We start from the raw sequence: 62622 nt of genomic DNA on the forward strand, positions 1-62622 counted from the left end.
ATGAAAAATAAAAAATAAAAATTATATTGTGAAAAACTTTGTACATTTACTGGGTTTTAAAACAAATACCTACAACTCATGAGAAAAATATATATATATATATATATATATATATATATATATATATATATATATATATATATATAATGGACTTTACATTATATATCCAGATGTGAAAATAGTGTTGTAGTAAAGTTATAAAATGATGATTGAATGTTAGAAAACGCGGTTTAAATCAAAATTTCTGGAGGGAAGGGAACGGATAACAACTGTTTATGAAAATAAATACTTATTTTAATTTCACAGAAACCAAATTGGAACTTTATCATAGGAATAAAGATAAAGGTATTCTACAAGTTGTTTAAAGATTTGGTAGGCTACCGCCAATTTTATGGTCTAAAAATATTTTTGGAACATCCGTCGGTACTTCCACCCTTCAAATAATAGTAGGTATGTAACTTTTGAAATAAAATTTTCAAGAAAACTCGTAAAAAGTTACCAAATCATATTTTGCAAGCAGTTTATAAATCGCGTGTGTTCTGCAGCTCCACAATATTTAAAAACGTTTACAATGTTCGTATACAATATATTTTTTAAGCTTTTAAACACCGGAAAGAATTAAGTAAAAGATATGGGGATCTACTTCATTCAGAGTACCTCCAAGTTAATAATAGTAACACTAGCCAAACAAGGTTTACTCTTGAAAGTGATTTCAACTAAGACAAAATTAACTCGCAAGTTGTGAAATGTATTTCTAATAAAATTATTTCAGTTCACAGTGGGCTATCCATACGCTCAGAATCGAAACCATACAAACTCACCACTCGTGATCTGAGATAAGCCTATACGTGTCTTCAATACCACGACCAAACGTATAATTATGGGTTGACAAACATCGCAAAAAGACAAAAGAACACTGTTTTGAGAGTAGTATACTTGAATTTCAACGGCTACAGAGGTACAAGACAGAAGAAGACAGTGTGCGCTGCTCGCGGCACGATTTGGCTGTTGATCCGAGACGCGGGTCGCACGAGGAATCCTCCCGAGCGGGTCCGAAGGGGCGCCGGGCGATGAGGCTGGGGGGGGGGGGGAGCCTAAGGACGCCGGCCCTTGGTCGTCGCCGCGACGGGCCGCGGGATGGAGGAGGGCGTCGCCGGACGGGCGTCCCTGGCTGCCGCGCCGGCAGAGACGTTCCTCTGCGGCCCGCGTGGACTCGAGAGCCGCTTGCAGGTCTGCAGACAGGTGAGCGACAAGAGGCCCGCGTCACAACCTTACACGGCGGCAAATGTGCTTGGAATATTCACGCGAAATTACAGATATTTGTACATTTATCCATTTACATTGAAACAACTGTGGGCTCGGATTCTTACCCGGGCTTTGTGTTGTCCCAGTACCTTCAATAATTAAAGTTATTTGTAACCCGTTTCCTTAGTAATTTTCCAGTATTAACTGCGCACGTAGCAAGCATTATAAAAAAAAAGTCCAATTATTTTTCCATGGTTACAAAATTGTACTTAAGAAATAATCAGTATTATCTCGAAAAACGTATTTCACATATGCAAAAAAATAACCATTGTCATGTATGGCACAAAGTTACAATATCTTCCTTGTAATATTACAAACTGTTTCTTGGCATCTGGTTTCTAAAGGAATCATTTTTTAAAGTACAGATTTTTTTTTTCTGTGTAGACGATTGTGGGGAGGAGAAGTGCACGAGACATTTCGCACTTGCCCGATAAGTGTGGTGGTCGAGTAAAACGACACCCGACTCTAGTGCTACTGGTGGGCGAGGCCGAAAGCTCCCACCGCGAGGGCCGGTGGTGGCCTTTTCCTTTTGAATTTTTCTTAGTGGTCTAATTTTCTAATAAAAATTTGAACATAAGGACCAATTAAAAATTGAGGTGATTTCAATTTCGTATCCAGAAACCTTAAAAATTTTTACTGCTCATGAAAAGATACGATTTCATCGCCATTTGATTGTTAGACTTCATAAAACTAGCCTGAGTATAATTTGTCAGGAAAATGTCGATATTTCTTAAGTTAGATCAGCAAAACCTTCCTAGAAAAATTAAGTTTACAAATTTACCTCCCTCCCACCAACCTATCTTATCTCCGCCGGCATATTCTAGGACCACCACTGATAATCTCTCCTTGTATTTTTTTTATTTGTGTTGTCTTGGGGGACGTGCTGCGGCTATTCGACAGCCGGGTAACTGTGTGAAAACAGCCGAGCCGCAGACGTTGCGTTTTTTTTTGTCCAGCGCAGACGCTACGAACACCAGCGCAGACGCTACGAACACCAGCGGAGACGTGCGGTGATCTCCACGCACTACCGGAACACGTACCGCATTCCGTGATTACGGACCGACCTGCGGCGTGTGTGTCGACACAACCCGCGACTTTTGTAAGCCACGGCATGAACCATTGACGTCGAAGGCAAAGGGCAAGCCAACAATGAATAGTTGATGTAGCTGTTTTTATTTAAAAAAAAAAAATGATAATGTTGTTTCACTGATACCTTTTTTGTGTGCGTGTGTTTCATTTCCTTGTTTCGAAGTATTAAAAATGATCGCATGACTATTTATACTAAGATCTTGTACAACATTTTGTGTCGTCAGTGTCGCTATACACGCGTACGTTGCCGCAGTTACACAGAACACGGTCGTGTTCACATAAATCGATGCGAACCTACCGATTCACAACCACGCATAGTACGGTCGTGTGCTGGAAGGGAAAAAATAAATTTTATTTATGTGATGGCCGCATGGCACAACAACCAATGAAAGCAGAGTAGGGTGGCATTTTGATGGGAGCTTGCAACTGTTTATATTTCTGTAACATGGTGGCAAGAAATTGTTGATATATTGCATTTTTCAGTTTATTCTTCCACAAAACTAAACATCAAAATTATCTTGATAAGTGACTCGTACATTAAACAAGTTATATAAAAAATTAATTTTATTTTATTCACTTAAAGTTATACACACCGTATGGTAAACTAGTATTATTGAGTTGAAAAATAGTGTTTACAAGTTACCTACTGGCCGACTGTCTTGGAAGAACATGAAATACTTATTTACTAACGCTATCAACATATTCTAAAATCATCACGAAATTTTGTCGGTTAAAATTTACGCAAAATAATTCGATTGTGAACTAAATGTCACACAGGTGGTGTGCATGGCCTGTAACGCACACTTTTTTTCTCTTTCAAATAAAACTCAGTTTTGAATCGTGGTCACGGACATATGATGATCAAGTATTACGAAGGGCGACTCATGCCTACGGTTATATCCAAACACCTTCGCAGATAGCATCCCAACTCCCAAGGCCCGTTGAGAGGAATTAGGGCAAATAATTTTGCCTGACCCTCTCCCCATTTCTTATTGCACATCTTTTGAAACTACACAATTAAAAAAAAAAGTAAACACTACCGGCTATTAACTTTAAAAATGATATTTACGTAACACATAACTTGTAAGATTTTCCTATGCATTCTGTTAACAACTTAATTGTAATTGTTGTCCCACTATCAGAGTAAACTCACCCACTCGCCCATCAAATAATCTCGAAACTCAGACATAGGGTTTCGCCCCCCTCCCTTTTTTTTTCCCCTGTCATCCACGCACTCCCTTGTCAACCACGCCGCGGTATGGATCACCTGCGTTGCGCTATAGACTTGACTTGAGTGTTAATCCCTGGTGGTGGAGGGAGAAGAGGACTATAATTTAAAAGCCCCTCACTGTGGGGGTCCGCTACATGGAAATATTTTATGCTCCACTCTCTTTATCGTCACTGACTAATTATTGCGAAAACATAACCTACCTCTGCTCTCTTTACCTAGTAAATATAACGTATGTGATGATTGAGGTGTTTTTTTCCCCCCAAAATCTGGGAAGTACACAACATACAAGCACACTATCCAGAGATGACTTGTTTCGGTTACCCCCACGCGCAAAACCTTTGGGCCGCAGATTGCATAAATACTATGTATTTTCGTCCCCCAACTGTGAAGGCCCGTCTACAATTGCAATGTCCTTTAAACCGTGCCCGACGGACACTGATCACTCTTTGGCCCACGCGACCCTCTGACGTCATGCGCTGTGTGGGCGATGGTTCAAATCTCCCTGGTTCGGAATAGATTGGTCAAACTTGACCTTTTTGTCCCAATACGTGTCAATTTGGTAGCACAGAAGAATGAATACTCGTGACGTTTGCTGTTTCCGGTTCCTGTTTCGAAAGGCGAACAGAAAATAACGGAAATTTATTGGAGTTTCTTTTTTGCCATACATAATAGATAAATAATATTGACTCACAAATTTCACAAGTGAACTAAATATTCAAAACTTAGATGCGTACACATTTAAAAAGCATAAAAGTAGTAAACAAAAAATAATCGAAAAAAAAACGTTATTTCGGAGCAGTATATTTACCGCGCTCTGGTGAAATCAGTGGCGTAGCCAGGATTTATGTATGGGGGGGGGGGATGTGTTAAGAAGCATGGCCCCCCCCCCCCCCTTGTATTAAAGCGGGGGGTCCGGGATTCCTGCCCCGGTAAAAAATTTGGATTTTAAGGTGTAAAATAGTGCTAATTTAGCAGTTTTAGGTTCTTAAATTTAAATATTGTAATGGTAATTTTTTTTATTAATTTTAATATGAAATGTGTTTGAGTGATGAATAAGAAATTAATTAAAGATTTGGTGCTAAGGGGGGGGGGAGGGTTTGAACCCCTAACCCCCCCCCCCCTGGCTACGCCCCTGGGTGAAACCCGTAAGTTCGGACATGGGACATCGCAACTGGTAAACAGGGCTGTTGTAATGAGACAAGGACGCACCTCCTCGAGGGCGGCCGAGGAGGCGCCCACCGCGGCGGCCAGGTGGCGGTGCATGACGACGGCGAGGCGAGCCTCCTTGCAGCCGGCCTCCAGCGCCTCCAGGTCCTCGGCTCGCCGGGTCTCCCTCACCAGCCGCCCCACCACGGCCACCGACAGCAGGCCCAGCAGCACGCAGCTGGCCAGCGGCAGGTTCTCCAGCAGCCCGCTGTCCTCCACGTAGTCCTCGTACAGGTCCCGCACGTAGTCCTCGTAGCAGTCCTCGAGCGAGTACTGCGCCTCGCGCAGCGCCGTCAGCAGCCACGCCATGGTCCCTCGTGCACGGCGCGTTGCCGCGGCGACCCTCCGCTCATTGTTGTTCGCGCGACCACACGACCCGACCACTTCCGAACTCAACCGAAGTGTCAAATGTTAGGTTATGTTAGGTCGGTGTAATAAATATTTGTTCTTTATTTTTTTTCGGGAGGCTAGGTAAGGTTAGGTTAGGCTATCGTAACTAAAATGAAAGGTTGATTATGTTAGGTTAGCGTTATTAAAAATACTATATGACTGCAATATATATCGCAAGGAAATAGCATATATATAAGAATGTAAATAAATAAATAAATAAATAAATAAATAGGAATGAAAAGCAACGGCACGGTCCCTGGGCGACTGCCCGGCTCCCCCCCCCCCCTCCAACCAGGAGCCGCCACTGGGAGACCCCTTCTTGTCCAGCTGGCGGTCGTTCGCGGGACATCCAAAACCTGGTTTCCAGTGTCGTGTGTGTATTGTGGAAACAGTTTTAATTTAAAGCAATGCATTTTATGGCCGTGACTGTTTAACGACGGAAATTCTACTTCAATCTTATTTGACCATCATCAGACGTGTTCAATTACCATGTTTTTGGGTGTTGCAATGCGACGATGGTGACGCAGAAAGTGATTTCAACTACGTCGCAGAATGTCATCGTTGCGGTCAGTGTATGCCGAACTGATAACGATAAGATCACGGGAAAGCGACGAGGCAACAGTTCCGCAAGTGGCGCGCGTTGTCCAGTGCGGAACCAAACTAACAATACGCTGAAACGTCAGCCCCAGGTAACAGCCCGGTACAGGTCGGAGCTAAAATCAGCGCGCTTTGCAACGACCTACCAGACGCTAGGGGAATCAGAGATGATTTTCAAGGCCGTGCCGGCTGTTTTGATTTCATGATTTTACTATCATTTGTTTGGCCTTTCCTTCGAATTCATTTATATGCCTTTGCAATCTCATTGGTTGCCATTTGTTACGTTTTCGGGCATCGTGGAAGCAGCAGACGCGATAATGAAATGTCCTAGGAGATCCGTCTCCGTTTTAGTGCCATTGTAGAACGAGCGTTCAGCGTTCGTGTGTTGGTAGACGTGTAGATTACAAGAGAGCCTGAGTTGCTTCTTTGTCTGTACCGCGCTCTATGCTCGCGGTATGCTGAGCGCCGCGCGGTGGCTGCAGGTTTCCTAGCCGCCTGTGGGAAACCCGCCGCGCGGTCGAGGGGTCGCTACCCCCTCCCTCCTCACCGTATACCATCCCCCCGCGCGGGGCTCGAGAGGCCTCGAGGGGAGGCCGTCGCCGACTATTGTCGGAAGGGAAGGAATAAACCGGTACGCCCTTCCCAACAACCCCCCCCCCCCCCCCCCGTCCCCTCATTCTACCGCTCACCAGGAGGCTGTGTTAGCGGGTTCCCTCCCCTCCCCCCCTTCTTGCACAACCACCCTCGGGCAGGCATTCAAAGCACCACCAACCACCAGTCTCCGGCCAGTGCTCGGTTCGAACCGCAGACTTTTATTTTTTATTTTTTTTTTCCGGGCGTCGGATTTCGCTGGCGTCCCAAGGTAAGCGCACATCGCCGCGACGAAGCTGGTCGCCGCCGCGCGCTGCGGATCGGCGCCTCCCGTCCACGGGCGAGATGCAGGGGGAACGAAACTGGCGCCAAAACGTTTGCAATTATTTCAGGAAAGAGGGTGTTCTTCAAGTTACCAGCAGATTTTTTTTTCCCAAGGCAGATTGGATTGAAATGAGGTAAGATAAAAATAGTATTTTCTCCGAAGTAACATTTTATCCCAGTTTTTTTTTTTTTTTTTTTTTTTTTTTTTAACGGCGTTTTGATTTTCCTCCTGTTATTTAGTTTCTATGTTCACTACCTGATATCCTATTAAATAATATATATCACAAAGTAAAAGGTTTACGTTGCACCATTATGACGCGATTAGTTCCAGAACGTCAGCTTGCGTTTTCGTGACTTCATTAACGAGCGCCAAAACGTTCATTGTGAATGTGTAGGTATTTTGCATGGCAAACTGGAAAAAAAAATGCACTTTTACCTCGGTCTCGCACGCAGAGTTGGTTACATCATTTCTTGTCATAGTTAAAAATTAAGAATTTTCCTGATACTTTATCTCACTGGCTTTCTTCAATTTATTCTTTTTAGATCACAAATTTTTCCTCCAGGTATATTTACTGAACGTCATTTTCGAGCTGGGAAAGGTCACAAATTTGATCGTTAATTCTTGCGTGAAACATAATATACAAGGAAGCTATAGTGATAAATTCACAGGAAAAGCCTTCGAATTATAGTAATGGCAAGAAAATTAAATAACTAACATTTTGTGTGAGACCGAGCCTTACGCCCATTACAAAATACGTGAATAAGTTAACAAAGGAAGTTTTCTTTGAATAAACCGTTGCATTCCCATCAGTTCAAAAACCAAACCACATCAGGTCGTTACCCGGGTGTCTAAGATGATATCCCGAGGACGGAGTTCCTGCGACTTGTAACGGTCGCAGTGCGCATTCAAAATCGTTGCCTCCGAACCTGAGCTCACATTTGCTTCAAAGGTTATCCATTGATCCACATCTAACTCGCTTATATTTTCGCTTTGCTTCTGAAATCTATTGACTTCAACTATCTGAAACTTCAGAATTTTAAGCCTGCCATATTTTTTCTCAGAGGGGTTTCGTAAAAAAGGGGTAAAATAATTTTGTAATTGAAATCGTAGGAGGTATTTTTGCGTTAAATAAAATAATATCCATGTACAAACGAGCTGCTTTCATGTGTTATCCCCTGGGCTTATGGTGGAACTACAATGGCCCGTCGCCTCAGTCCGTCATCCGTACGTCCGTTACTCTTTCGTCTGTCAACGCCACACAGCTAGCCAGGGCCGGCGCGTCCATATAGGCGAACTAGGCAACCGCCTAGGGCGCCAAGTAGCTGGGGGCGGCGCAGCACGACACATAACAGCTGATATAAAACATTTAACGATTATTGAAACTAGATGAAAATGGATTTTTGTAACAGTTTGGAATGTTTATATTAATATAAGTAATTATTTAAAGTCCACGGTGACCTGTTTATGATTTATAATTAGTAACAAAGTAAATAAAAAGCCTGATTACATTTGATTGTTGACAAAATCTTAGGCTTACGTGATGTATTTTGAGGCAAGGAAAATTTTTTGGGGGGTTTCCGGGGGGGGGGGGGGGCTTAAGGTTTTTCGCCTAGGGCGCCAATTTACCTTGTACCGGCCCTGCAACTAGCCAAGCGATTTACAACTTGACTTTATCCGTCCCATCTCTCGGAGATTCATATAGACGCGGATTGCTATTTATGTCGTTTTTAAGTTCGTATTGTTCGAACATAGTTTTAAGAACCGCAATGTTATTATACAAAACACCTGACAAAACACCACAGGCCTTCATTCTTGTAACAATTGACTGCCGCTGCCAAAAAAATAGATATAATTTATCCGTTCGTCCGTCAAAAGATAGAGCTTGCCAAACTTTTGACGGACGGACGGATAACTGGAAAACACAATAGGTATATGTATAAACATAACCAGTGCATGTACAATCAATTATTTTTTGAGGAACCATGGAAAAATTAAGAATTTTTCATTTCATTTTAAAAGTCTTATCGTGGTAAGTTAATTTGTTTGGCTTGCAGATAACTGTAGTATCCCGTACATCCTGCTAAATTTATCACTAAATTATATAATAACTTACGAGTCTGAGACAGATTTTTTATTTTATTTAGTATGTGAGTAAACTTTAAAATTATTAGATTCTTCGAAAAAGCAGCGTCATAAACGTGAAACATAACAGAGTTTTGTATTTAGAGTTTTTTTTTTTTACGTGAGTACGTTTTATAAATCGGGATGCCAGTTTGAAAAGTGGAGTGTAACGAAAATAGGATGGATTTTGAAACATTATAAAATATTAAGCGGACTTATTAAACATACTCGAGTTACGAATGTATACAAGCAGAGTAATGTTCTACGCATTGACCATTATAAACATGTCACTACGAGTAATAGGCAAGTTTCTAGAACGTTCGATTGTGGGTGGTTCCTCTACTTTGAGTGCAGATGAACACACGCGTTTACCGATTTGAACTTTTTAAAAAAAAGTTCATTTTGTGGGTGAAAATAATAAAACTATTGAAACCACGTTTGAAAAGTTTTGAAATGTTTACGACATAACAACTGTGAGACGAAAATAAGAAGTACCTATATTGCGAAAAATCGCAATGTCGAGGCATATGGCGAATCGTAAGAAACGACGATCAGAAGGAAGAAGAGCTTGTGAAGATTCCAGAAAAGAGCCACTCACCGCGACCAGACTCTGCAGGGGAGGAAGACAGCCAAGATGGCGGACGTCGCCCACCCTAGTTCGAGCGCAGGCATCACCTGCGGCCTAGTACGATGATTTCACGTTAGAAACTTTGCGGCCGTGTTACGACGCAGCCTATTCCAGTTTTTTTTTTTTTTTTTTTTTTAATTTGTAACATCTTAGCTCTCGGTACACGGCATTTGGTACCTATGAGTAGTTTCGCGAATGGAACGAAAGTCGCACGGAACGGAAATGTGTAACCAGGGTGCTGCCATCTGTGGTGGATGGTGCGAACCAACGTTCACAAAGTCAAAGGGAAACTTTATAGCAATAACTGTTAAGTGAATTTTTAAAAAAAGATGGTCAGTATGTTAATAAATTTACTTGTCGAAAATCAAATCCAAAGCTTGGGTTTATAATTTTTTCAAGTTATTTTCCGCTTTCATCTGAGCCGTTTCATTATATGGTTTTAAAATTTCGCTCTTCAAATAGAATGATTCTATAGTCAATGTAGCTGCTACGGCATCAAATTGTAGTGGTGGGCGCGGAAACTACGCGTGATTTGCGTCAAGAAATGTAGTTTTTAAAGCACAATTTTCGTATATTTATCACGCTCGGCACTATTTAAAAAAAAAATTCTAAGTTAAATTTCGTGTCCGAGATTAGATGTTTACACATCACTGGCGAGTACTGAAAGACGCGCTTACATTTTGTTTTTTAACATGCTCTCTGCAGTAACATGCTCTCTGCAGTAACATACGTGGGGGAGCAAACCACATATTTTGCTACAATAACTCCCTCCCCTCCCCGGACCAGTTTCCATAACCCCCCTCCCCCTTGGCAAAATCATTCGAGGGTACCACTTCCCCCTCCTCGGATCCAGCGCCATTGGTTGCGAAGTCAGGGGTGGACAATATAGATTCCGTAGTGAGCCAGATTTCAGGCACTATACGCTAAATCAACCTCGGAAAAAATTAATTTAAACTTTACAAGCCGTTTATATATTAATTATATTTTGACATTAAGTGCTTCATTTTACTTGTTTTCAACCTTAATTACCTCTCAAATCACGACTTTTAATAAATGAGGTAGCTATATAATTTTATTTTATTTTTATCAGGTGTTGCAAATGTTCCATCTTAGCAAAACGAAGACGATAAAATGGAGAGGCAAAAGAGATGGGCGTGCTTGCTGCCATAGCCCGTCCCACTCTTAGATTGCAGTACACGGCTTATGGCGCGCGCTGTTGCCAAATCTCTAACACATTACGAATTTCAGGAGATGCGTGTCTTTGTAATTCGGATAGAACAAGAAGCATTTTAAGAAATCATATCGTAATTTATAATATTTTATACTATTACACATATAAATTTGTAATAATGCCACTTTTATGTAAATTTCAAATAAAAACTACCTATTGTAGACGAAATTTTCTTATAGTTTTCTTTTCTGTTCTAAAAATCCCATATATATACCTATATAATTATATATATATATATATCACATTTTCATGGGCCCGATAAATGCCGTATTTTTGGACAAGTCATGTCCAAAATGATAAATAAAATACGGTAATGGAAATTCTCGGTCGAGTAAGTTATGGGAAAAATCCGAACAATTGGTTCGAAATGGGGAAGATTTTTTGAAGAACAGAAAAATCGCAACAACTCCCATAATATGAATAATATCGAATCCGTTTTAACGTATGATAACTCGGATTACCTAATGCCGAAAAATGTTTTCTAAATACATTTTTGATACGACCAGCCATAACTGCATGGGTTCGAAAAAAAATTTCACCGGACAAAAAAACGTAACTGCCTTAGTAGACACATTATCAAATCTGTTTAAATTGTTTGTAATAATATCATAATTATTTTCCAAAACTTTGTCTAAAACAATGTTTGATAAGATGCTTGGTGAGAAGGATAGAAAAATAATTCAAAATTTTGTACCATGATCGCTATTAAATTCCTTCGTGTTTATTTCATACATTTTAAATATTATGTTCAAGAATCGATTATAATATTTTTTGTTGACTAAGGAAGCCATGTATTTGAAATTGCTTGTAGGACAGACTTATCTAAACACACGGCCCTGTTTCCTGTTACGACGGCAGCGCGCGCTCTTGTACTGATAAGACACATTTTTAACAGCTATTTCCACGGAAACTGTAGAAGCAATTGAGATGGCGCTGCTTTTAAAAACTATTTCAATTCATTGTGAACATTTTTCTCGCTTTCGTCCCCCATCTATCTTTAATAGAAAAAAATTTCCGCTGGTCAACTTTTTGATGTATCAGTTTGTGAGAAAATGCATTTCAATATATTAAAAAAATTATTTAAGTGAAACCTGTACAGTTTTTGTCTTAACATTTGTTCGGTGGCGTCCTAAGGCATTAATTTACTAATAAAAAAAATCTGAATGAAATACACGTGTAGGTTTTTTTTTTTTTATGTGAAACATATCGGAATACTTCAAAACAGTTCGCAGCGAATAAGTTATGTTTTTTAATTTTTTCGGACACTTAAAATATTGTTAAGTATTCAAAATAAGCATTGCCTGATGCGTATTTTGATTCTATACAATATTAAAAAAAGCTTGGTCCAAAAATTAAAATTTTAAATTTCGTTTGATATTTGGCAACAACGCACGAAGAAACAAGTACAGTGCTAACTGCAATCGGCGTGTGTTAGAGAGAGAGAGAGAGAGAGAATGCGCCCATTTACTTCCATACTGCAATCTAAGAGTGGGATGCTCTATAGCAATCATATTCAGTAACAGGAATTTTTGTGAAATACTTGTGCTTTGTGTGATTCCACAAAACCAAAATAACCGATTTAATTAATGTGATTTTCTTCAATTTTACATTGTCTAATAATAAAAAAAATTACAAAGCCTTAAAAATTAATTTAGGTCTGCTTCCAGGGGCGTAAATCTGTAGGATTCATTTTCGCTTTTTTACGCTATGGTGATGTCATCGCCATACCCTAACGGCTTAAAAAACGTTTAGCTTCAAAATGTTCATTTAAGAGGGATATTGCCCTGCCATCTTGTATTTTTCCTTTTCTTTTTGCTAAAATTCAAATTTTGAACTACTTATCCCAAATTTTGGTAATTCGAGGCATTAGTCATATCTCCCAGACCTTCTGTACCTTGTTGCAACCACGTATTTACTAACAGGCTCTTATCTGTAAGCGCCGCGAGGAAGTAACTTATTATTTCAACGCGGGCGACAACCACTATCATGATAATCACACCAGTTAACAAAGTTTGATTTCAACAAGTATGCAAAGCTTCCTATGCCATGTCAAAAAAAAAAGAACGTAAGATTTATTACAAGCAGTATAAAAATATTTGTAATCACGATATGTAGAGGCCTAATCCCCATTAATGGTAAACGATCTGAAGCGTATGAATGGCGCAACAGTAAAAGGAATCACCGTCACATAATTTGTCACGCAACTGTCACAGGCTTGGAAATGTAGTTTCGACTTCGGACGAGCACAAGCTGTGTCACCTTGTCTGTTGGTGGAAGGTTGAGGCCCCCGCCTACCCGGACACACATACGGTGTGCAGAGCTTCAGGGAAAACATCGCGTTTTGAAAAATGCTCATGATATCTGAGTGGGATTTGTTTACGAAAAGCATTTAAGAATTCGCTGAGGGCCGAAAAATAGTTTGGTTTACGGATTAAGTTCTTAATCTTTTTAGAAGAGTTAAAAATGACTAAAAGGCGTGTTTTCAGAGTAATTTTTAGGCATAAAACAACCGCTACAGATTCTTGAAAGCACTCAAGGGACTTGCATTACACCTTTTCCTTTATTTCTATGCCATATAACATCACGGACACCGCTCAAATTTCACAGTTGTCCTGTGACGATGAGGACCACGCGCCAGTTCAGAGCCTTGTGCTTAGAGGCGATACAGTGCTAGAAATACCATCGAGAGTCGCGCTTATCCCCCGCCTCACTAACCCACATACACCCCGTCTAGATCGGGAGGGGTGGTAACAAGGAAGAGGCGGTTGGTTATAGAGTGGGGAGTTGCCTAGCAACCGCAGTTGAGCGGGAACTGGGTTAGTGGTGGAGGGTAAAGTACCGCGATCAGGGATGAAGAGGGAACGAAGAAAACGTTTTGAAAGGTGTAGCAAAAAAAAAAAAAACTTAAATCAAACTGGTGTTGCTTGAAATGTGGCACGTCTTCTCGATCGTTAACCCACGTCCTTCTGTGACAATACTTGATATTTACCAGCTCGCTTTGAAAACGAATATACATGTTTAGTTTATCTGTGTAATCAGTGCTATTAACTAAAAAAAAAGTATTTGATCCTTATTTTTTATGAATTACCAGAAACGCTGATACAACTAACTTAATTAAAAACTTAAGCTTAAACACAAATTTACATATTTCTAACTACAAAAATGACAAAATTCCATACAAACATTTTAACTCCCTTAGAGGATGAATTTAAAAAAATATCCTTTCTTACTGCTCACCTACGTTATATAAGGAAATCCTATGCAAAATTTCATGCTTCTAGATCCGCCGGTTTAAGCTGTACGTTGTCTGCCAGTCAGTGTTAAGAGTTTTATTAAGTAGAATTTTATGGTTTATATGCTCTATTTGACATAACACCACCAAATACATGCCTCTAAAAATAGTCTCATCTAAACTTAAGCTGTAGTTGCTTAGGCATGTTTTTACTCGGCATTATAACACAAAAATTCTCACGAACCAATATAAAACACTTAAGTTTTAATTTTTTTTATTGGAGTGTACGTGAGAAATTGGAAGTAATACAACCACACGGAAGAAACATCCAGGTTAAAGTGCAATTTCATTTTTAAATAATAATAATATTAGTTTGGTTTGTATAGCCACATGTTATACGAAGTGTTAGGCGTTTGAAATTTGGCAGTAGGTTTTGTTATTTACTTGTGTAATTGGGTTTATGAGACATTGACCCGACGGCATAGTAAATATTTTTTTCAAGTCGGCGCCAAACTACGTCACAATTCACGCGCCTAATATAATTTCATGGGCTAGTATTTATAAAGTTGCTTATTAATAATAGGCACCAAATTTCAGAAAGACGTACAGTTGGCTAAATGGTTAGTAGACAAGACGGTCTTATACGCCACAAATATTGTCAAAAGATATTCCCCAAGCGTAATATAATGGGTGTAAAAGTTGTACAAGTATTTACCCATCTGTTGAAAATATTTGTGAAAGAACAACAAACAAGAGAGTATTCTGTTAACAATTACAAAAAAAAAAAAATTGGATGTGGCTGTATCATGGACACGGCCGTGTGTTGTACGTGAATACGTGTACGTAACAGGTAATATTTTTTTATACAAAATATAAAATACGCTATTTTTTATTTTAACACCATATATGTTCACTGTAACTATTTTACACTAATGTTTTATATATGTAATCGATATATTTTGACGAGAGCTGACGATTGAAACCCAAACGAACGTCGTAGCTTCTCCGAGTCAAAAGTTATACTAAATGGAAATCTCTAAACGCAGCTAAATTACCTCAATATGGCGGCGCTTCCCCCCTCCACCGCGCGCGATGCGTCACAGTCCTCACTTAGCGTAACGAATTCTTTAATCCTTGAGCTATCCAGTGGTGTAATTAAATTTTGGATGAATTTGATAGATATGTAGCTGCAACACCAAACTGTATCCCCGATTTTGTTATCATTCGTTTTTTTTATTTGCCTCCCACTATGGAAGCAATTTTAAAGACGTATTCACGTAAAACATCCTTTTAATAATAGTAATTAAGAAAAAAAAGAGAAAAAAATCAACAATGCGTGTGAGACGGAGCCTTAATGATGTACCGGGTTGTCGGGAATATTTCAGGCTTATTCCTTCCAGTATTCGTACTATGTTCCGCCCCTCCCCTTCATTCTTCTGCTTCATGTAACGCGCCGCGTCCTTATGGCAATGAACGTGGGTTCGATCCCCAACAGCTCCGGCATGACTCGAATCTACGAGTGGTTCGAAGGACACTGTAATCTCTACGTGCTCTGCGTGAACCTAAGCGACGCGAATCCTGCTTTTTTTAAAATAAAAAAAATGTTGAGATTGACGCACACCGTCTCATCACCCAGCGCTGTTCTTCTTTTAGTTGGTTCATGGTCAGTGGAACATAAGGCCCCTTATAGTAGTGTCTACTGATAGGTGCGGCACCAGTATCCAGGGTGGGCATTGGGTTTTCGGCCGTCATATTGGATGACCTTGTTCGACATTGTACTTTTTATCTTGACCGCCATATATGTTTCCACTATCTTGGAATCTAGAAAATTCCAGAGACCGCCAAATTTCTGATTTTATCCCTGCCGAAGTCAGCAGGAGTAATAAAATGACTACTTGCATTGCATTTTCGACGTTTGTTGCGGCATCATTAGAGCAGACGTGATGAAGTTTCGTGCGAGGAAAGAAAGTGAAAGTACATCAGTTTATACTGCGAGCCACTCCAGATATGCAGCAGAAAACCCTCAGTCACCACAGTCAGTATTTCATGTTATTCTTCGTGTGGTTTGGCAGTACTTGGTTTTCTCAACTCAACCAGGATCGCAGATATCTGACGCGCGGTATAACTTCTGCCGAAAGACTGTTAAAAAAATTGGTTGTCTGTAAAGTCGGTGACAACGTCATAACAAAACATTGATGAAACGATTGCATACTTTTATGAATAAAATTGAATCATTTTTATTGAATTATCACTATTTTGTATGGATACAAAGAAGGAGTGAAATGAAATCTACAATTTAATTGACACATTTACTTTTATTTGCACTCATTAATTCAAATATGTTTATTACTTTAACGAAGAGATTATTTTAACTATAACTTTTATACATGTTTGCTATTTAACTTCTTCCACCAATCTGTGTTATTCTGTTAAGGATAGGACGATGATAGGAAAAGTAGGAAACGAATGGGAGTGTTTCAAGTTTAATGTGCCTCGAAAAATTCAAATTAATTGTTGTTCCAATCGAGTGGAAGAGAGATAGATGCGGCGCAAGCGTGCAATGAGCGTAACGGGACAATGTGCGTAACGGGACACTTTTTCGTGCGTGCAGCCGGCGTTCATCGATTTATTAGACGTTGTCACGTCAAAAAGCCTTCGGAGAAGCCACTCTCCCAAAGTCTAGGGCCACCTCTGCGGATCTCAGGGTTTCCGAGCGCGGTCGTCGCGCTGGCAGCGATGACGTGCGACAGCCGCGCGACGTTGTGTAACGGACGGGAAGTGGGGTGCGAGCCCGGGACCTGCGGGCGTATCGGGTGTCCCCTCACCTGACACCGCGGCTCCAGTTACCCCTTCCCCCCCCCCCTTTTCAACCCCTTTCCCCCCACCCCTTCCTCGAACCTGCAGGTCCACCGACCAGCACGACCACCGCCGCAGCCCAGTCCAGCGCGTGTTCTTCGTCTCCAGTGTTGCCAGATGTGCTCGCATCTCAGGAGAGACACTGAACCGGACTGGTTAGGAAAAAAATAACAGATTTTATTTTAATTCTAAATTTACGGGTACCGTTTGTAACGGGGCGTGCGACCGTTACGGTCATTCATTCCAGTGTTATGAGAACGAGTACGATAACATCTATGAGTCCATTGTTGGATAATATCCAGCACGTTAAAAGGGGTGAATCGAAACAGTCCGCTTAAATACATATTTTTTGATTAAAATAATTCTAAACACTATTGGTACATAAATAACAAAATATAAAAAAATAAATTTGAAGAATTTTATTTATAAAGATTTTTATATGAGTTACTTGCGTTTGAACATGAACTCACACTAATCATTTCGGTTTACTTACAAACCCCTAAAAAAAGTGTTTAATCCACATCAAACACACTCTTCTTCCTTCCACGAGCTTGTTTACGCTGTTTACAAAAGGAACATTGATCTCGAAACTCGAACTGTGGCGTAGTTTCTACGAAGATCGAGTTATCTGTAACCACGAAAATTTTTCCATTCGTTGAAAATTTCGTAAATGTAATGTCATTTTTTTTTTACTATAGCTACCCACTAAAATACCGGAAAATTTCCGAATTCTATTGTATACATAATTAAAAATATAAATTACAGCGAAACATTGAAAACCCCCAAGATGGCGGGGAGTGATTTTCCCTTTACTGGCAAGCCTTTAACAGTTGTGGTACTTAAGACGATATAAGCATTTAATGGTGAGAAGTATGTTAAATGTTTAAGCGCAAATAAATACTGTCAACCTGAGAGTTACAATACAAAACTTTATCACCGCTGTCATTGTTTCATGTTATTCTTAACGTGGTATAAGTTTACTTGATCGGTCGGTTAACAAAACCATCCCTCAGTCAATTAAACCACGTGTAGCCCATATATCGACAGTAGAACGTTAATTTCTTGTGATTCACAGGCTTCTCCGATATCTGTCACGCAGTGAAACAGAGCGACTGCAGATTCCATATTGAAACGAAATGCGTCTGCAAAATGAAATAAAACGAAAATTTATAACACTTAAATGTAAAATGGGTAGCAAACAGCTACATATTGTTCTTGTAGTTAAAATATTTTGAATTCCCTGTCATTGTTCGTTCCTAGATTTGAAAATGATTGAAAATAGTTGTTATTTGTGAATAGTGTGTAATTTTGTTTACATTGTATTATTTCTCAAGATTATTTGCTAGTATGTGTACTATGAATGTACAGAAATTTTTATCTTAACTTCTGGACGAAATTTTCTTGTGCCATTTCCGGTGTTGATTTGGCAACACTGCGTTCACCCTCCGCGCGCCAACGCTGCCGACGTGTCTTTATGGGGGAGGGGGGGGGGGGGAAGTACGCACCGCGCCTGCACACTTACGACTTGCGTTCTCGCGCACTTCCTCGACTTTGTCTCCTCTCTTGAAGCTGGGCGCAGAATAAAAAAAAACAGTAACAGTAGATTGTAGTAGAGTAGGGTGCAATTTAGGTGAGACCAGAGAACTGTTTGTATTTATCAATCATATTGTGGAAATAAATTGTCGAGATATTACAATGTTCAAGTGCATGTGATTCTTGCTTTAAAATTGAATTGTTGCTATTACTACTTATAAAACTTCATTAGCATTTAATTTAAATAAAAAATAAAAATGTATTGTAGGTAGAATGGTAAACTAAAAATGTTACAGAACCAAAATTAATTTATATGTTGAAAAACTGTGTTCACAAATTGCTGGTCAGACGTCGTGGGTTAATTAATCATTTGGTTTTTACTAACACTATCAACAGATGTCGGATACAACGCGAAATTTCGTTGGCTGAAATTAACAGTAAGACTTAAATTGTGAACTACTTTCGCACAGGTCGAGTGCACAGTTGTGTGCTAGTCTGCAATGCACTCGCTTACGTTATTTTTAAATCGTGAACGCAGTTTGACGCACTCTCACAAATGCCGCCTTCCTATAGTCAAAATAATTTCAAGTTTTAAATTCAGGACCTAAAAGAAAAAAAAAAAGCAGCACACAGACTAAATATTTTCAGGTTGGATTTAAAATTATTATTTTAGACTGAATGATGCTAAGTTGATTGACGAGGTCCTGAAGAATAAACTGTCGCGTTGACTCTCTGCGCTGGGCGGTTGAGGATATGCCATCTTGGATTTTTAAAATTTTAGTCCACGGTCATATATATGAACGTGTATTAGGCACAGCTCGCAGTGTAGCCAACCTCAGCACCTAGCGTTTGTTTAAGACTGCCAACGGCCATGGTAGGTCAGTAACTATTACGCGATCTGCAATCGTCCAGAGTAATTTCATTCCCGAAGCTGCATGAATTAGCAAGTTTTGTTAGTAATTAGTACAATCCACTGCAAACTAAAAATCTTGGAAATAAATTATTTTTTCCTTGTCGTGCCCATTATTTGTTCCATAATTAATTAAAAGTACAGGTCATAGAAAATAATTGGAAAATCCGAGGATTTGGGTATAAATTCTTATTTGACAAGCAGAAAACAACTGTAGAACATGTAACGACCTTATCATTTTATGCTGAAATTTATGTTTGAACTGAATGTTTGAGGAACGGTTCAAGACGACTATAAAATTCATCTACAAAGTGTGGTGTTAGGAAGAGTATATCAGTGGGGAGCAACACTCGTTACGATGTTTTTTTACAGGAAAAACTGCGAAAAATATTAGTTTTCTTTTCCGAAAACGTGTCTGCTGAGGCGCCTGCCAGCAGACGGATGAACGACACAGGTGCATGACGGGTGGCGCGACTTGTAGGAGAATCAAACTATGTTGATTTTGTTTTATCATTTTCTTGTCATTACTATTAGTTAAGGGCTATTTATGAAAATTTAACACAATATCTCTCTTGCATGTGTGGCACTGTCACAAATATTTTCAACAGATATTTATTAAATGTGATATAATTGCTGTAAAAAGTCGTTCAACTGTTTCGTAATTGCTATCAATTTCGCGACATGTTACGCTCATTATATAGCACTTAGTGATTACATGTTGAAAATATTTGTGACATAACAATGATTTGAAGAGAATAATAATGTCAAATATACATAAATATGTATTTGTAATGACGAGACAAATTAAAAAAAAAAAAATCAAAATGCCATGTGACACCATATCTATATAATGAACAGCTCCGATAAAAGCGAAAAAGACTTTAAACAACAACTAAATCCCGGCTTTTGACCTGGTTTTCGACAAGGTATTTCATCAAAATAATGCCCATCTTGTTAAAATCCACCGAACAGTTAATAATACAAAGTTTCCCTTTGGCTTTGTGATTTTTGGTTAACGCCATCCGCCACAGATGGCAGCATCTTGGTTGCACATTTCCAACCCACGCGACTTCCGTTTCATTTCACGAAATTACTCCTACCAAATGCCGTACTACCGAAAGCTAAGATGTTACAAATTACTTATGTACATGCATTAAAACTAATAATTAATTCACGTAATAAAAAACTTAACTTAAATTTTGCATGTAAATAATTAATACAAATAAATAATAAAAGGATTGGGGTGATATTATAAATATGGTCGGTAAAGTATAAATTCAATCAAATTAATATAAAATTAAACAAAACTCACTATTCAATATAAAATTTAATAATAAAAATCAAAAAATATGCAGAATGTTTATTCAAATACGTATATTAGTTTTAATCATTTATAAAATAATGTAATAATTTATAATGAAAATTAATTATACTCTCGGGAACATAACCTCACTTATATAAATACACTTGAAAAAGTTTACAAACACAATTTCTATAACTAGTATTTTATATATATATATATATATATATATTACGATAATGGACCAGTATTCAATATCAGTCACTAAAGTATATTATTTAAAAGCACATGTATAATTTTTTTTTGTACGTAGCTATTTTTTTTTTCATCCTGTGGAAATTTTGTTGCGTAGATGCGCGCGCATCGCAAAAATTCACTCTCATCATTATTATTATTTTTTCATAACGCGCCTAGAGAAGTGTAACTGAAGTGTAAATGACGGTTGGCACCGCCCAGCGAGCGAGGCGCCGAAGCCGCGGTAAGCCGACCCCCGGAGGCGTCACGCCAGCCCCGGAGCGCGCCGGAGTCCTTTGTGCGGGCCCCGCCACCGGAACACGGCGCGGCGCTTATAGCGAGCCGCGGGCCCGCCCTGCGCCGCAGTTTCCACGCGGCGGTTCCTGGGACGCTTCTGCCGTCACCGGGGGATCATCAGGTAGCACGGTGTCCGAGGATGATTCTTCTGCCTTGTTGCGTACCCAGTTCGTATCATAGCTCTATGACGCGTGTCCTAAAAACAGACAACGTTTTTGTAACCGTACAGTTTCAAATTAAAAAAAAAAAACACATTCAACTGCTCGCTTAATTTTTTTTTTTCACGGTAAAATACAATTGGTTATGTTACATAGAACAATGTTTCACAAACTTTTATGCATATTTTCAAAAACAAACATATTTTAGTAATTACACAGCGTTGAATCATAAACTTAACCAATTCCTTTCTTAATTTTTATAATTAATTTTAAAATACAACTGGATACGCAATAAGGAACAATTAGTTTTTCTGCGCAAGTTCCCAGCGTGGATTCTCCAACCGCCAGTAGAGCTGTGGGAGAATTTACATTACGTACCAATTATTAGGGGCATGTATTTCTCGCGAAATGATCTCACTGCAACAAGGTATGCCTGCGCTAGCTATTGTTTCCTTGTAATTGGTGGCCGTCTGTAAGAGAGGCCATCACTTCCGCACTGGATGGCTGTGATTGGTGTGCTGACAGTAGACAAGTACCTGAAATAAACCCAACCAACATCGGAACACAGGTGATGCTTCAACGTTTTAGCACATAGCCGGTATGAGTATATTTCCTCGAAAAGTACATGGCCCTACTAATTGTTATTATTATTATTATTATTGCTTAAGGGTGTATGTCCCGTTCCATGTCATTATTTTATATTTACGTTCAACGCGGTTAAACTTGCCGAATTTTTGAGTGGCTGAACAACCACAAAATTTAAAAAAATACATACATCGCATACTTTATGCATAATTATCTGGTTGCATTTATAACGTTTTTGTGCAGTATCTATAAGGAGAATGAAATGGAATGTAAAACTGGAATTTTTTTAGGTTGCAAGTAAATTTTTTCTGGATGCTATGTGATATGGTTTAAATTCTTTCAGGGGAAAAACATAATATTAAATATTATGTTTTTCCTGGTCTTTTAAAATCATTAGAATTTCTATGATTTTAAAAGGTTAGATAAAATTAAATACAATTTTCTGAAATAATTTCAAAACATATAGCGCAGTAACATTGCCTTCAAACCCAAAAATTTTCAGTTATTTATTCCATTTGTTTCTCCTTCTCCATACTGCACAAAATCGTTATGAATGCCACTTAGTCGGATAATTATGCAAAAAGTATGCAGTTTATAAATTTTTCATTTAGTTGAAGTTCGGCCACTCAAAAAGCCTACAAGTTTAACCGTGTTTAACGTAACGGGACATATACCCTTATAGTCTCAACAGTGACCAGAACTGTCGGGGAAGTATTCGGCCAGCCACGACCTACAGCAATGAACCAGTTCAGCATTTACTAAGGTTGATTTTTGGGAAACCACGAGTGTGGAAAAGGGTGGTGGGGGGGGGGGGACGGAGGAGCCAGACTTAGAGCCCGGGTTTCCTCGAATGGAAGTCCATTGCGTTACCACTGCATCGCCTCTCTCCATATGGCGTTAAACGATGATGCTTGCGTGAATTGAGCCACAAATAAATTTCTGGCAGTTGGCAGATACTTGAACTCAGTTAATTGAACGTGTAATAAGTGATCAAGGGAAGGATGGAGGGGAGGGGTTGATTTTAAGAGAATTTTTTTTTGTGTATGTAACATCTTAGCTCTTGGTAATATCGTGAATGGAACGGAAGTCGCACGGAGCGGAAATGTGTGAACACGGTGCTGCCATCTGTAAACAAAGTTCAAAATGCCAAAGGCAAACTTTGTACAAATAACGAAGCACCAATAACAGCACACGCAGTCAGCCACTCACTCAGGGGATCACTCACCCTCTTCACTTCGCCGCTTTCATCGCTCCGAGGATTCGACATCTCGCACTCCCGCCAGTGTCGCCACCAACCTCTCACTCTCTCTCTCTCTCTCTCTCTTTCACGCCGCAGGTCGGCGTCGGCTTATATACCTGCGAAGTTCCGCCCTGAAACGGTCTCGTGGTCCTCCGAAGTGTCGCGTCATCATAACTCCCGACGTAACACTCGAAGCTGCGAGAACAATGGCGTCCTAATTACGCTACTTCAGGCACTTCACTCTGGGCGCGCAGAATGTACCAGACGAGACAGTAAATGCGGAATTACAGTAATCCGTCGCCTCCGTCCGTCTACGCTACGCATCTAGCCAAGCGATATGTTTTTCTCTCGGAGATTTGTACAGATGTTGTCTGTTATTTTTGTCGTGATTAAATTGTTTGGACATAAGTTTTAAGAATAGCAATGTTATATACAAAACATATGAACGAACTATACAAACACCACATGCCTGTATTCCAGTAACAAGCCATTCAGTGCGGTGGGAGGATAAAATACTTGATGGTAAACATTTGAGATTTATATTAACCCTAAATGTTGGCATTGGGCCAACTAAAATATTATGTGACAATACAATTTTGTTCAATTTTATGTCAAATGTTTGTTTAAAACTTTTAAAAATGCAAAGCAAAGAAACTGAGAGGTCTGTTGTTCATAGGCTTGTTGCATTCTGATGAAACATTTAAGGTATTTTTATAATAAACAAAACAACCAGGTAACCTAACTACACAGTTTGCAAAAATACTTACATTACAGAAAGGGTGAGTGAGGGTGCGATGGGAACCCGGATTTGAATTCCGGTCCTACCATCCTAATTTAGATTTTCCGTAGTTTTCCGAAATCCCTCTGCGCAGATTCTGCACGTCATGGCTGATTGCTTCCTTAGTTTCCATGAAATGACGTGTCAAGTGTGTGTGTCTCCAAGTCTCAACTGTAATTAAGATAATATTAAAAAAGAGAGGCAATATTTACAAGAGGTTTGACTAACATTGCAATGATACTTTTCAAGAGATAGGGTGAATGTAAGACTTCCTCTATGACAAATATTTTTTTTTTAAAGGAATTTCTACAGAAAAAAATGCAGTGAAGATAAATACTTTCTCGAGTACTGGTTTCAAGTAGGTGTTAAGATTGTTTACAGAAATTCTAGCACCATTTGAAATCAGTGCTTCCGTGAGTGACTTCAACAGTACAACACCGAATTTGGTTGCAACAATTTAGAATTATGAGATGTTCTTAATATGAAGCTGTAATTAAGATGTGTGGTATTCAACTTCTGAAATGGTAAGTGTAAATATTTGAAGACAATACTTAAAATTGATTTGGTGTAAACATTTCTATAGAGGACAAAATGTGTCCTTTTTGTGGTAAATTAATTTTCATATTTTTTATTTCTTTAAAAATTTTTAGAGGCTTACCACCCACCAATGAGTGCAAGTATGTGCGCGTGTGTTTATCTGCCCTGCAAGAGGCATATTTATAGAGCCTGTGCCACACACCCCTAACGTAATTACTGCTTAAATAATCAATTGTCATTCTTTATATTTTCTTTTACTGTAACATAGTGCGTTTATAATCACAGGTTAAACATAAGGACTGAGCAGTGCTATGCACGGCAATTTCAGAACTACCTAAAGAGGGCAGACTATTTTTTTTTTAATTTAAGCAGAAATTGGTAACTTTTTTATGTAATGTTAATTCAGAAAAAATATATATTAAATTAGTTCTATGAGATGTAAGGGCTTGGCTTTGCTTTGCTTTGCTTTGCTACTTTGTTCCTCCACATCATAATTCGTTGCCTAATGGTAAATCTGAAGCTTCCTGCGGCCATGACGCATCTTCTGCACCTCGAATTCATCGCGTTTAACTGATCGTTTAACATTCATCGTACAAGGTAATTTTTATAAACCTTTTCTTTCTTCTGCGAGGCTTACTCCGGGTGGTAGACTGCTTTAACTAAATATTTTAAGTCCACGGGACATTTTAAATGACAGTACGATACTTCCACCTAGGCCAGGTCACATGGTATTCTGGCCTGCACCTAAGCCAAACAATTTGATGTTGGCATCTTTCTCAGTTTAACTAACGTGTATAATTTGCAAGTGCCTGTCTGATTAAGCAACGTGAGCAATAAAGCCTTTTACCAGATGTTGTGTATCTTTCATCCTCCGACCACATGTTAACACCTATGCAGGAACCGGGGCGCGTGGGACACCCTAAGAGCCCATTGACGACCATCATTTGTGTGGAGTGAAAGAGCGTGCCCTCCGCTTATTAGTATAGGGGGTTGCGAGTTGTCACACACGGGCGACGTCACGGCCCTGAGATAGGAGTAGTCAAGTCCACATGCCCAGTAACACATGAGGCGCCCCCGGCACACAATCAAGTCACATTTAAGTAACAGCAACCCCGTGCAATAGCAAAACAATTCTAAGCTAATGGGGAAAAAAAAAAAAAAAAAAAGAATACAAGTCACAAAATGGCCAAAATTAAGTTAAGCCAATGGTCTGCTAACAGGAAACAAGTCTGGTCCGGTGGTCTCTGATGTAAAAGTCGGCAGGAAAATATAACTTAGGGTGTTTATAGAATAAGACATAATTTTTTCAATCCTTGTAACGAAAGGAGTACAAGTCAAAACTTGAATTACACTCTTTTTCTCTGGCAGCCTAGGATTATCAAATTTAATTTTTGGAGAAAATATTGAAAAAAAGCTAAACCTACCAATATCAAACTTCAATTCCAATTTATTGTACACAAAAACTCATCAAATTTTGATTTAAAATTAAGTTAATAATTCAAATCATTAGCAAGTGTTACCTTTAGAAGGTTCCAAGCTCAGTGCTGTTTCTTTTACAACAACTATCAATTATTTACATTAAATTTTATTTCATTGAATAATAACCCAATACAAATATGGTTAGAAGCTCTAAACACAACACTTCATCCAAACCGGTCAGTCAAGGGTCAAATTCTAGATGTCTTTTTTTTTTTTTTTTTGTTATTCTTTCAAATGATTGAACTTAAAAATTTGGCGCTATTTATTTAAATTTTATAGTGAACATTTTGGAAGTCACTATGATTTGAATACTAGGTAGTCATATAATATTTGATTAAAGAGTGTGTGTGTTGCAGGGGAGGGGGGGGGGGATATTTTTTATTCAGTTAAATTATAATATGAAAATGCTGTAACATGTACACGAAGAATGTTTAATCAAAAATATTATCATACATCACTTTTCCACATGTTACCAATTTTTTTCCACTCTATTAAAAGAGACATGTAACAAAAATTTATTTTAGTCTTACTCTCTCACATAGAAAAATATATAAGCATGTGATTAAACCTTGTGTAATTGCAGAAAGGAATGTGAAAACAAATTGTAACTTTCTCTGCAGAAGTCTTTTTCACTTTATATGCAAAAAAGATAGTTAAAAATGTAACTAAGGCAAGACAATTTTCAAAGAATAAATGTACATACATAGTTAAAACAAACACAATGATGTTCCCATTACTCAAGTGCATAACATTATTTTTATGAGTAAAAACCAGCATAATCTTACATTACAATTTAAAATTGCTTTTCACTTTCCTTATAGGAACATTATTCATTGCATGACAATAAAAAACAATGCTATTTCATCACAAATAGAAAATTGCTTTTGACACTTCAATTAGAACTTCAAGATAATACAATTCAAATAACTACCATCAATACTACAAGTGTTTTAACAGAGGAATAACAAAAATACTAGAATTATAGACCAAACCATCTACCTAAAAAAAAAAACCATTTAAGGCTTTATGATAGGCAAAGGTATGAAAACCCTAATGAAAATATAGTTTTTAATCTTAACAGTTAAAATAATATTCTATAAGCACACACACAAAATGCCTCATCACTTCAATGTCCAAGGCACTTGATCCTGTTTTAAACATTCTTACATACAAACCTAATCAAAATTACAACATTTTTACTTTTAGAATGTTAAATAAATCAACTTGAGAAACGGTACAAATATTAATAAATTTTACCTTACTAAATCTTTCCTAATGGAATTCATATAAGTTTAACACAGATAACAAATAACCAAAATGCTTCTAAAATGTTTGCAAGTTTTACTCTACTGCCAAACCTTAAGTTAACCAAACCAAAGTTTAAAAAACTCTGTAAGTAACAAAATTTTGCAGAAAAAATAGAACTTGAGAGAACGAGACATAAATGATAAACTCAAAAGCATACTTCTACAAGTTATGTTATTAAAATAACTAAGTGGTAGATGTAATACGTGAAAAATATTTAATATGTTAATACAATACAATATACTTTACAATTGGCAATAACTATAATTACAATTGTCCCCTTTGCAAACAGGAATTATTTTAATGTGTAAATTATGCCATTTGAAAAACCTTATAATTTACTTTAAAAATTCCAATTAAAAAAATTAATACATAAATGTACAGTAATACTAAATTTTAATTAGTAGGGACGAGACCGTACCATAAACTAAATTTTTAGGCTTTTGATAAAGATTTAGTTTAGAGTACTGCGATAAAAATACAATGTCTCTAGTCATAATTATACTCGTAACTGTTCCATGTGCTGCTAATTTTGTTGGCTATACAATTAGTAAAAATGAACTGAAAATGACAATGACAGTTATCACCAGATGAGGACAACATTACTAGTTAAGTCGACAATAAGTCACAAAAAGGGACTGGTTGACCCAGTCAAGACACTCACGACATAGTGGCACACAGACAAAAAAGATAATTTATTCCAGCAATCAAACGAGACAAACATAGTGTTTGAAGTAAATCATAATTTAACAGACACATCCTGTGCTATAAACGAGGATAAAGTACCGAATTATAAGAAAATAATTTTACACCCAGTGTCACAGCTATGAGGGATGAATTTTGTCCAGTAAAAAAAATACATGGACAAAAAAGTGCTCTTTATTTGCAGGTTGATATAATTTACATGATAAAAAAACACTTATCTCCAATAGCCTAAGCAGAACATCTTCAAGCAGCTGTTCTTAAGAGATCGGTTCTTGATTTCCTTCGCACCTTGGCAAGCTGACACTCCACATGTAAGAATCAACATCCGCCAGATTCTAAAGCAGGGCAGAAATGACTAACGTTCAGGTATTTATTCAAAGAATATGATACTGCCCATGCATTGTTTTAAATTAGCACTGGTATTCACCATCACTATTTTACGAGACAGACGTGAACTGCTTGTTTCTTCAGTGTGTGTGCTCTCAAAATTACCGGCCATCAGTAGCAACTGGTGAATTCAAAAAATGGGTGTTGAAAATATTTTGCAAGATACAATGATTGTAACTGCACTACAAATGATTTGGTAACATTTATTGAATTTAAGTCATAAAATTAAATCATCTATCAGATGATCTTAGGCTTGAAAATTATGTTTGCTTTGACCCAAAACTACAGCAAGCCACTGGACATTTTAGACACAACAAATAACTGTTGGCCACAAACCAATATAGTAATCCTGAAATGCATTACGTTACAAGCGAGCATACTAACATCTGACAAAATATTGGAGTTCTGAAGTACAAGACTAAGAGAGTTTTATAAAAAGAACAAGTAAATTATAGCATTAGTTCCTAGTACAGCAAAAGCACTTTTTCCTATAGATAACAAAATTTGATTTAATAAACTATTTAAAAATTTTAAAGTTTCTTGCAACATGATAGATATCTTAAGCCACAGTTTTTATTTGTTCCAACTGATTAGCAGAATTCATTGCTGCATCATATTTATTTATATAAACTTAGTGCATGGTATTTGCATCTTTAGATTTAAAGACTAAATAATTTTTAAGGTTATAGCATAGGTTCATGTTTAGTAAAGCGTAAAAAAAAAACACAAATTTTTCTGAGCTTAATGATGAAATAAATACAGGAGTTTTTACTAGAGTAATATTTATGGCTGCACTGCTGCCAACAGAAATGAAGAAACTAGATCCTCACAGGTACATGCTTAAGCACGAAAATGTGTTCTCCAGCGACAAAACATTCATTAAGATATTTACTAGAGCTGTACCGATTCACAAAATTTTGCATATATGCCGATACAACTGTTGAAAATTCACCAATTCCAAACCAATTGTAAGGAGGTTAGGCCCTGACCTACCGTCAACATTGATTCTTTTAACGTGGGGGTATTGAGAATATAAAAAATATTTATACTTGTGTTATGTTCGTGTTGAAATATTTGTCTTTGCATTCCTTAGATGTTTTTTCTATGACTCCTTTTGTTCCGTTGGTGACTTCTGGCAGAGGTGATTTATAAATTTAAGGTTAAGCCTGGTTTTGGGAAGAATGAGTAAGGGCCGCCCAGCTGGCGCCAAAAGGTGTTTAATAAAAGTGTCGTGGTGTAACCTAGTCAGCTGTGATTGGCCAAGTGACATTTCACTTTATTTGGGAGAAAATCGCTGTAGGCTGCCGCCATATTGTGCCGGAACTATTTCTTTATAGGTTGCCAGAAGTTATTGTAAGCTGTTACATAATGGTAAAGTAAATGAATTTGTGGTTTAAAATCTTGTATCTATTTGTTGTTAAGCTCATGTTACTTTGAAGTGTATGTTTGGTTGAAGTAATTGCAAATATTGACCGCGGAAGGATATGTAACTTTATCCGTGGAGGGAGAGAGAGGCATGTAACGGTGAATTGGAAGGAGCTGTGAAAAGGTGGTGAAAATAAAGCTTTTCTTTGTAGTTGGGCATTGTTAAATTTATTACTGGAGAGTTACCCACTACACAATACAAGAGAAATTTTTTTTGTTAAAATATTTTTATAAATTTACTAAATCAACAAAAATAACTCAAGTCTAAGAAAAGAATGTAATGCTAACGCACATGTATTTTAGTTTATAAAACTGAATATCGCCTCTCTCTTTTTACCTCGTATTTTTAAGCTTTTTTTCATTTGTTTGTTGATGAGACCCGTTAGTTGCTTATTGAAACAACTATTTCTTCCATCATGCATTTGCACTGAAATCACTTGCAAAGTCACCTAATGCTCTAATGCAGGGGGTCTCTAAACATTTTAACCTAAGGGCCACACTTTTTAGTCTAAGGGCTACGCTGAATCCTCCACTAAGTTGCAAGGGCCAAGATCTAGATAGCTCATTATACCAACATATTGTAAAGTGTAAAACAATGGGGCATGTTCGGCTGGATTAGTGGTGATGGTGGGCTGGTGTCGGTCAGGCCGTAGTTTAGAGATACATACCTGCTCTAAGGCATGGATGCTGTCCAATGGCTTTCTACTGTGTAGCCTACCATAATTATGTATTTCATTATTTCATTATCTATTTTTCTTTGTCAGTCAACACTCTCCAGTATTTGTTCTATTTCTATAGTGAAGTTTTTGTGTATTATATTAGATTTTAATTTTTTTTTTTAACTTTGAAACTTTTGTTTGTTTCTTTACTAATTCATTAGATAATGAAAATTGGCTATTTTTAATGAAAATACACATTGAGTAATTAAATTTTCGCTATAGGGGAGTTTTCACTCAAAAGAGAAGATAAAGTTTATTAAATAATAGTAAATTTTTACTATTTTAAAAAGAAAATATTATGGACAGATACATTTATTTCTTGTTATAAGCGAGTTTTCACCTAAAAGAGAAGATAAAGTTTATTAAATAATAGCAAATTTAGAGTATTTTAAAAAGAAAATAATATGGGCAGATACATTTATTTTTTGTCATAAGGGAGTTTTCACCCAAAAAAGAAAACCAAGTTTTGGCTGGTACTTTGCAAAAGTTTGTTATATGGAGCTTTTTGTTATGAACATTATTTTTCTGTATATCAAACAAGTATGCAAAATTCCATTTATATAAACTACATGAAATTATCAGAGTCTGATTTACAGTAATAATTGATAACAGCAAACAATTTTTGTGTAAGATTTACACCAGGTTCATAAAATATTTACTTCATCTTTTCATCAGCCGCCAGTATGGTCGCCACCACACACTCATATTTCAATGTGATACGGAAACTAAACATACCTAATGTACTACTAATATAACCAGCCAGGTATCAGGCAGTGTTCATACCCCTAAAGCAGGTCATGTGTTAATGTGCAGTAGGGTGTTTTTTTTTTCTACTTTATTTTATTCAGATTTTTTTCCAGAGATGTCCAGATTACTGCAGATGATTCAAAATACATTATTCTTGAAAACAATCAAAATATGCATGAAATGAGACTTAAAATTTTAATTTATAGAAAACAAGTAATTTTGTGAACTATATAACAACCCAACAACAAATAAACACAAATACAAAGGAACCTAAACCTATGGGACAGAAAAATTTTTTTTTACACTAAAACAAAACAATGTTTGGTCATTTATGCAACAACTTAATGGTATATACAGTAACAAACACGAAGGGAACTTAAGTATTTCAAGAGAGCTAAACAAACTTAATGGCAATTACAACAACACAGAACAGAATGGTGATGTATCCTGCACAACTCACCAAGCAAGCGGTGCTCAGTGCCTGAGCCGGCCGCGGCCTCGACCCACATCCGGCTCCGGCTTCGGCCGGAAGGGCACCGGCGCGGGGTTGACAGGCGGTGGCACCTGCGGCAGCCCGAACGGGAACGGCAGCTGCTCTCCCACGGGCTGGTTCAGAAAGCCCTGAGGGTGCGAGTACACCATGCCAGGGGGTGGCATCATCGGCTCCATGCTGGGGTACGCTCCCTTGCCACCGCTAGAGGCGGCGCACAGGAACGCAGGCGGCTGGTCCTGGTGGACTGCGGACTTGGCAGGCATGCTCTGGCTCGAGCCCTGGTCGGTAGGCCGGCTCAGGTTGGCCAGTTGGGGGTCCAAGAAGGGCATGGGGTTCACGAGGGGAGGCCGCAAAGACGCGAGGTGCGGCATTGCAGACTGCTGCGCTGCATGCATGTGTGCTCCGGGTCGGGGCCCAGGATACATGGAGGGGTGCATGAACATGCCGGGCTGCAGGAACTGCTGGGGAAGAGCAGCCCGTGGGATGTCAGGAGCCACGGCTTCCTGCATCATCGGCGTCCTAACGGGACCACCGGTACCAGCTTCGAGGGGGTTGCCGGAGTACAGGCCCAGCTGGGCCGCCTGCACTCGAGGATCCATCATCGGGCCCACGGGGAACATGCCCAGGCCGAGCGCTTGTGGCCACATGGGGCCGTACATGCCTAGCAATGCCATGCACATATCGGGGGTGAACCCCGGGATGGTCCCAGGAACCAAGTTGTAGGGCTGGGGCTGCCTCGGAATGCTGGTCGCTGGGTAGCCCTGCGTCTGTAGCTTCAAGGCCGACAGCGTGTCACCAAGCTCGGACATCGCAGCGATGTTCTGATCCTGGTAAGAGAAGACCGGAGACTGATGAGGCTCCACTGCAGGTTGAGGCGTGGGCACACCACTCGCAAAGAGACTGTCTACAGAAGATGAAGAAACAGCAGTTGCCATACTTGTGGTTTCAGAATCAACACTTTTAGCGTTAGGAATTTTCTCAAATTTCAAAAAACAGGAAGGATCTACAGGGCTCTCCTCTGTCTTCTTGCAAGAATTATCCTTAGGTTTCTCATCAAGGTCAGAAGACAGTGAGCAAGTCCTGCTACAAGATAATGGAGCACTGGAGGTGGACACAGTATGAGTAAGGTTCTTCTCTGGTTCTGAATTTATTCTAGTAAGAGGTAGTTCGGCAGCACTGCTGGCAATTAGATCCTTGTAGTTCGCTCTTCCCGGAGGAGATTCCAACTGGCCATCAACATCCTTCCTAACTCTGCTACACATTGGCCCATCACGATTCTTCTCAGGAACACGTGGAAACGGGTGAAACATTTTTTGGGAGGTCTCATGTCCAACTGTTTGTGAGGCTACTGGCTCACTAAACGTTGGCTCTGGTGTACGGGTGACATTTTGAAATTTCGGGCAGTAACTAGGCACGTTACTTTCTTGGAATACCTCGTCCTTATCCCCTTCCCATTCCTCCTCGCTTTCCTCACTGCTCTCCAGCTCTTCGCACACCGGCGACTGGCTGACCAGCTGGCAGTTCTGTGGCGAACCTCCACGTAGTTCTAACTCCTCTCTGTGTACTTGTTTACCAGCAGCTGATACAGGTTCACAGTACACCCCACTGTTTCTGACCGGTGTGGGCAAAATGTTGGTGTTTTTAGACAAGCCATTTACCAGATAATTGTTTTGAGGCATTTCACAATATTCCTCACGATTTGGTAAAAACTCGCTCTTTCTGGCAAAAGTGTCAGTCTCATTTTCAGCCGCTAACCACGGCATTTCACTTTTACAGAAGGTAGTGTCTCTCTTCTCTTCACTACACTTTCTACCAATTGATACGGACCTGAAACAGTACAAAATCAGTCACTCTACAAAGTATCCCAAAATACACATGATAACTTGATAATCTGTACTTTCTATATCACAATGTTAAAGAGTAAAATTATCATCTCAGAATTATATGCAGCTCACACATAACTGCTAGTAAAACTGTGCCAGTCTATTTCCTAACCAAACGCCATGCAGTCAAAATCTTGGAAAGAGGTGGATCTGGAAAGAGGTGGGTAAAAAATATGTACTTATCTCATGCAAACAGTTTAAAGTAGAGCTGGGCAAGTTGGGAAATTTTGGTTAAGAAAAATTTTGGGTGGTCAATGAATTCCCGTGGGAAACAGGATGGGATCAGGAATTATTTGAGGGTACAAATATAAATAATTTCCATACTATTACAGACGAAAAATGTCCTTTTTATTGTGTAAGCCCATAGTGATTATATATTGATCGAGACAGATAATTTTCAAGGATTGTGAAATATCAGAAACTAACTTGCCAAATTAGTGATGAAATTAGCTCATATTTACACATTTAACTCATGGTATTCACTAGCCTTAATTATTTATATCAGCCACGTAACCATTCTGCAATATTACACACACATTTACAGCGAATTTATACTCAATTCTCACATTTAATTCACGTTAATGTTGCTTTCAAGGCGGAAGTCGCAATGTCTGTAATGTCTTAGATAAATGCAGCAAGTATGCTACTACTATGTGAACATAGCAGTAGATTGATCATAACTTTTGATTTTAACATTGTTTCAGCTACAATGTTGACATTTTTTTCATAGCATAACAAACAGTTTGTGCACTTTTTGTTGATGTAGTCCATGATCAAAGCCAATTTTGTTTATATTTTCCATACTGGTAAGTGATATGAAACAAACAAATAACTTTCTTAAGCATTTAATACGTCATATCCGTATTTTCAATCGTGAACTCATTCCACTATCATTTTACAACATAGTGTAATAACTATAATTATTTGTTGTATATTAAAAACACTGAAAAAAAAAAAAAAAAAAAAGCTTGTTTATGATCGTGCCAGTGAACGTGTTTTACACCACTGTAAATAATTTCAGTTTGAATGAGATAAAGTGGTATTTCGCCTGACGTTTTGGGAAAGATATGTCCCCAGCTTTTGGGGTAAAATCAGGATCCTACCCTATAAATTAAAGTCAAATTTTACATGCATGTTCAGTAATGTTCTAACTGGGGTAAAACAATAGTCATATTTTTTTAACATATGATTTGAGTTGACCAAGCCTTGGTTTTTTAGCTTCAAATGTGTGGAAAAACTTTTTCAAACCAAACCCCGAACAAAATCCCTTGACTGAAACTTTAAATAAACCTTATTATAAACTCCTCAATGTCAGCGTACACAGAAAGTGTTAAAATTTTTTTAATAAATTGTTCCAGCATTTTAAGATGCACCCATTTTTGCTATGTTTCTCAAGCATTTTTTTCCGCAGTTAATAAGTTCAAACAGTAAAACAGTATTTTTAAATAACTGATGCATCTTAAAATTTTAATGCCATTGGATTGGTACTAAATAATTTTGTTCAGCCCATTACATAACTTGAAGATATTAAAATATAACCTGAATTCATGTTTATTAACTACTAAGTAAGGAAAAATAGGTTTTCTCATGAGTGAGTTCGGCAAAGGAGACATTTTGGTCTCTACGTGCACGGTTGTTTTAAATGTGTGACGTTAAAAAATGTCAATGTCCGAAATATGTTATATTCTATTATTGAATAATGGTAAGTTGTTACACATTAGGGATTTAAACAATGATTAAATTAACAATTGTTGTGGTCTCCCTCCTTAAAATGCTAACAAGCTTTGGATTATAATTTAAGTTTCTAAATTCACCAACTGCATTTTAAAGTTAAGGATAGGGCCCTAAAAAATATTTTTGAGAGTTTGGGTAAAAAAGTAATTTCCTTGAGTAGAGACTATTGAATAGAAAAAAAAATAATATGAAAAATGGTATGTTATACAATAATAATTCCTTGATTATCCCACAAACCTAACCAATAAATAAAACCGTTCAACTGCGTTGGAGATGGGCCGACACTTGAAAACTCGAGTCGAGTCAAGTCAAGTCGAGCAAGTACCTACAGTTAGACTTGACAGCTGGTTCGTTGTACTCAACAGGATGAGACTCAACAGTTTTTCTTTTAATTTGATACATATTTTACACATGCAACGAGCATACAATCATGTACTATTTTGCTAACACTTCACAGCATTGTTTAATAGCTAACAATCTCTCTGTTTTCTTGACGTATGATTAACTTTACATACTTACACAGCCTCAAGAACGTCAAACGTTATGTTCCGCTATTTACGTTTCAAAACACTGAAAAATAAGCCTTTTGTACGTCATAGATTTGTAATACTGCTAACAAACTAAAAAAAAGAAAATATTTTAATTTTTTTTTTTTTTACTACAATGGCAATTGGCACACACAAAAGTGATATAGGTAGCTTAAATTTTCATATCTTTAACTATCTAGTCAAAATGGCAGATATGGTCTGTAATTTAAGTTATTTTGTTTTTAATTGTCTTTAAAATAAATGCTTGAAATTATGTTTGAAAATGCCTATGTATTGCTGTTTTCATAGTCGGGACATTTGTTTCCAACCAGAAAATGGCAGAAGAAAAGATAAGTACACATTTACATTTATTTGTAAGATTACGGTTAACACGCAGGATTATGGTACCTCCATTTAATGGTGTTAAGAAATAACTTTTTGAAGAAGATATTTTTCAGCAGAAAAAATGAAAAAAAAAAAAAAAAAAAAAAAAAAAATTCTGAAACATGTATTTTTGAGTCCTACTGTATGTTACTTTGTTATGCCACAAAGTGACTTTTTAAATGATTGTTTTCTTAAAAACTCAATATATGGGATGACTATGACGTGTACGGAGGTAATTCTGAAGGAAAGATCTTTTTCAATTATTTTTTTTTTTTAGTTCCAGACATGTTTATGAGTCATTCAATAAGAGAGTGGTTAGGTACATTAAAATAGCATTAAAATGTAAGAACAGCTGATGGGATTGAGATTAAAAATACTTTGAAGTCATGTTAGGAACTATCAAGTTATAAGGTAGCTATTTTAACCAAACCATCTGGTTTTACTAGTTTATAGTAATTTTAATGGAGCTAACCATTACAACAATTTTCAGTAATTTTACTGTAGCTTACCTTACCGAACCTATAGTCCATACAATTTGAAATATTTAAAATGTAGCTAACCTAACCCAGCCATTCTCACTATTTGTAAAGTACATATTTAACCCAATCAAACCAACTTTTTAAAAATGTTAACTACTTGATGTATCACGATTCAATCTTAGAAAACAATTTGGAAACATGTTAACATGAAGTAAAAAAATAAAATCTGATTTGTTTTCTATAAAAGAGGCTATCCTTCAGAATTACCACCTAGGTTAAAACAATTTTAAATTGAGAAAAACATTGATAACACTCATCAATATTTTCTCATTTTTAATTGACTGAACCATACAATTTTCCTTTACTTTAAAAGCCTTCACAAATACTGAGTGTCCCGGAATCCAGTGGGAATAAAATACTCAATGTAAAAATAAATAAATCCTAAACAGGTACAATTGATAGTCAAATTTACTTATTTAATACTAAAGGTACATTAACACAAACACAAAACTTGAACTTCTGACCAATACAAAGAAAACCACTAGCCATTCATTGACCTATTGGCATGACACGTGATGCAACTGGCATAGCAATTCGAAGAACTAAAAACAGAATCATTGTTTGAGCACTGTAGTAAAACCTTTTGTGTGATGGACGTAATGGTGAACATTTTAATTTACAAGTCTTGCTATGATTTCCATTTTTTGGCCAAACCTTTTCTCTCTCCCTAACGTTTATTAGAAAAAGTACACAATATTTAGCCTTAAATCGCACACAATTTCTCGTAAAATGTGTGTTGGTAAATCATGATGTGAAGCTTATTCAAAACTTTAGAACACTGCATAGCACAGGTTCCTTCAATGTCCAAGGTTGGTTAACCTGCTATTGTTTTTAAAGGACCGATGGACTCTTGCACGTGGTTTGTAAATGTGTTTTTTCTATGTAAAGACGACGTTGCAAGGATTACCAACGGTTTGCGGTAGCAATCAACTATGGCTGCTAAAAAAAACCTAAAATAATCAAAAATGTTCATGATATGAAAACTTGTGCTTAGTGGGAAAAAAAGTAGCAAAAAACGTGATGTAATAACGACTTAAGTAAAAAATATACAAGCAAAGGGACAGCAAAAAAACCTATGTTAAAACACAATGTAAGATGTTTTCTAATACCATTAACAATTATTACTTGGCATTAACTTAAAAATTACTTCATGTAGAGTGTAAAAAAATGAGAAGTTATTTCTGTATTATTTTATAAGCTTTGTTCTGAAGTTTGCCGGGAAACAATGCTTTTCTCCACTTAAAACACTGTCACATTTTTTTTGTCACATCAAGTAAATAAAGAAAAGTTAAGCAAAACCAAGATATAAATGTAAAATGTGTGGTAGTTTATCTTACAAAACAAAGCCATCCCACTTTTACATTATATACCGAAGATATGAAGATACAAGATGTTTTAACTTTGTGTTGTACCAACAACACAAAAAGTAAAGTATTGCGCTTGAGGCGTTCATAAATATATTTATAGGTGCTTCAGTAGAATAAAAATACTATGTTTGAGATATCGAAATACTTTGTTACCTGTGTGACAAATCTACGATGTACCATGACAATTTTCAGAAATGGCATTCATCAACTCGTGGAAACAGCAGTATTTAACGCCAAACTTTGTTTTCCTACAAAAATGTTTGAAATGAGCGAAAAACTTTCAAAGTAGCAAATTTCATTATAATTTTTTTTTTTTTGTTTTGTGAATTTCACAGTTTACCATTTTTTGGGGTTCCTACTGATAAAAAAAACAAAAAACAAAGATAACCAAACTATGTATTTTTAGTTATTTAGTAAATAATAACTAATGTTACTTTACAAATGAGCAAAAATACTTATCATATATAGCGTTTGTAGCGGGAGCTTGCGACCCCACGAGAAGCGCACACGCACCTGGTGATGGCCAGCTCGGCGTTCTTCTGCTCGGCGTAGAAGGACTCCATGCTGGCGGCGAGGGCCTTGCGCAGGGCGGTCTCCTCCTCCTCCTCCGCACTGCTCGGGACCGGGGCCGAGCCAAACAGCTCGGAGCCCCTCTTGTGCTGCCACGCGTTGCTCGGCGGCGGGCGGGGCTGGGGCACCTTGCCGGGCAGCGCCGGAGCCGCCTTCCCTGCCCCCACACCAACACAGCCATGTCGTACCCTGCGGCGATTTTACATGTCCGTTACAGCCCAGTGCTGTTAGCCCAAAGGTTGCACAGTAAAATAAACAAATATGCCTGCTTGTTAAGGGCACGCAACTTGACTGAATTATAATATTAAAATTATTAACAATTGAATAGACAAGATTTTGTGGTTTTATTTTGAGGCAAATTTTTTTTTTTAAAAATAGGAGATTTCGGTGTTATTTTTTTAATTTTTTTTATGAAATCTATTTTTAAAAAGATAGCACATTACTGAACAAATTATGTTATTTAAAGGTACCACAACACCAATTTCTCCAAAACAGAATCATTTTGACCGATACATGATGTACTTTTTCAATTTAATGATTTGCAATAAGCATATCTAACTTCTCGGGGAGGGGGGGGGGGGGGGGAAACCTGTTAAATACTTCTGTGTTTGAAAAATGTTCGATGTCATAATGTAAAAATGAGTAACTAATAACAGCTGTAAGATAAAAAAAATAGTAAACTTTTACCAATCTTCTTTTATTAAATTGTTGCACACATGTCATACTAGATAAATAACTTTGATTGAATTCAATATTTAAAAGTTTAGGTATTTGCCATTAGAGTTAACTTTTGATTGAAAATACTGACTAGTTTCATAATTTTAATTTAATTTTGGTGCTTTGTGGTGTATTTACTTGAATAGCAGTGCTATATGGTCTATTGACATGCTTTTCATTGTTAATACAGTTTTATTGCATTTCACCACATAATATTGTCCCTAATGTTGACTGTGTGAATGGGCATCGTAGTGGATTCTTTGTCGCCAACAACTCCACATTTTCACATATATATTTTTCGATATAAATTTAATGATCATATTATGTCAGAAAATATATTTATATTTAGATTTATTAATAGTTCTTTATTAGGTTTGCCTTCAGCTTGAATATATATAATTTCATCCAGAAATAAGTAAAACTTTGAATCATAACAAATGTAGAATCAAGAGAAATCTTGGAATCGGAATCTAAGAACAAACCCATACCTAATTAATAAGCCAATTTAAATAGCTTAACATGTTTACAAGAACAAGCAGAACTCCAACAGAAACTCACTTTGCTGCATTTGAGGTAACTTCGGCGTAATCTCATCGAAGCTATGAATGACTTCATCTTTCCGGAATTTCCGAGTCTTTGTCTTTGCTTGGCGAGTTCCTTCAAAGAACACTTCCTCAGCAGCACGCCGGGACTTGACTTCCTCGTACCGCACTGCCTGCTCTCTGGAAACAAGAGTTGAGCAGTCGGTATTCCAGAAAAAAAATTTGGCTTATCCATCACACTTTTCCAGGATGAGTTTAGTAACAAATAAAAAACAATTATGTATCTTTAACAGTTGTTATAGAAATGTTTTTACTAGTTGAACTCACAACGATTAAATGTTTATAAAATTAATTTTGTATGGAATATTAAATCAACAAACTGGCAAATACATCTAATAAATCACTAAATAAATTGGCAAATACAAATATTTGTAAAAGTAAACATGAATTTGTATAGTATCATGTACTAGATATGTATTTTAAGTAACCAAATACACCTATCCCCCACTTAGCATGACTAATTTGTTCCTAAAAATGCTCATGTTATTCGAAATCACGTATTCTGAAGCATTAGTTTCCATAAATAGCAAGGCTAATTTATTTAATGTGTTCCAAAATTGTGCAGGAATATACTTTACGTAATATAAATACGTTGAATAACACTCAACTATAAATATGTCACACATTTATCTTTATATGCCTCTCATCGCACTTTGTATGACAAATACAACACTGCATAATGGGAGATACGTGGTTATGTACTTTATCGTCAGTCGGCTGGCTGACTTGCCCGCCTGGGTGTGACCAACTCACGTCATGTAATTTTCCAAACCATCCTATTAAAGTGCTTATTTGCGTATCACCACCTGGATCACACCAATCCTGTCAAGCCAATTTTTTTTCATTACAACATTCATTTAACAACCTTTTCCACGTGAATCATCTGTTCACTTCTGTTCCGGTATCTAATGTCAAATATATTCCCGCTAGTACAAACAACAGCATCAGATACATAAACTTTTGGTAAGAGTCCTTATTTCGTATGATTGTGCGCACAGTTGACTTGCTTAAAACTAAATGGCGACCAACATAAGCGTGGCCTTCATGACAATCTGTGCGCCGTAATACTTATAGTTTTGTCTCAAATACTTGAACACAATGCATTATGAGTGATCAAGCACGTACAGTTACCGGCAGCTGAATGGGCAGATGTTGCATTTTTTGAGTGACTTCCCTGCCACTGGCTAGACTGAGTTCACGGCCCGGTCTGTGGCCAGGCGACAACGGTACGGCATGGCGGATACGCGCGGACGTAAAAAACATTTGGTCCTTTATACTCCATAGCCACAATTTAACTTGCCACAGCTGATGTTTGTACAACAGCCGATAGCGTAGACAGACCTGCGCGCGATTCTCTTCACCCCTTTTTTGGCTAAATGTATCCCACAGCACATGTTCACAGAAGTTGAAACAGACTTTGTGGCGTCGTGCTCGACTTTTTTTTTGCCTGTTGAGATTTCGTGCTAACTGAAGTTTACAGACGTGCTATTTGAGACTGGGGCAGTAAAATTAATATAGCACTAAATGAATTCGCACAATCTGAAGCCGTTCTAAGTGAGGGATAGGTGTAGCTAATCTTCGCTGAAATATTATTACAGACAAGAAATTTTAACTAAGGTTAAATTGACGTAGCTTAATAGAAGCTATATTCCATTAATATTAGTATGCCAAAAAGAAACAAATAACACAAATAGTTTAGAAGTCATTTAACATTACATTAAGGTACACAAAATTCAATAAAGTAAGTAGGTTTCCTCATATACATGTGGCTGATCATAGCAACCTTAAACAACTCTTTTACTTTAGTTTAGTTTAGCACTAGTGAAATTAAAAAGCACAATTTCAAGACTAAAAAAATTCAAACTTATAACTAAAAGCAGCGATTCTTAAGCATCCAGTGTTTTAAAGCTTCGGAGCAAATGCGTAGTTTCACATCAGTCACAAAGCTTTGCATCTCATTCGAAGCTTCATATAAAAAGAATAGGCCTAGCTAGTTTACTGGCAAAGTCAAACTGAATGTTAAAAAAAGCTTCTATTTGTTTTGCTCGATCAAAGCTTCACACAGGCCTAAAGTGCACCATGACCAAGCTCAACACATTTAGAAATTTGACAAAAAAAAGTAACAAGTGAACTTAAATAACTAACAGTGCTGTGGATTTTACATCACAAAATTGTTTAAAAAGCTAGTTTAACACAGCTAAAATGCTTTCTGGGTGTGCAAAAGTAAATGAAAGAAATTAAATTTAAATTAAAATAACTTTTGAAAAGTCACTACTAAATTACTTAATATAAGTGTTCAAAACAAATTTTTATCTTAACGTACCTACTGATGAGTCTCGCATGTCAGAAAATATTGCCCAATGCTATACCAGTTACACTTTTAAACAGAAGCCTCTGTACAATAGGCAATCTTAAATCCAGCATTCTTCAGTTAAGCACCTTCAGTAATTCAGGCCCAATCGAACCACCACCATTCTGATGATTTTTATTTTAGGTCGATTTGGGCTTTTGCTGAAACTTATCCAACAAAATCAGAATTTGTAAATTTATGTATGTATATGTCAAGATGGATTTATTTTGAAGAAGAGGTTTGAATAAGCGATGTAACATTTCAATAAGTAATGCCCATGAGTTATTTTTTCTAGCCTTAGAGAAGATCATTAAACATCACTGTTCTACGTAGGTATAATTTTTCTTTGGTATTCCTATTAAAAATACATTGACGTTTGATAACACTGCTAAATGGTTCCATACGAGCCTCGACTGCACTAGCGTTCCGCCTCAAAACCACGTGGCCGAGGAGCGAGTGTTACCTGGCAATCTTGACGTGGTCCTGCTGGTTCCTCTTCCACTCCATGCTGTGCAGCCTCTGCAGGGCCTTCAGCCGCTGGTCCTCAAACCTGCCGGGAGGCTCCTCCGCCCGGTCCCTGGGACAGTCACCACGGCCTCTGTGCAGCAGCAAGCAAACACGAGCCTCGCCCAACACATCACTTCCTTCATTCCTACATCAACCTAGGAGTTTCAGTTTTACCAACTCATCACATCCCAACAATACCAACAATAATTGGTATATCAGATTACTAAATAAAATGTTCCTGTTCATTTTTGCCATGATTTATTGCTAACTGTTACAGCACCACTTGTTACAAAGAAATTATATACTAGAGATGCTATTGAGAAAGTAACAAAGAGTGTTGGTGGTTTCCATTTTAAACATAAGTGCCCCTTTCCGAGTCAACTGTCTTACATTAACAAACAATATTCCATTTGTGAGTACAAATTCCTGATGAACCAGGACTTTTTTTAAAACATTTCAATACAATTTTTTTAACAAAGTTTTCATATCACAGTCTTTATATATATATATATATTTAAATTTATTTAAATAATATATATATTTAAATTTGCTATATATATATATATATATATATATATATATATATATATATATATATATATATATATAGAGAGAGAGAGAGAGAGAGAGAGAGAGAGAGAGAGAGAGAGAGAGCAAATTTAAACATAATATGGAGATTTGCTATGATCAGGATCATGCTGGTATCAAGTATAACATGCACAGATATCTGTGAGCCTGAAAGCTACATGAAAACACTCCTGTCACCAGTCACTGTCTTATGTTATTGTGTATGTGTGTGCAGTACTTAATTGGCTCTTTATGATTATGTCATCTCGACAACTTATAGTTCTAAAAACAACAGCTGAACACCACTTTCTTGAGGCACCTAGACTTGCAGATATACATCTGGCATGCATTATATGCCTCAAAAAGTAATAGCACACAATGTTTACTTATAATGTACACTTACATATAAAAAAGGACTCAAAACAGGATTTATCAGTTTGTATGACTGCTGTAAAAAATATTTTTCAGGCAAATGCTAGTGATATTATTAAAGGGCTGATAGGTAGGTCAGTGGGTCACAAAAACCAAAATCTAAAAATGAAGTCACCTTAATAAACTATCAGTACAAGTTAACTGCATTGATAGAATAATTTCAGTGTATAAAGTTCATCCTTGAAATAAAAACAGGAAACTATTACATCAAAATAATAAAATTAAAAGGAAAATACTTACACTCTTATACAATCAGATTAAACACAAAAATTCAATGCATCAAGGTCTTTACTTTCTCTCCACAAATATAAAACCATTCACACCTTCACTTAACAACCCTCTAACTGGACTACATACCAGTAAGCTTTAAGGATAAATTTTTATATGTCAACCTATTTTTATCTACAATTCTAGGACTCTAGGTTTATAAAAAACAAAGTCATTTAAACAAAAACTATTACTTACCATTAGCTTAGTACCTAACAAAATGTCATCACTATTTAGTTTTTCTTGAATCCTTGTCTTGTGAGTTAGAAAGTAGAAACATGCACTAAGCTACAGTAGTTGAGGCAGGGCCATTGAGAAGGAAGGGGAGGGTTGAGATTATTCGAGTTTTTTTAGTGCACAAGTTTAACCTGATCATTGACGAAATTACTTATGTATTGCTAACAGAATTCCTTGGAAACCTTACCAAATACATTAACCGTTTACAGTTACGGTCGGTAATGTTTAGTCTTTAGATTTTTTTTATATGTGGGGTTTGAAAATTTGTACATTAAGTAATGGGGAGGAGGCCTGACCAAATTATTTGCCCCCAGACCCATAGTTTCTCCTTATGACCCTGAACAAAGGCATAGAGCATATGAGTAGGCTAGCCACTTACTTTGTACTAGCATCACATACACAATGGACAGAGAGGAACTAATCTAATCATAATGATATGAACATAAAATTTACTCTACCTGTGTAAGAATTATGAGAGCAACACTGTCTCATAATGGGCTTAACGATTAACTTTAGGGTGGTCTATATTTGTATATGCCAAAAGTTAAAACAAAAAAGTATGGAGGTCTTAGTTACAATTAAATAATACAAACAAACCTCTTAATTACTTGAGGGTATTTTCAAGATCAATCAATTGATTATATAACTCTTTGCTAGTGCTGGATCTTTAAAAAACTTTGAACGCTTGTGACATTCCAGGTCTCACCGGCTAGATATGGTCTGAAATTGTGGTGTCCTGCTGGTGGTATATTCGAGACAGTTCATGATGATTAAAAGTTTTAACAGATATTTATCAATCTAGGGTAATGTTTTCTTTCAAATAGAACAATCTATACAGAAATTTTGTAAGTTTATTACACTTAACCAACAATTGTTACACTTTCTGATCTTATATAAAATTGACACAGTTTCTGGCGACTCATTGCTCAGCACACAAAAAATTTGATTGATACCAATAAAAAAAGAATTATTTTAAGTACTATTTCTCTATCAGAAATTTCCAGTGGTCGCTTCTGACTACACCATACTGCCAAGAAAACATGATGTCCTTGACACGATGCAAAAGTTCACTATATTGCCCCATTGTGCGCTTCTGCCGACAACTGTGGTCAATGAATTCTAAATAAAAGTTGTAAAAACATTTCCTAGTCAGCATTGGAACACAGCAGTGAAATTTACTTCAAACTATATTGTTTTCCGAGCCATAGCACGACCGCTACCTTTCAATACCATGACCAAATGAATGACTAAAAATGGCCGACTCCTTCACAGAGAAGAACTGGCCCATGTACCATTTACAACAATCAGACACAAGCTTCAAATACTCTTTAAAAAGTTGCAAATCAGGGCACAAGTTACCATACATGAAAAAACTGAGCATACTTACAACTGAAAACTTTCCCTTTTCTGTCTCTTTCTAATCCTTTATCATATCTATGTACTTCACAATATATTTGGCCTTGGGCTCCCACGCTGGGGGGAACACCCATTCCTGTCTCTCTCTCTCACACTTCAAGGCATCATCTGCTTCTCTCGTAGCAACAACTCTTATGCCATATGGGTGATATCGCACAAACTACGATATACAATAAAATACAATATCAAACACTAGAATATTATGTTTTTACCTCATATCCTAGCCTACTAGCTGAAATTGGTAAAATTTCATTTATGGGGCCTTATAAAATTAGGTAAACAAATAATACCTCAAAAACTTGTCACCAAGAAACCTAACCAAGTCTCATCTCTTATTATTGAAACATAATAGTTCTTTAATAAAATTGTTTAACATTAGGGATGGTGACACTACAAGCTTTTAAGGAAAAATTTTTCTAGTCAAAAACAGGTTTACTAAGTAGCAACTACACTTAATGTTCATATGTCTTTGTAACAAAGTGAAGTAAATAATACACAAAACTTGTTAATTTTTCCAATATTCAAAATTTTCTTTTCACCTTGTAAAATAACATAACTTAGCCCATTATGTTTTTATAATTTCTCTCAGAACATACCATAATCACTTAATCAGCCTCATGACCCCTTAAAAATATATTCGCTTTTCAAGGTAAATATGTTAAAAACAATTTTTTAATGATTACGAAGTGGTGGTTCTACATACTTGTTACAAAATGGTAAAGTGTTTTATCTAGGGATAAATAATTTTTTTAGAATTTCTATGTCATAATTCACATAAAAATGTTAAAAATATTAAATCAACTTTTAACTGACAGTAACATTTTAGATTTCAGCTGTAATGAAATTTTTGTTTTAGTTAGAACGATATGTAATCTTAAAATTATTTTGTGCTTGCTACTTCAGTATTTTATTCTGAAAATAGTGGCCAAAAATTAAATTTAAAATTAAAAAGTTTAGTGGTCTTATATTTTTATCTTGTAGTATTTTAGTACACAACAAACAGCCTTTGCTCATTCGACTATTCTTCAAAATAAACTGAAAAACCAAAATACACACAATTTTGTTAAGTGATGAACCTTTACAAGCACTGGCATTTCAGCACTCATTTTTCACACGCATTGTTATATGCACACAAATTGATCGGAACAAACAAGCAGAACCATATAGTGGATGGAGCAACACATAGTGTAGCATTACAGGCCGCGGCCCTCCCTAATTTTTTCTGAGAATTCACATGATGTAGTGTTTTTTGGGTAATACAGTGTATCAACTGATTATATAGTTCAAGGTCATGGTTAATAGTACTTAATATGTAAATTTGTAACAGTCTAGAAAGCCTCTCAGGTAATTCTTACACATTTTTCGATCTAGTGACTAATTTATATTGTGCTTAAACATAGTTTTGTGTTTCTTATTTTAAACAAATAGTGTGCTAATATATTAATTTTCAATTTTTAACATCAGTTAGAATTCCTTCTAGAACAAAGGACAATATTTATTTCCGTAAAAAAATTTAAAGACAGGCAGATGTGCTACGTCATCGAGCCGAAATGATAAAACAATATTTATTGCATTCTGTGTTACAGAGAGACAAGAGACGTTCACCAAAAACAAGAAAGTTATCCGATCAGGGTATCACATAAAATTAGTTGTAAGAAAAATCTCTGTAGCCAAAAGTAAGATGTTTTACCTGGGAAAACACCCAGCTATGTGATATTGCAAGGTTTTAGAGTGTGTTTTGTTCTGTGATTTGTCTGGCTAGTCATTGCTCGGAGTTGCCATGTGAGGTTGAGCTGGTCAGTAGCTGTGAGGTTCAGCTGGGCGGTGGCTCACGAATTTAATATTTTGATGCAAATTTAGAGATAAATTTAACGACTTTGGTTTGGGCTGCGCTGATAAAAAACTCTTTTGTAAAATTTTATTTTGAATTTTGTTGACCAGAGTCAACAGGAGCCCATTATGGTGTAATAGCGAACTTTATGTACCATATGTTCAGAAGTAACCGTGGAACAATCTGGTCGATTTAATACTTTTAATCATTTTGCAGTTTTGTTGACCTCAAAAAAATTGTTCTGAGCCAAACGATGAATCGCCATGTACTGTGTTGATTCTGTTCACTTGTTAAAAGTGTAACAAGTTTTCGGTAAAAATAAATAAATCTACAACTTCTAGCTATTAAGTGTTTTACTTGAAACAAGGTCACCCCTTATTCATTTATAATCTTCACAACTTTCATATTTGAGAACCGTGTGGAGTTAAAAATCTGCAAGACACTATAATATTGCAAGTGCTTTATGTATGTGCAATTCAGGCCATAGCTAGCCGCTTTTGTCTGAACTGTCACAATGGTAATTCCGTATGGCCCGGCCACAATTAGAATGTTCATGAAAATTTTATATAACTAAAAAGCATAATGTACTACAAATTAATTGAAAACTAAATTTTCTATTCATAAAACATTTTTGCTCGCAGAATTGAATTTTAACCCTTTAACTGCTATATACTTGGATGGTTTTGCAAACTCCTCAGTGCTGGAGTATTTAAAGCAAATATGTGGAAATAACAAAAATTTAAAAAAATTTAAATTACACTATTTAGTTGCTATATTTATGTTCTGTTTTATAATATATTTTCTTCTTAAAACAAGATTGCACTTTATTTACACTATCCTAAAATTTATTATTTGTTTTTACAAATTTTTATTTGTTTTACTAGCTGCGTACATACGGTTGGCAAGAAATGAGGATTTTAAATTATATTTTGAGAAAGTGCTAACCAAATAATTTTGGAATCGAGAAGTATATGTTTAGCTTTTAGCTTTACGTTAACGGCTCCTAAGATAAAAGAAACGAAATCATGTTACATGTTAATGTACAGCTGATGCAGCATCACAATGATTGCATCCGAGTTATCTTGCTCATCTCATTGGTGTGCATGTTAAAGCACATCGAGTTAACTCGATCATAGCAGTTAAAGGGTTAAAAACATACCATACATTTTATTCACTTACCTTAAAATTAAAAAATACAAGGAAAAAAAAAAACCCAATCTCATTGTTATGGTATTGCCAATGAAGAGCACGACAGAGAGAGGAGAACTTACTGGTTTTCCTGGCGACGCTTGAGCTCCGCCTCAAGGATGGCGTCCACGCGACTGTCGTTCTCCTCCTTCAGCTGTCGCGCGAGCCGCTCCTCCTCGGCCGCCTGGCCGTCCTCCTCGAAGCACTCGCGCTGGGCCTGCACGAATGACATCCTGCCGCTCTTTCTGTCCCCCGACGCCACGAACACCCGGCCCGGGAATGACATGCGCCTCGCCTCGCTCCTCTCGCCTGCTGCGTGCACACAACATATCCAAGCAAAGAGAAGCCATTAGCACACACGTTACGTTCATTCACAAACTGAAGCTTTAGATACAAGGGTAATTCTACAGAAAATTATAATACAGTACACTCCTGATTATCCGCGAAATTAAGTGGCAGGGCCACCGCGGATAGTGAAAATCGCGGATAATCCGCAAAAGAGCCGAAAATGGAAAACAAAAAAAGTAAACATTAATTTCAACTTAAAATTCTAAAAAGTATTGTACAGTAAAAGTTACACTTAAAAGTAAAAATTTTTAAATGATGCTAAAATGTTAGTATTTTACTAAATAATTAACGTACAATACATTTCAGTAATGTAAACATAAAAGTTCTTGGTACTTGTTTCGTAACAAGGATACAGTACTGTACATACTCAAGAGACTTCATTAGACACTGCGTGAGTTCCAAGAAGGCCTGTGGCGTTTTACTGTATCCTACTGCACACAATACACTCGTCAGTAGAGTTCAAATTTGCTCACTTGTAACAAAATACAGATTTACATATGTGCTGCATTTTTTCGTAGCATACGCGGATCATCCGCCCGCGGATAATAGTGAGTTTACTGTATTGTTAGATTAAAATTTTTTGCAGTGCATAATATTTGTATTATATTTTTAAGTTGTCAACTTTATTGTTGCCAATAAGAAAATAAATATTTTTTACAATGTATTTGTAACACTAAAAGTATTAAAATTTATTAGGTTTACAGTGTTCCACAAAAATAACACTAAATAATATTCAATAACTTCTCAACATTTTTCACTTTGGTTCCATTCTACAACTCATTAAATAGCAAAATGTCTTAAGATAATCTAAAAATTATAAAAACTGACAAATGTATTTTAGTAGCAAATACATGTCTCACATGTGAGGAGACCACTACTATTTATTTTTTCCTTTATTGTAGAAGCTAAATTAATACATTTATTAATTATTTCCATTGATATTAAATGCACACAGTAAAAAATACCTGTAAAATGAGTATTCTAGAGGTGTGTGGAAAATGTACAAATGTTTTATAAAATTTCATAATTAATGTAATGGTTTGATTAATGCTGATATTGACCTCTTTGTTAATTATCCCACAGAAGTATGTTTTTTAACCTTAACTTTAATTATATTTTTTGGCCTTTTTTTCTCTAAAATCTGTGCCCCACTACATTAAACATTCTATTACAAATTTCTAAATAATTAATCAAAAAGTAAAGTATAACAAGAATTTAAAAAATGGCAGATAAGAAGGGCATGCCCTCCATACTTGCATAGGTTTGCTATTAAAAAATAGAGAAGAAACCATTGGAATTCAAAAACTTAATTTAGTGGAATAATTAAGAAACAATAGCATCATAAAAAAAACAAATAATTTTTTGTATTTTATGATAATTTTTTTTTCAAAATCGCAGTTAGCCAAACAATATGCAAACATTCATCTTCAACCAAAATCTAAAAATGACAATTTTTCCTTTTAATGCAACATTTAAACAAATGGATGGATTATTAAAGGTGATTCATGACGAAGTGGGATACACAAAGAAGATGATGACTGATAACTGGAGTGATGGGTAATGGCAATATGTACGGAGTTATTATGAAGTGCAAAAATGTACCAATGTGTAGTGCACATTCTCGCAGTACTGACCAGTGGTAGTCGTCACAGAGAACAGGTGGGTGAGCGACGCAACAGTTTTGTATTCCTTGTGGCTAGCCACGATCAAAATAACATTAATGTTTGTAAATTCCATGTATGCTGCTATGATGTTTCTATACGGCAGCTGCACTATAAATAGATTTTATCCTTGTGCAAAGTACCAGTTACAGTTTACAATAATAATTATGTTACATTGATATGTGCTGTACCCCACAGACAACCAGACTACATGACCTATTAGTTATCTGGGTAGGCCTAATTTTCTAGAGTAGCTGCTCATAAAATAAAACTAAGAAAATAGTATTTTTCAACACTACTTGTCCTGAAAAAACACAGTTAAGTATTTAAATGTTGCTAGCTTGATCTAACCAACAGTTCACAGCAATTTACAGTATTTTAATGTAGCTAACCTTGCTTACCAAACCATTCAAATGATTTTACAGAATTTTTAATGTACCTAGCTAACCAAACCAACTATTCAAAACTGTAAACTACATTAAATATAACAATGCTGATTAACAGAATCTTTAAATAGAATAAGAGGTAAGTCAAAAATCATTTTTCAGTATTTTATTTAAATTTTTCAAAGTGCAACTACTCTAAAAAATTGTTATTTAGTTATTTGTGGTGGTTGAAAGCATTATTTATACAATGTATTTGCAGGCAATTCAAATGTACACCTTTTCAGAGAAATAGAAAACATTAACTGGTTAAAAAATTTCTCATTTTTCCTTGTCAAGTTAGCCATCTGTCCCTACAAGGTCACCAGAATGTATTTGAGGATGTTAGCAACACCCTTAAAAAGAGGCATCAGCTTTTCTGTTAATATACTAGCAAGTTCTGAAATGGTCAGCAAAAATTACTGATATTCTTCAATATGCACTTTTCAATGTTCCTTTTGGCTATAATGTCAAGAGAAATGTCTAAAACAGTCAATTCGAATGCAACATTGGTAATTATTGGCTGTTGTGGCTTTTTAGAATGAAAAATAATAATAATCGGAGAACATGGTTTCACACCATTCACAAGTCTCTAAATTTACCCTGAAGGGATGGTTTCTTAATTCCTACAGTTTGTGAAACATAATAGTTTATAACATACATTACTATACCAGCATCAGACATCGTGGCTTCGTAGATCAAAACGTACCTAAATAAAAACTGAAAATAGGTTTTTCAAGTACTAGAGATGTCCCTAAAATTACCCTGGAAAAATGGTTTCTCAATTTCTACTGGTTTGTGAAAAATAACAGTTTAAAGCTTACATTACAATACCTGTGTTTTCACATAGCCACCGCCGCCAGTCATTGTTTACGCAGAATCTTGTCTCTGTTTAGCATAACTTTAGCCTACTATGGAGAATAAAAAATAAACTAATTCTTCCATTTCATAAATTGAAGATGATCCTGTTAGTTTGATTCTGTGGTACATGATGCTTCCTGATTCAATTCAGTATGTCGGAAGATCCAGTTCATAAAAAAAATTGTAATATAATAATTGATTATGATTAAATGTCAAATAATTTTTTTTTCAACATATAATCATAGTTCTTTCTTATTTTGCAAATTTTTTTTTGCAGGTTCTTCCGATGTACTGAACTAAAACAGCAAGCATCATGTACCACAGGGTCAAGCCAACAGGATCATGCCATCAGGATATTTTGATGTACTGAATTAAAACAGCAAGCATCATGTACCAAAGGATAAAGCCTTCAGGATCTAAGGATGAACTTGGATACATGAAACAGTAGCAATATCAAACACAGAATAACAATGGCTGTAATCAAAGAATCCCTGGAAAAACTGCAAAATTCAATGTGTCAGCTACTTCAGCACGTATTCCTCACAGAAAATGAACGTAAACAATTCAATTCAAATTTTTGTCTCAGATTAAACTCCTTCGTTACAACTTGACACAAAATAATTGCTACTTTAAATGCAATGTAACAAAACAAACATTTTGTAATATAACTAATTATTCTAATAAAACAAACATGAAATATAAGCATTAAAAATTTGTTACAATTGCAATACAGTCGTTATTTAAACAAATTTCATTATTACAACACCACCTACATTGACTAAAGTTATAAAAAAAAACACACAGGTAAAAAATGAATGTCAGTGATTGCGTAAATAGATACGTATAGTAATGTAAGATGTAAATTATTTTTTGACAAACAAGTAGGAATTAAGAAACCTTCCTTTCAGGGTTAATTCAAAAACATCTCCAGTATATGTAAAACATATATTCTTATTTATTGCAGGTAAAAAATTAATGGTAGCGGCAATGTAAAAGCACAGGTATTGTAATGTAAGATATAAAAATTTAATTTTTTCATAAACAAGTAAGAATTACAAAACCACCCCTTCAGATTAAATTTAGGGATGGATGTAGTCTGTGAAAACCATGTTTTCCGATTTTTTCTTTCCATTCTAAAATGCTGCGACATCCAATAGTTACTACCCAGTAACTCTACCTTATGTAAAACAAAAACTGGGGTAGTATACATCACCATTCCATAATACTATTGATGACATCATCAACATGGCAATGCTGATGTCATTACCACCCCTATTTTATTACAGGGACAAGCGCAGGAATATGAAGATTTGGGTAGGGATAAGTCATATACTTATTTTGCACAAATGTGTTTCTTTGTATAACAAAAAATTTGGATATTGACTTATATACCACAGCCCTACTTATTTTATAATACAACATAATACTGAAAATATATGAAAATACCACCCGGCTTAGTAAATTTTGCGATGCAACTTCTTACAATTTTCATTTTCCACTATCAGTTTAATACCCAGGGTATCATAATGTAGAGCCAAAATCTAAATAAATACTGCGGCAAAAAATATGAGAATAACAAATGCTGCAAGTGCTACATCGTGCCAAATAGCATTGTTGTCTCGTACTATATTGAGTGAATTAAGTCGTGAGATACATTAACAGCTTAAAAACATGACTGTCCAAAAATTAAGAAGTAAAATAAATTAGTTTTTTTACCGCCGAAACCATGAATAAAAATTCAAATTACTTTTACAAAGTAATCAGTCATATAAAAGCATTCAACCTTAAAACTAAAACAATTCAAAGACAATAGCCAAGAATTAATACAACAAATCACCTTACGCCCAATTTATTAATAACCACTAATATGAACGCTTATTCAACGCCGACATCAGTTCCATGACATTTCAACAAGCATTCCCATCTGAAAACCAAACAATACCCCATGACCACCAATACACTTTTAATAAATAAAAATTCTCTTTACTTTGTTTCTCTCGACTCTTGGTTTAAACCCATACTCTATGGACCAATTTGTTTTCGATTGGCAGCCATGAGATTAGTAAGTATAGCAAAAATATTGTAAGCAGAAGAGCAAGAATAGCATTTTAAATTCAAAAGTGTTTAGGATTTTAAAATTTTAATACATTAAGACAAAAGGTTGATAAACATTACTCATATAGCCTTGACGTCGTACCGACGCTACCTTCAGCCGGTTCTCACATGACCCTCCCGTTCGGAGCGCGCCCCAGCCACATCCGGAACGAGTCAAGTGAGGGATTCGCCACCTGACCTACGTAACAATTAAAACATAAGATTCTAATTACAGGGATATTTGTCAGTGCCATTAAATGAAATCCAGGATCTCATCAGTGTTAATGCTTGTAAACAACAGTCTTCCATGTGACTATATTTTCAAACAATTAATTATTATTGATAGAAATATTAAGCCCTCAGCAAACAGTTTACAGGTACTAATTTTTAATTAAGTACCTGGAAAGAAGTATTATATAAAATTATAACTTTAAGATAAAATAAAGGTGTTGGCACGCGGCACGGGGGGGGGGGGGGGGCGAGGCCTCACGCCCCCGCGTGGCGGCCATCTTCGGCAGTCTTCGAACACTCGCGGCCGGGGCGGACGTGTGTCCCGTGAGTAGCTTACATTTTAAGTGCACCGATAAGTGTTTATGTTCAGTAAGTAAATATATCACAACCTCGCTTTACCGCTGCTCACGTGTCCCCGGACCATTTTCGGCAGAGCCGGGCTTATCCCGTCCGCCTTAACAAACACCCCGCGCAACCGCGTCACGGGTTAACTCACTGTACTGGCCGCCTCCGGTAACCATACCGACCCTCGAGACTGCCACGGAGATTGGTGTAGTTTGAGTAACGTAATCATGTAGTGCTATGTAGTGATATGTCATAAATGTGTACCAGTGCTGTGTGTCAATCGTGCATAACGGCGCATTATTAAAATAATTCAGTCCAACTCGTGTGTAATTTCAGTGTCACATGTATAGGTATGCAGTCTCCTACACTGCCTAGGGCGCATCCTGTATCCACTCAGTAAGCCAATCACCACCGTAAGCCGACGTACCTAGCGGGGCACGCTGGGGCAGCGAACCCACGAACCTCCTCACTGTCTAGTTCTTCCAAGCTAGCCTGGCGCCCACCGGACAACGAATCTAAAGCTACGCCCTTAGCCAGCTAGGCATTCCCCGTAACTATTCCATAGGGACGGGTGGCGGCAGCCTGTTATAGTTATTAAATTTATAAAAACTTTTAATTTGGATATTAGCAGTTAGTATTGAATTTTTTAGTACCATCTTAGCTGTCGGTATATGGCACTGGTGAAAGAAATTTCGTGAATGCAACAGAAGTCAAGAAATGGAAATGTGTAATAATCATGGTGCTGCTACCTGTGGAGAATCGTGTGAACGAAAGTTCACAATGCCAAAAATATATCATTAATTGTATTATGAAATTAATATTATGTTCACGTCTTACCTCCGTGCCTTTGGGTTAAAGCCTGGATCACAGCCCTGTCTGCAGCGAGCCGCGGCTTTGGACATGACGTCACTTCCGCTTCGTGCGCACGAGAGCAGTGCCCCGACGTCCTTGTCTCCAGTCCAATGCGAGCCACCTTTGAGGCTAGGCACGGTCGCGAGACGCTCTATAAACTCGCTGCTATTATCGCTTTTGGTTCTGTTCTATAGTGTGTTATAATCTATTTTACCATTTTTTCACGTGTACTAACACAACTAGCCTGCACCGTACTTTTCTCCAGCGCGGGAGACGTCCCTCGGCAGCTACACGGGCCAGACGGTCCACCCCTGCCTCCCCGCAATAGGCTGCTCTATGCGAGAGAGCTGGCGCTGGGCAATACAAGAAAATGGCCGAGAGATGTCCGCCACGTCTCCACGCATCCTACTGAGATGGGTACGTGACATTTGGCGCCCGTACGTGTGGCGAACTTCAAGTCCACAGGAGAGCGCGTGCAATGCAGGAAAAGAGTGTACAGTGAGTGATCACACAGCGTGAATATCCACCTGGGACAATGGATGGATTCACTTATCCACCTAGACAGTACTTCAGATATCATCAATGCGAGGACGCAACCATTCCTTTCCCACATTTCCAACACCTATCAATTTCACGGTTCAGCTGATAACGCATCACCATCTCCCATCCTGCAACCGGATTATATTTTCTGTCGATTCACCTCCCCTCTCCCTTCAACGTGACAACGCACCGCGGTACCCCCTCCTTGTACTCCTTTTCGCCGTTCTGCCATCTGTGATCTTCGTGGTGCGCCGGCGGTGTTCGGGTGGGCGCGGTGATAGCCTGTGCGGGCAGGCTGCGCAGACGGAGCAGCCACGTGGGCCCTGTGTTTGTAAACAATGCTGCTGCACGGGTTGACAGTTACGTACGCGATGTGTCAGCTACCGAAAGACATGGACCTTGTGACAGGAGAGTGGCAGTGTTGGAACATGTGTACGTGCGCGCCACTGAGGTGCAGTGAGGTGAAGACAGAAACTGCTGAGGGTGTGTTGTTGTGGGATAGGGATACATCATCAGAGCAGATGCATAGGGTAGCCTCGAACACAGCGAGTGCCGTGTACCGGGAAAAAGGGGGATAAAAAAAGTGTAGAGGCTCCTCGGGCAACCGTGTCGGGTCGATTTTACCGAACCAGAATTCACCCACAATGGATCTTATTGTTTGGGACACGCCTACGAATTCGGCAGCACCACCAGTCGGGTACGTTGTGCGGGTTGCCACAGGGGCCGGGCGTATAGTGATGCCGGAGTTTAGCGGGCTCGTGCATGAAGATCCATGGGAGTTTTTGCGATGGTGTGAGAGGCGTATGTTACAGTGCAGTGTGCCAGTAGAGGAGTAGACACAACACACGAGCGAACAGTTGCGTGGTTGAGCTCATGAGTGGTGGATTCTATGAAGGCGATACGATATGCAGTGGCAGGAGTTCGCCACGCATCTCACGCATAGATTTGATGACCGCCAGGCAGTTTTGAGCTGCAAGGCTCGTTTTATACGGCGAGGCGCAGAGGGACACGGAATCGGTGGAGAGATCCCAGACACGAGTACAGAGTGCCTGCTCTCCCATAGGGAGACATGCAGCCCGAATATCCACGGCAGATGATAGCACGGGCAATCAAAGGCCCACCGAGTGGAAGACGACAGAGCACCGCAACCAGAGTGGCGAAACGCGGGGAATAGGCGGTACGGAGGCCGACCACCCCAGTGTCGCCTTGAATGCCCACAGGACATGTTCCATTGGCATCAGGACTGCCCGAGATGACAACAACAAATGGCGGAAAACGGGCAGCAGGGGGTGTAGGTTCAACAGTTCTCCCCTCCACACCACCTAACCCCCTTCCCGAAGCCACGGACGAGACACGCATAACACTGGGACAGCTCACCACCCCAGACGACCGGCTGATGCAGGTACCCGTCACTCTGAACGGGAGACCGACGGCCACTCTCATAGATACAGGTGCGAACCACGTGTTTGTGGTCCAACACTTGGTACTGCCAGCGGACGTCACACCGAGACGCTGCGCCTGGCCATGAGCACCAGAGTCGGGACAGCCATCGGGGACACCATCATAAGGGTGAGTGTGAGGGAGCTGGTTACACAGACAGCAGCAGTTGTAGTAGAGGGACTCTGGGAGGACCTAGTGCTCGGACAGCTTTGGTTGGTGGAGCATAACACAGTGATAACGCTGGCCTCTGGGCTAGTGAATGTCCACAAACATGAGCGCCTGGCAGTGTATGCACTAGATAGAGCACCACCTCCCCCAAGAGAGCCCACGAAGTTAGAAGATGTGGACAATGATGCACTCCCAGAGTATCAGGATGTATTCAGACAGCTAATAAGGGAAAGGCAGAGCGTCTTCGCCACTGCCGACCTACTCAGGTGCACAAAAGTGACAAAACACCGAATCCCCATGTGCCAGAAATTTGGTATTTCGACACTTTTTTTTAGATTTTACTATAATTTTAAATTTATTTTTGGGGATTTTATTTGCTATATAATTTGGTTACTTAGGGTGATTTACTCTTTGTTAGGCTGGTGTACTCCCCTTAGTTAAACTTTGTGCCAGTAGACTGAAGCACCTTTCCCAGAGACCTATCTGAGCTTTTGCAAATCTCAGACTTCATTGGCAGCCCGTTTAACATTTCCCTCGCTTGCAGGCACGACCCAGGTCTGTAATATTACTTCACTTCATGACTAAAACTGCATACAACAGCTCTGGAGTAACGAGTTGTTACCATTTCTCAGAGACGAGCTGAGCAATGCCTTTACCATCACGCATACATCTTAGGTTCACTCCTCGAAAGTCACGACTAGGACACTCGTTCCCAGCCTCGTTGCACCCCCACCCCTCCCAAATCACTCCGGTTATCAGAATTTAGTCCAGGACCAATGACCGTTCGTAAACCCCGCCAGGCAGTGACAGTCTCCAAGGACGACTTGCATAAAAATATGTGTGTGCAAAGATGGACAACACACGACTTCTAGCGGCAGAAACTGTAACGTCTTCTCTTGGCGCCAGCTCGTGGAGCTGACGCCCGCGACACCTGTGGGCATGCTTGCTAACTCCCCCCTTTTGACCCCTGTAGGCCGCCAGAGTGCTGCACCAGACTGCGCCCTTTATCCCCTTGTTAAAGCAGACGTCTTGGGCGAGTCGATTCTTTTTTATTTCAGACACCCCTCAACAGGTAGCGCTATAGTCGGCCAGTGCTACCAACTTCGAGATATCAAATTCAGAGTTTTTTATGATGCCCACTCGGGGAACTTCGGAACCTTTCGGTCCGGAACTCCCAGTCCCTCCCCCCACTTTTGATTGAACATTTGCTTTTAATTACGAGATGCGGTTCTTCGCGAGACACTTCGCGTCGCGACTGCAGACGGACCGTTTGTGATTATCGGCGAATCGACGAGACACTGCAAGACTTCCATCCAGCCGCAACCGACGATGTAGTCCATTAAATAAGGGATGCGATCCCTATAATCTGCTCTAAGTAATTTAGTCTGTCTGCATAGTACAAAGTGTAATAGTTAGTTTTCTTTTAAATTATTTCTTTTTAAATGGTGGAAACGTCCGCGCTCAGCCGCGTATTCGCTGGATCCAGTTCCTGGCTGCCGACGCATCGGAAAATAGACGCCAACTTCCTTGTCTGGTGAGTGACGATCCGCGACTTTCCCCAACCTCCCTTTAACTTTTGCGGGAATTCTCTGCCCAGTTTATACTGTCTGTGTTCTAGTTCTGATCAGTTTTGATTCGGACTGTTCGCAGACAGGGTCCGAGAGCCGGACGCCGAATTGGCATTTTCACCACCCTTCCTCAACAACACACAGGCGCCCTCGGCGTCATGTTCCCGATTTATCTCCAGGAAATGCAGCCCCGACCTCCGGTGCTACTGTATGTTTTAACCTTTTCTAATCTTTCTTAAACTACGCCGTCAGACAAAGTTCAACAGATAAACATCATTTCTGCCCTTTAAGTATATATACTGGGATGGTTTAAATATATTTGTATTTTTTTATTGGTTTATGTATTTTTTTAAATGAAACATTTTTATAATTTAATTTCGGGTCGACCCATATTTTTTCTTCTTTCTGAATATACCTGATATCTGTTTAAGTACGTAATTGATATTGTATGTATATTTTTTTAAAACCTGATATAAATTTTCCTTTAATAAATTTGACGTAATTATATTCAGACGGAATCACACCTTGTTTCTGTTCATTTTATTTTAACATTGTGAAACCTTAAAGATCCCCAGCTCACCCACTATGCACGACCAACCAGTGAATGAGGCCCCCAGGGGATATGGTTTCCGCGAGCAATGGGTGATACGTGAGCAAGTGCACGAAATGATGCGAGATGGTGTCATTGAACCCTCCAACAGCGCATACAACTCACGCATCGTCCTAGCTGCCAAGAAGGATGGGACCATGCACTTCTGTGTGGACTTCCCTCCCCTGAATAGTGTCACCATCCGTTCTCCACCACCGCAGATTAGTGTGGACGAGGCCTTGGCAGGCCTGGACAATGGACGAGTGTTCACGACCCTTGACTTATATTCAGGATATTCGCAGGTGCTAATACACCCAGGTGACAGAGAAAAGACTGCGTTCACAGTGCCCGATGGTAGACGCTTTCAGTTCTGTGCCATGCCCTTCGAACTCAAGTGCGCACCGGCCACATTTCAAGCTATGATGGCCCTCCTACTGGAAGTGTACATTGGCCAGTTCGTGACAGCCTACCTCGATGACGTGATCGTGTACTCCAAGACCTGGGAGGACCATGTGCGGCACCTGTCCCTGGTTCTGTAGCGGCTCGAGACGCACCACCTCACCTGTGCCACACAGAAGTGTCACATTGGATGGAGAGAGGTGGAGTTCTTGGGGCATGTGGTGGATGCTGAGAGTAATCGTCCACACCCGATACACCTGGCAAAAATTGCAGAAGTTGAACCGCCTAGAACCCGCAAGCAGTTGCAGAAGATCTTGGGCCTCGCCAACTGGCTGCGGAACTATATCCCGCAGTTTGCCACGCTCACTGCCCCCCTGACCGATCTGTTGTCACCGTGACAGTGCTACCACTGGACACCAGCTGCACAGAAGGCGCTGGGCAGCTGGAAGGCAGCTTTTCACCGATGCCATACTCTGTCACAGATAAACCCCGAAAGGACTATGTACGGTCAGACAGATGCGAGCGCCAAGGGGGTGGGCATGCTGCTATACCAACGAGACGAAAATGGGGACAGGTGCATAATCGACTACGCCATTGCCAAGTTCGGCCGTGCTGAACGGAACTACCACAGCAATGAGCAGGAGTGCATGGTAGTGGTATGGGCACTGAGGAAGTACCGTCACCACCTCGAGGGTAGGCAATTTGTATTGCGCACGGACAACCAATGCCTCACGCGGTTGCAGACCCTCCAGGGGCGGAAAAGCAAACTCTTGAGGTGGGCGCTGTTAATACAGTCGTTCAACTTCGTTGTGGAGCACGTCCCAGGAGTAGAAAATGAGCTGCCGGATGAGGGATTGTGCCTGGAGGACGAGGTATCTTGGGACGAGATACTGCCACCTGACCGTGAGATGGAGCACCACCACCCAAGGAACCTGCCACCTGCTTGCGCTAGGTGTGGTCGTCGACCCGCCTCCTGTGGACCTGATCGAGCTGAAACGTCGGGTTCAAGATGCCCAACGCACCTCTCAAGACGCTGAGCGCAGATGCGCGAAGCAAATAGCGGAACTATGTGATACCTGGACTACGAGAGACGGCATGCTCTTCACACGAGGAACAAGACCCGACCAGGAGTCGTGCACCTATGTCCCACCAGAGGCACGTGAAGCAGCTCTGCGCTTTATGCATGATCACGACCTGGCTGGACACCCTGGGGCAGACCAAACACGGCGGGCGGTCAGTCAGCACTACCACTGGCCCGGCATGGCCCGGGATGTGCGGGAGTATGTGAGGACTTGTGAGACATGTCAGGAGCGGAAAGCGTGGGGGAGCGATGGGGCGGAGCAACAATAGCCTCATATTCCAACTACCCCTTTCCAGTCCATCACGCTGGATGTCATAGGGCCATATCTCCGCACAGCCCGGGGCAAGAGATTCCTGGTGGTAGTGACAGATCTCTTAACCTGTTGGGTAGAAGCTTACCCCACCAGCAACATTTGGGCCAACACCATTGGGGCGATATTGCAAACGGAATTCTTCTCGCGTTGGGGCTACCCAAGAGACCTGTTGATGGACAACGCCAGCCAATTCGTCGGGAGGCAGTGGCGGGAGATTTGCAACTAATGGTGCGTCGAACACCGGACCACACCTGCCTACCACCCCCGAGTCAACCTGACAGAGAGGCGAAACCAAGAGTTGAAAGTCCAGATGCGCATAACGCTGGGTAGTGACCATACTAAGTGGGAGGACCATCTTGCAGAGGCTCTGTTTTGCATCCATCGCAGAACCAATGCAGCCACAGGAATGAACCCGGCGGAAATGGTTGAAGGCCACAATTTGCCCTTGCCAGAAGAATGGACAGCCCACGGGGTAGCCGATGAAGAAGAAGACCCAGAGGAGCGCCGTCAACAGCGAGAGGCAGAAATGACAACATCGCGCGAACACCAGAGGGCCTATACTCACCAGATAACACCGCAGACGACCCGACTGCCACCGGAACTCCAACCTGGAGAACTGGTATACGTGCGCACGCAGCCTCTGTCCAGCGCACCAAAGAACTACAGTGCAGGGTTGAGCCCCAGATGGTCGGGACCACACCCGATCCTTAAACCGCTAAGTAGGAGCACCTACCTGGTCCGACGAGTGCGAAAAGTGCACCGAGACACCATACGGAGAACAACATTCCCAGGAGAAAATTTGGTTTCTAAAGATGTCATCCTAGTAGAAGTGGACGAAACGCCTACTTCAGATGACTCGATCACGCCCCGAGGCATGCGGGGCCTGTTCCATGCCACTATCAGCCCAGAAACAGCGACGCTGGAAACAGCAGGAAGCTGGGCCACAAGTCCGAGGCGA

General features: G+C 38.5%; 2 protein-coding genes across 10 annotated transcripts; both read right to left on the reverse strand.

The window, feature by feature from the left end:
• Positions 1-915: 915 nt before the first annotated feature.
• On the reverse strand, positions 916-5164 carry LOC134533540 (uncharacterized). The gene is made up of 2 exons (XM_063371072.1): positions 4835-5164; positions 916-1232 (listed from the first exon to the last, which is right to left on the reverse strand). The coding sequence occupies exons 1-2, from the start codon at positions 5138-5140 to the stop codon at positions 1095-1097; spliced, it is 444 nt and encodes a 147-aa protein (XP_063227142.1). The 5' UTR covers positions 5141-5164; the 3' UTR covers positions 916-1094.
• Positions 5165-26269: 21105 nt separating this feature from the next.
• Positions 26270-53989, reverse strand: LOC134533050 (uncharacterized). 9 transcript variants are annotated; one of them, XM_063370233.1, is made up of 6 exons: positions 53887-53989; positions 48836-49061; positions 42771-42884; positions 39914-40077; positions 38582-38795; positions 26270-33461 (listed from the first exon to the last, which is right to left on the reverse strand). In XM_063370233.1, the coding sequence occupies exons 2-6, from the start codon at positions 49036-49038 to the stop codon at positions 31616-31618; spliced, it is 2541 nt and encodes an 846-aa protein (XP_063226303.1). In that variant the 5' UTR covers positions 49039-49061; positions 53887-53989; the 3' UTR covers positions 26270-31615. The 9 variants fall into 9 exon arrangements, with proteins under 9 accessions (XP_063226303.1, XP_063226302.1, XP_063226300.1 ...); XM_063370232.1 differs by having other exon boundaries at positions 48836-49064; XM_063370230.1 differs by having other exon boundaries at positions 48836-49064; positions 53882-53989.
• Between the last annotated feature and the right edge of the window lie 8633 nt (positions 53990-62622).

The sequence above is a fragment of the Bacillus rossius genome, chromosome 6, assembly GCF_032445375.1.
Source record: "Bacillus rossius redtenbacheri isolate Brsri chromosome 6, Brsri_v3, whole genome shotgun sequence".
Lineage (NCBI taxonomy): Eukaryota > Metazoa > Arthropoda > Insecta > Phasmatodea > Bacillidae > Bacillus > Bacillus rossius.

Excerpts from the sequence above, each read along its gene's own strand:
- LOC134533050 (XM_063370226.1), bottom strand. The coding sequence starts at position 49,038 with ATGTCATTCCCGGGCCGGGTGTTCGTGGCGTCGGGGGACAGAAAGAGC. Across the intron at positions 42,906-48,835 it reads AAGCGTCGCCAGGAAAACCA|AGGCCGTGGTGACTGTCCCA; the intron begins GTAAGTTCTCCT and ends GCTGCTGCACAG. Across the intron at positions 38,796-39,913 it reads GTTACCTCAAATGCAGCAAA|GGAAGGCGGCTCCGGCGCTG; the intron begins GTGAGTTTCTGT and ends GTGTGGGGGCAG.
- LOC134533540 (XM_063371072.1), bottom strand. The coding sequence starts at position 5,140 with ATGGCGTGGCTGCTGACGGCGCTGCGCGAGGCGCAGTACTCGCTCGAG. Across the intron at positions 1,233-4,834 it reads CCTCGGCCGCCCTCGAGGAG|ACCTGCAAGCGGCTCTCGAG; the intron begins GTGCGTCCTTGT and ends ACCTGTCTGCAG.